Below are 72,089 nucleotides of genomic sequence, written 5' to 3'. Positions count from 1 at the left end.
GACCCAGCAATACAACTACTAGGTCTGTACCCCAAAGAGATCAAAGAAAAAATGAAAAGTACCTATGTGTACAAGAACATTTATAACAATTCTTTTTGTGATGGCAAAGAGTTAGAAATTGAAGGGATGCTCATCAATTTGGGATTGGTTGAAGAAGTTGTGGATGATGGAATACTGTTGTGATATAAGAATTAATGAAAGGGAGAGTTTCAGAAAAACATGGCAAGATCTATATGAACTGATACAAAGTAAAGCGAGAAGAATAAGATCATTGTTCATAGTAACAGCAACGTTGTAATGAAGATCAACTGTAAAAAACTTGACTGCTCTCTGATCAATACAATGATTCAAGACAATTCCAAAAGACTCATGACGAAAAAATGCCATCCACCTCCATAGAGAGAACTGGTGAACTCTGAGTATAAAATGAAGTATCATTTTCTCACTTATTTTTTTATTTGCTTTTTTCAATATGTATAATATAAAAATGTTTATGTGATTTCACACGTATAATTTATATATTGTTGGCCTTCTTAGTAGTTGCGGGAAGGAGGGAAAGAATTTGGAACACAAAATTTTAAAAAAATATATATTAAAAATAAAAAACAGCTCAAGAAGACAATCACAAAGAACATTATAAGCATGATGTAATTATATTCTAATGCAGCAATGCATAATAAAAAGGTTCAGGATCTCAATATCATAAAGGTTCAGAAAAGTAGTCAACTGAGACAGAATATCTATAGTTTTGCTGTAATTTGAGAAAATAAAATGAAAATCATTTTGGCAGCTGAGGAGAGGATAGATTGGAGTAGAGAGAGAATCAAGGATCTCAGTTCCTTCAGCAATTTTGAATATAATAAAGTATTTAGCTCTCTCACCATCTTAGTCACTGCTCTAGATTGCTTTCTTGAAACACAGCATCTAGTAATCAGCACAATGTTTCACATATTGTCTGACTAACAAAAGTGTAATGAAACTATTATTTCCCTTTATCTGGATATTATATACCACATTATTAATTTGGAGCTGTAATTTCAACTAAAAACTTTTGATTTTTTTCTCATATAAATTACTGTTAAGTAACCTCTTCCTTAACATGTAGAATATGTGTGTGTGTGTGTCTGTGTGTGTAATAGACCTGTGATTTCAACGATGTAGTGAATTCTGAGGAACCTTGTCTACCAGTGTGACTCAGCTCCGTCACTGCAGTTTCTAGTCTTATTTGTCACTGAGGAATTATGGGCACTGAGAAATTATGTGTCTTATCTATGGCCATAGAGCTGGTACGTGAGGGAGGTGGGACTTGAACATGTCTTCTTGACTCTATGGTTCTTTGTCCACTACTCCATCCTGACTCTTTCAGGCAAGATGAATTATTTTAAAATAAATACCTTAAAAATGCCATATTTTTTTAATTCCTGAAGAACTGAAATTGAAAATCACTCAGAAGACATGGTGTGCAAGGAATAAACATGGAAATACAAAATGAATATATATGGAATACTGTGAATAAGCGAGAAATTACAAAAAGGAAGCAGTGTAAAGAATGTCATTAAAAATGCATGCAAATGCTCCTATTGTGTTAAAAGAGAATGGGATAGTTGAATGATATCCTGCATGTTCTATTGACAGCCTCTCAATGTCAGAATGATTCAAGGAAGTCCCCCAGCGTGTTGAATAAGCCATTTCCTGTGGTGAGACCATCATGGGAAGACATGGGCAAGCGTCTCACATGATGGGTAGTAACTGGATGGATTTCATGCCTGATGCTTAGCATAGAGCATAGAAAGGTTGATTGCACTTCAATACATTAATGAAAGACATGCCTACCTTGTTGTTGTCGTTTAGTCATTTCAGTCACGACTGACTCTTTGTGACTCCATTTTGGGGTTTTCTTGGCAAAGATACTGGAATGGTTGGTCATTTCCTTCTCCAGCTCATTTAACAGATGAGGAAACTGAGGCAAACAAGGCTAAGTGACTTGCCCAGGGTAACACAGCTAGTAAGTGTCTGAGGCCAGATTTTAACTCAGGTCTTCCTGACTTGAGGCCTACTACTCTATCCACTGTGCCACCAAGCTGCTCCAAACTGCAACTCTTTCTAACTGGTATCCTTAATGTCGGTCCTCCCCTACCTCAGTCCATTCTACAAACCTTCCAGAATAAAATTCCAAGAATGATCAATAGCTTTTCCCTTTTTCTATCATATGTTTCTAGAACTTTCATGAGGCTTCAGATTAATTCACATCACCTAGGAAGTTCATATAGACCTGCTTAGAAATGAAGGGATTTATGCAACCCCAAAAGGCTCATCATTAGGAGTTCTAAACCATGTGGCAGGGCACAATGCCTGAACTCTTAGACAGCAAATGGGACAATGGACTTTAATTTCCTTAACTTGGCCAGGAGCAAGAACTAAAAAGTCAGTTTGAGATGATCGTCTCAGGGGCTCTTTCATGTGCTGGCTAGACAAGGCTGTTGGTCCTGACTAACAAAAAAGCATAAAATATGTTAACTGGTCCAGAGACATGTTGGCATGCTGTTGATCTCATCCTAAAACAGCCTAGGGAATGGGAGGTGGTAATAACAGCATCAGAGATGGAGGCGGAAGTCACAGAACAGCTCAGTGAGCTCCTAAGAATGCCTGATTTCAAGCCAGGAACTGAGAGAACTGGGACAACCACAGGTTTAAAAAGAAAGATTGGTGTTGTAGGGAACTCTGGACCTAAGTATGAGAGGAGGGGACCGGACCAAGTACCAAAAAAGCATAGAAACACAATGTAGAGGAACAACCCCAAACCATGCCTTTCACTCATAACATGAGTCATATAGAATTCAGCGTTTCTTAAAGTGTGGGTCACAAAAAAATTGGCAACCGTAAACGGTTTCTGAACGTGCAACAACTAAAAAATAATTAAAAATAAAATGCATAATGAATCTGAGGTGTTTCTGGCAGCACTTGACCATGTTGCATCACATAACTTCACTGCAGCCTTGGTTTTGAACACACAGCATGCGCATTTTGCACTCTTCATGTCCTCAGGCCACTAGACACCTCAGGCAGGAACACTGCCGAAAGCAAAAAGGGGTCAAGAGTGGAAAAAGTTTAAGAAGCTCTGATCATTAATGGAAATGGGGTTTGCCTTCTAGAGACTGTGAGTTCTCTTTCTCCTTGGGGTAGCTAGCCTCAGCTCTAAAGTGGCACTATCTGATTCTGTAAGTGTCTGGGGAAGATAAAGCTCACCAGAGGGAGCAGTTGCTTGACTCCTAAGGAAATTTGACTTTTTAAAAACTAATTTTCATTGATTTTTCCTGTATTGCAGAAAACCAAGAATGGCAACCATAAGTCAGAATGCTTGTCTTCAGACTAGGTGGGGATTCACAGAAGGCAAAGTTCTCTTGTCTATTTGTAGCCTCAGAGAGCATCCAGGTTCAGATCTTTGCTCTCCTATTAATTACTACCTCTGGAACTTAGGCAAAGGTAAAATCACTTCACTTCCTGGGCTTGTTTCTTCACCTATAAAATAAAGATATTAGACCAGATGATCCAAAAGGTAACTTACATTTCTAGGTCTATGATGCTGCAGCATAAGTGTTTTCTGCATTATTTGCTGTGTGTAATAAACTTGTTCTACAAACCATCTATAATCAGCTTGATGCTTCTAAGAGTACTGAAGACTTGCAGAGTAAAACAAAAAAATAAGCCATATTCACATGGTATTAGGGGCTGAGCCCTGAGTCGGGCCAAATATGATCCTTTTAGATGGCAAGTTATTGAGAAACTTACACGGTTGAACCCAGTCCATGTGAACTCAAAGCTCTTATTGACAAGACACAAGTTATATTTCTAACACAAAATTTTAATCTTGCTATTTTCCCCCTCAGAAATTTCCACTGATTCTTCTTTACTGTCTTCTGAATAAAGTCCAAGCTAGCATAAATAAATAAATAAATAAAGTCTAGCATTTGGAACATTGCATAATTGGGTTCCCAACCTACCTTGAAGTATTTTCTCACATTATTTTCCCTCATCTACTTCATCTTCCCACAAAACTGATCCACCTACCAATAGCCTTCAAAAAAAAATCCCACCCGTTTTCTTCAACACTCTATTCAAATTTTACCCTTTATGAAAACTTTCCTAATATTCCAGGCCAAATGATCCTTCCTTCCTTTTAACTGCCTTCATTCTTTGATTGCAAGACTCTTGGTTACTTATATTCTATTAAATAGTTGTATATTTTATTAATTTTTACAACCACTATCTCCCCAGATATATTGTGATCTCTTTAAGAAAACTATGTCTTGTTTACTTCTGTATTTTCCCTAGCATCTTGCATGGCATTTTCATACAGTAAGCACTAAAATAAATTTATTGAATGAATATTAATGTTAAATTTCACCTTCTTGGTTTTGAATGAATGAATGCATGAAAGCATTTATTAAATACTTTCTATGTGCAGAATACTGTGCTAAGTATCAGGGATACAAATAGAAAAGCAAACACTGTCCCTATCCTCAAGGAATTATTTACTAATGGGCCACTTTGATCCAGAAAGTTTCAACAATAGTGATTGGAGTCATCAGGAAGTAGATCAATACACTCCAGTCAGGAACAATAACAGAGTTGATCTCATAATAGTTCATGGTTCCAGGACTGGAGTTGAATGGTTAGGAATGATACCCACACTACATCAAAATGAAGAGGTTATGGATGAAGTGAACAGAGAGCAAGAAGTGAAGCAAAGCATGACCAGGGCTAAAATCGTGTCCAGAAGCAATCAGCAATCAGGAAAGCCCCAAAGCAGAAGTTCCTCTAAGACATGGTCTCTGGTGTGAACTTTAACCTAGTGTTTCAGCCTTCCATAATCTTTTTAATCTTAATTCTGTCATTTAACTCACATTTGTGCCATCCACAATTTTGATTAGCTTCCCTTCATCTAAGATTAAGTCACTTTTCTAAGTCTTCAGTGATCTAAGTAATTGATAAAAATATTTAATAGGCCATGAATAAGGCCAGTTTTTTTTGTTGTTTGTTTGTTTTGTTTTTAGGCAATTAGGTTTCATGACTTGCCCAGGGTCACACAGCTAATAAGTGTCAAGTGTTTGGTTTAAGGCCGGATTTGAACTCAGGTCCTCCTAACTTCTGGGCTTTATCCACTGCACCACCTAGCTGCCCCCAGGACAGTTTTATACACTGCCATTAAAGACCTCCTTCCAAGTTAAGTACCAAAGGGAGCTAAGTATTGTAGTTGATAGAGTGCTGAACTTGAAGTCAGTAAGATCTGAATTTAAATCTTCCCTGAGACATTTTTTAGCTATCTGACCCTGGCCAAGTCATTTAACCCTAGCCTCAGTTTCCTTATCTGTACAATAGAGATACTAATAACACCTACCTCACAGGCTGATGTAAGGATCAACAGAGATAACACAGGCAAAGTATTTTGCAAATATTAAAGGACCATACAAATGTTCACTATTATTGCTAACTTTGACCCATTAATCGTTACGATTGGTGTATGGTTCTTCAACTGACATTTAATACATCTAAATATATTATCATTCAGTCCAATTTATTTTTCCATGTCATCTGTAAAGATATTTTGAGAATGTTGTCAAAAGTTTAGCTAAAATCAAAATACATTATATTTATAGCATGCCTATGATCTATTAATCTATTGACACTGCCAAGAAAGGAAACTATATTAGTTTGGCATGTTTCATTCATGTTTCATAATTTGTTCTATTGTTTTTCCATAGTTCAGAATTCTCTAATTTATAAAATGCATCCATCTTTTTTTTAGAAACTGGAACATTTGTTTAATTCCAGTTTTCTAACCACACTATGTGATTTCTCAAAAATTCTGACACTGGTTTTATAATTATATCTGTGAGTTCTTTGAGTATCCTGGATGCTCAAACTAAGCCCAAAAACTTGGAATCTTTTATAGCACAAAGTGGTCTTTTACTATTTTCTCATCTATCTTGGGTTTCAATTTAATCTTAACAATTTTTCATTCTCTGTGTCACAGACTAAGAATTATTATCTTTAATAGAGGAAAAAGAAGCAAAGTAAGAATTGAATAGTTTCTTCTATAATCTTTTTCTTCCTCTCTGTCATCTTTTAACATCATACTATCTGCCCCTCAAGAGTGGTTTTATTCATTTTTCACTCTTAACCTCCTTCCAAAAATAACTAAACAAGTTTTGGATTGGTGTGATGGATTTACTTTTTTTTTTAACTCTAGGATCAAAGAGCAGATTTTGCAGAAAGGTACATTTAAGCCCAATGTGAAGGGGGAAATATATATATATATACATATATACACACACATATATATACACACATACATACACACATACACACACATATATATGTGTGTATGTGTATATATATATGTGTGTATATATATATATATATATATATATATATATATATATATAAACACAAAGATGTCCAAAGGTAGAATGAACTGTGTCAGAAGGTGTTACATTCTCTGTTGCATGACCAAGCATCCATTGAATACGTCATCTTTGATGGATTGTATTCTGGTATCGTTACTATTTTTCTCTGTTACCTGATGGTGGTCTTCTCTTCAAATTCATCTGCCGCTAGGATAGAAAGTCATCTCTAATAAGAGCAGACTGACAGTTCTTCTAGTGTAGTCACTGGGGCTATGAGTCACCATACCTAGTTAAGGTCAGTCAGAAAAAAAAAAAAAAACCAGGTAGAGTACACACTGAGTCAGTCTATTCTTTTGACTGTCTGTGCATATTCACATTATCTTAACCAACTATCTGGTTAGAGTTAGAAAAGTTCTTTTTAACTTTTAATGGAATATTGTCCCCTCCAAGCTAATTTAGGGGCTCTGTCTATACTCCTAAATGCCATAGGACTTCAGAAGGACAAATGTCCAAATTTTCAAAAGAGACTGTGAGCTTGATGTCTATTTCTGGTAAAATCTAGAATGGACATTTTAGAAGCATTTGGAAAGGTAAATGTCAAATGTGTTAAGTTAGCATGGGTCTATTGATATCAAACAGGAGAACAACAGTTTTTAGAAGGGGCAAACTGAGAGAATTCATCTTTAGTAGAATATTCCATTAAACATGGAAGTAGACCTATTTTATTCTTTTTTTTTTTCAATGAACCCATTAGATGAAGGTGTAGGTGACAGGAGTATATGACATTTGCTAGTGACAAGGAATAGACAGTGGTGTCTAATACATTGGATAACAGAGTAAAAAACAAAAAAATCTTGATAGTCTGGAATGATGTGCTAAAGCATTAAAAAAAAGGTAGTTTAATAAGGATAAATTTAAAATCGTGTACATGGCTTCAAAAAATCAATTGCCCACATATAGGATGTCTAAGAAGCAATTAATTCCTAGCTTCCTACATAGGGATTCTAGTAGACTGCAAGCTCAATATTGACTAGCTGTATGATGTGGTAACCAAAAGACTTTGATATTGGACTACATTAATATAAAGATACTGGATCCAGAACAAAAGAGGAGCAGTCTTGATGTACTCTCTGTTCACATTAGATGGTGTTTGAAATAATGTGTCCATTTTAGAAACTGCCACATTTCAGAGATAGGTGAACAAGCTAGCTTGGAGAAGAAAAAACTTAGGGAGGTAAATTTCACAAAGTTTTACATAGCTAAAGGATTGTCTTGTGGAAGAAGATTTTGATCTACTCTGATTGGGATCAAAGGAAAAAGCAATATCAGTATATGTAAATTGCTAAAAGGCAGTTTTTGACTCCATAAAGGGGAGAGCTCCCTAAAAATTAGAGCTATTCAAAAGATAAATGGGTTATTTTGGGAGGTAGTAAGGAAGAACCTCACTAGTGATTTTCAAACAAAAAGCTAGGTGACTATTTATAGGGGAGGTTGTAGACATAGTTTTAGAAAGGATTGGACAAGAAGAACTTTGAAGTGCCACCAACTCTAAAATTCAGTGAGAACTCATTTTTTCTTAAATATTTATCCATCAAATTATAACCATGTCTGAACAAAAAGACAAAGATAGATATAACATACCTTGAGGAGACTGCAAGCTGAACAATGTCAGGTTTAAGATTCCTACTCTATGGCATTTTACGTTCTAGAGCTTACATCATGACTGTGGGTTTCCCCCAAAAGGGTAGAATTCAATATGCACACAGTTAATCAGGCAAAAGCAATACAAAGAGCCAAATATAATTATACCTAAGAATTATATTTGCATGTCTCTCTATTTGTAGTGGCAACTTGAAATGTCACTGTAAAGAGACAGGAACTGATTAACAGTACTGCAACACAGATGTCCTCATTTCGCCTTTTCAAAAAGCTGTTTTCTTCGTTTTCGAAAATAGTATGCTAATTTAAAGTGGCAACATAAATCAAGCACATACAACATTGTGAATAGAAAAATTAAAGATCCCCAGGCCATTCTCATCTTAAGTGGTCCCACGGGAGTGATGAGAAACTGGTGCTTAGCCCGTCAAACAGGAACCAATGTGCTGCTTTACATATTGTATTACTTAAAACCACCAGAGAAAATCAAGAAGAATGAAAAAAATACAGATCACGTTCCTGCCCAATTCTAATATCTATATTGCTTAGCATGAATCATAAATGTGATACAGCACCTTTAAGTTCATTACCAGAAGCAATGATCCCTACTCTTAAGAGTGGCTATCAGAGAGCCAGCTATAGTGCAATACCGAGAAAGAGCCACATGTAATATGTGTGTCCTCAAATAGCAGCATTTCTTACTTTAATTGCCCAAGCCTCCTTCAGTCCTCGTTGAGTGGAAAATAGGAAAATTAATATTAATTAAGAGGAAATTAGTATTAAGGTTCTTACCACTAGGGGGCTCACATGTTTAACAGCCGCTTAACCACTCTTTTCATTGAGACTTGCTTTACTGGGCTTATGCATCCTGGCCAGAGACAGATTGGTTTCCTAAGGCCACAGATTTAGATTTGAAAGGGACTTCAGAAACCACCTAGTCTAAATCCCTAATTTTACAGCTAAGAAAAATGAGATACAGAGAAGTTAAATTACTTGCCCAAGGTCACACAAGTAATTAGAGGCAGAGCTAGGATTTTTGTCCAGGTTTTCTGACTCTAAATCCTGCCCTCAACCGTGTTGTTTGGGAGGAAGGGGGAGGCTCTAAATTGCCAAGAATATCAGGTCTTCCTTCTCATAATTTGTAACATTTTTGTTTTTTATAAACTATAGCATCATATTGAAAAGTATGCTTAAGTGTCACATTTAAAAATAGAAGACAGTTATGGTTCTATTATTACATTTGTAAATTTTAAACCTTTAAATTTAAATTCTGGTGGAAATTCTAAAATAAACCATTTATATTACTCTATTTTTTAGAACCTAAAAAACATGAAGACTATAAAAGAAGAACTGGATACAAGGAATAAAATTATATCAATTATACTACAAATATAATAATATATGATTACATATCTTTATTAATATAATAGATGGATTAATATAATTAACAAACCCAGTCATTAATAAATTAATTAATACAATAATGTAGTACATATAATATTATATCAAAGCAAGGAAAATAATTTTGAGAAATGCAAGCAATTCTTGAACAAAACAGTAAAACTACTTTCCCCCAAACTGTGACTAACAGTGTCACATTCTAATTCTGGCTAGTCTGTTGGAGGGTACAACTTAAAGGAAAGGGGCAAATAAAGTAGTGTGAGCTACCCAAAAAACTGATGTCCAATATGAGCTCAGGAGTCATGGAAGCTGATATGAAGTTCAGATGTGAGAGTCCCCAGGGGGGATCACTGAAGCCATGGTAATAGTGTACTTCCTCAAGGATATCCTACACCCACAGGTGTCACATGATATCAGGAGCCACAAGTCAAGACCCTAAGACTGTAGTGGAATGACGGTGTTTGAAGAGGGCAAGATCTAATCTAACACATAAGCAAGGAGTTCAAAAACTTTTCCAACTATCAAAATGAAAACAACATGAAAAGGCAACAGAACTCAAATTAATTGAGATGAATTATCTTGTTTCTTGTTGTTGTTGTTCATCCTTTGTTCTGGAAGAGGACCAGTGACATCAGGAGGATGATGTCTTGATTTACAAGTGAATTAGATTTAGGTGAGGCAGAGCTGTGCAGTCATCAGCCTCACTCTCTCCTCCAAAGTCATTAGAGTACAGTGACAAGACATAAGTCAGGATGACTGGCAACAGCCCAGATGCAGTAAGAGACCTTGGCCTTTTTAAGCTAAGGGCTTTCCTAGGTCTCAGTTTGTCTGAGTCAATGTCCATTCAGAATTAAAGGTTAGGTTAGAACTGAGACAAGAGATGGCCTCGTTTGCCTTCCCAAAAGAATCCTCTTGTTTGTTAAGAGAAGGCAAAATATATTCTCTTATTAGGGATATGGGTGACTACATGTGTGGAATGGATGCATACTGTCAAATCTGATTGCTTTGCCACTCAGTTTGGCTTACTGGGTCTTCCTGGTTAAAATAGGGTGTGCAGGGGAAGGGGAGGTATGAATATCAGGCAATGACCATGATATATCCTTTTAAAGCACCAATTCTTTTTAAACTTCCATTTAGTAGAAAAAAGACAAATAGAAGTCAATTTAGTTTATGTTTACTAAGCAATATACTTCCACTAACCTTGAGGGGCCTAAAGCTATGGGCCTAGTACATCTATAGAAACATTTGGTAGAAAACTGGAGTTTCTATTTCCAGTAACCCTTCCTTAAAGTTGAATTCAAAACACTAAACATTCCCTCATCATCAAAAATATTCATAAATTCACTAAGGTTTGTGCTGTTCAGATTGATGATTTACACATTCATTTTACCATTTTCCTATATAATCTGTCAGTCAGCAAGCATGATTTTATGGTAAGAATAAATTACTCTATCCATCTTCCACATAGATACCAAAATGATAGTCCTAAAACACAGAACTGACATGCCTTGTTTAGAATTTCACATTTTATCCTAGAGTCTGTAAAGAGTTTATGAAGATTTTTGATTTGCAGCAGGGGAGGGTATGATGTGGTCAGATCTGGGTTTCCGGACTCTGAATTTACTATCTGTGTGGAAGATGGAAGCATTAACTTATTGCCATAGATTCGTGCTATAGATTAAAGAAAGGAGAGAAAGTGAAAATTATCAGTATGTACCTCTGAAATCTAGTTCCCAATTATCATCCTAATCTAATTTCATAATATTTTCCTCTTTGTAGTTTCCAAGTTGATAAAAATTATCCTGCTACTGTTTTCTAGACATGATAGTTCCTCTCTTGCCTCCATGCTTCAGCACAGATAAATTTGTGTTTGGTATGCATTTCTTCCTCTTTTGGTCTTTTTGTTCATTTTTTTTTTTCATTCTAAGTGCAGTCCCTAATCTGGACCCACAGCACAGTACAAGGCACGGGAATATAGTAGCCCAGGAAACTAGGTCTTGTGTTGCAGTCCGCCCAGCATTGAATCCTCAAGGAGCATGAAACAATCATTTGTACTGGCCTTTGGGACTGCAGCTCAGCAGAAACCACTCTCTCAGGGTCAGGCCTGTTACATCACATCCCCCACACCAGGGTTTTTAGGCACTGAGAGATTTGAGGTTGGCATTGTCTCTTTTCTCATAAGCACTGGTCATTTTCCCCTGGGTCTCTTTAGGAACCCAGCGATTAGCACACTCAGTCCCATTTAATCACTTAATGTCAGATTAGCTGTTACAAAGGCTTATTTGCTTCAAAAATATAGCAATAAAAAACATGAAAATATCTTCTATGATGTTTCCCACAATGCCTCAGGGACATAATCCGTCCCTTACCCCCATACCACCTTGGTCCATTAAAAAAAAAATAGTCCCCTGCATTCACCGATCTAGGTCATATTTTTAACCTCACAGTAAGCAGCAGATACTATCTCATTAATGTGTCATTGAGAGTTAGATGACAGGGGGTACACAGGAACTCATCCTTTATCTATAGATAAGGAAGTTGAGACACTGAAAGGTCAGGTGATTTCCTCATGGAAATCCAGTAAGTCATCAGAGAGACCCAAACTCAGTTACTTTTCATAGATCAGGCCTCACAGACAGATCAAATGTTTACTGACCAGGAGATCCTAACAGCTCACGTGATTTATCTTCCATTTTACTGGCACTAAGAGACCCTCTCTTCAGTTTCGATGGCATGGTTAACAGTCACATCCCTTCTACATCTCCACTAAGTGATTCCTGCATTGCTACTCCTTAACCTGCTCAGCCCAGTGACTCCCTGGTTCCTTGTAATCAACAGATTTCTCCACCATCATCACCCCACCCCTACACACACACACACACACACACACAAACACAAACACCCCACAATCGTAAAGCTCAGAAGAAATCAAAATCAGCTCCTCGGAAAAGGGTAGGAGATGCTCGTTAGCAAGAATAACACATGTGACAGAAATACAATGGTGTTATCTTCAGGGGAAGTATTCCCAGTTCTCTGGATGACAGCTCTCAGAAATCCAGATATATATTTAGCACTGAGAGCCCACAAACTATTTATGCCCCCAGAAGTTGGAATCTATTACTGCCCTACTGGTCTAACCCATCTTTTGGTCCTGCTCAAAGTAGGAGAAAAGTAAATAGGCAAATTCTAACCATTTATAAATACACAAATATGTCTACTTCCTATACCCAGGCTGTTATATTCATGGAAAATTAGAGCAGGAAGTGGGCCTTAGAGATGATCAAGTCCTGCTCAATAAATACCAGTTGTTTCCTATTACCTTGAGAGTTAAACACAAATGCATTTGTTTAGAATATAAGGGCCTTCACAACCCGACTCCAATCCACCTTTCCAGCCTTATTACTCCTTTTCACTCATTCTACGCTTCAGTCAAACTGGCCTTCTCGCAGTAGCTCACAAAACACTTCTTGTTGTTCAGTAATGTCTGACACTTCGTGACCCCATTTGGGGTTTTCTTGGCAAAGATACTGGAGTGGTTTGCCATTTCCTTCTCCAGCTTATGTTACAGATGAGGAAATTGAGGTCCACTAAGGTAAAGTGACTTTCCTAATGTTACACAGTTAGTTGGTGACTGAGTGAGGTGTAGAATCAGGTCCCCTTCGTGTACAATGTTTTGTTTCTTTCACTACCGCTGACTTCAGGACTTCTCTTTCTTCTAGATGGTTGTAGGATCATAGATTTAGAGTTGGAAGGGATTTTAGATGTCCTCTAGGTCCAACATCCTTGTTTTATAGAAGTGGAAACTAAGGCTTGCTTATGTGAGGTCACTTCCTGAAAGTCAGACGGCTAATAAGCGGCACAGTCTGGATTTGAACCTGGGTCCTCTAATTCCAAGGCTTGTGTTATTTCTACTATATCATCCAACTTTCCGTATTCTCACAGAGACTTCTCAGGAGATGTGTCCAGAGCACCATGAAAACTATTCCATTATCTGGGTGTGCACCATCTATCACTTCCCAAACATATTCGATGACATTCCTAGCTCATGGACTGCCTACCTCCTACCACTACCTCTATTTCCAGGGATGATTATGATAATTCACATGCATATTTCATTACATAGAGCTTTATCCTTGTGATACTCCTTGTTTCTGCTATTTCCTGGATCCTCCATGCTCTTCCCCCCCAACCCTGCATTATCAATTTCTTTGACCTCTTGTGCAAAAGAGTATCCTAATAATTAATCATAATTAATTGTGCTGGGGACAGGCAATGTATCCCAACTCATTCATGTGAATATTCATTTAATAAGAAAACTGGGTTTCCTTTCAGCTGATCTCTCCATCAAGTCCTCTTATTTAAAGTATAGCTAAAAAACACTAACTAGATTCTTATGATCAAAATAACCTTTCCTGGACAAAGTTTGTCTTATGGCATCTCCACCCTATTCTTTTAGTTGCTCTCTCTTCCTTTCCTTAAGGTGATTACTTATTCCACTCAGCTCTCCAAACCAGAGATATCCCCCCCATATTTATTCTTGTAGATTCAAAGAACATTAGAAATGGAAGGGGGCCCTGTACAAACTCTAGACTATTTGCTCTCCCTAACCTTGTTACCCTTGTACTATTCTTGCTCTGCTTTTGTCTCAAAGATATACTGCCATGCTGTATGCTGCAGGTATATAATGCAAAATGCACTGGAATTAGAGTTCAAAAGTCAAAGCAGCTCCAACTATTACTATGTGACTATGTTACTAAATTCTCTGAGCCTCAGGAGTGTTGTGAGGAAAGTATGATATATATATATATATATATATATATATACAGAGAGAGAGAGAGAGAGAGAGAGAGAGAGGGAGAGAGAGAAAGGGAGAGAGAGAGAGAGAGAGAGAGAGAGGGAGAGAGAGAAAGGGAAAGAGAGAGAGAGAGAGAGAGATGATAAATACATAGGGTGATAAATATGTGTGATAGCTAAAACAGGCAGTGAGTGCTTATTACTTGATAGTCACTGTGCTAAATGTTGAGGCTACAAAGACAAATAAGCAAGACAGCCCCAGCCCTCAAAGAACTTACATTATGTAGACGCAAATTAATGACCTCATTTTTCATTTCTCTAGAAATAAGTATAACTTAAATTGGATGCATGCTCAAACTACCCAAAATGGCATCACCCACATGGGAGATCCCATGGACCTGCTTCCAGGGAGCAAGACTATTACAAGCATGGACATTATGTTTTGGCCTATTATGTGGTTGGAAGCAGCCTTTTTCCATCATCTGCATAACTGGAACTGGCTGCATATTTAAAATTACCTGACTGGGAGAATCTCTCTGTCTTTCTAGAAGCATCTAGGGTTAAAGACTCACAACAAAAGATGAGATGCAATGAGGGGAAAGGGCCTGAGACCACCTCCACTTCTTCCAAGGCCATGTAACCCCAAGAAATAGCCTAGAGTACTTGATCAGCATCAGGAGACACAGGTTCTAGTCCCTATCCTGGCTTTACCTTTCCATGTGACCTTGAGCAAGTCACAATACATCCTTAGGTCTGAGTTTCCTTATGAATGAAAAGAAAAAAAAAATGAATGAAACCACATTTACTAAGTACATGCTAGGTGCCAGGCATTATGCTAAGACCTGGGGATATAAAGGTAAAAGACTGGTTCCTGCCCTTAAGAAGGTTATATTTTATTGGGGCAGACAATACATATAGGGGAGTGGTGTCTAGGGAGGAGTATTTTGGTTTGTAAAATAACATGAACTATAAGTAGAGCCATTGGTGTGCAAGTTTCTGATTAAATTCCTAATTAAGACCTTCAGAGCAAGAAAGACACATCTATACAATGAAGAGATTGAACTAAATGATCTGTAAAAAATCTCTTTCTAACTATGAAACTAGTTGGCTCACCTTTTTCCCATTGAGCCTCAGTTGCTTCATCTCTAAAGTGGAGATAATATTCTACCTACCTCACAGGATTGATAGGAGAAAAATACTTTGTGATCTTAAAAGGAAATATAAATGTGAGCTGGTATTATAATTTCAATCACACTAACCATTATAATTTTCATCACTAAGCCCTCTTCCAACTCTGAATAGTTCATGTCTGGAAATGAATTGTGCTAACGGGTGAGCACCAGAAGGGGATCCTAAGAAAGTTCCATGTGTATATTTTAAATATAGGACTGTGAAAATAATAACTTTGCCTTTGTTGTAAAAGTCATGAGCACTTCTCATGATGCTTATTTTAGGTCCCTGGAAATGTTTTTTTGGGGTGAGACCATTGTTTCAGCATCCATCAAATAACACTGAGTGCCATCCATGTATGAGTAGGGCCTGCCATTATTAAAAAAAAAATCAAAAAGACTGCTGTTGGTATAATGATTTGGAAACCCTCTTCTCTTTTCCAGGAAAATGGTCATTTAATGTCTCATCATCCTGCACTATCAGACCATCTGTAAGCTTAAAGCAGGATTGCTGTATAGCAGATGTGCTAGCCTGTATCAATAAATGGCAAGCTGGAAATAGATTCTCTTGGTCCCTGGAGAGTATAACTCTAGTAGCTATAGAGAAGAATGGAATATTCCTTACTTTTCAGTTGTTTCATAAGGCTCTTTTTTTAGCCTCCTTTTTTAGGAACGTTTGTCTTTGAATAGTATTTCTAGGCACTGTGTAACAACACTTTATATCAGTTTCTAAACAGCAGATGTTATCACCCTATCAGTCACTCACGTGGTTGAGGCTTGCAAAAGAAATTGTATTATCAGATCTATAAATATCTAAAGCTGATGCACCCATTTAGACATTTTTGAATGTCTACATTCATTTTTTTTTTAAATACAAATGTACCTTGCTTTATGTAACAGCTATGTTTGTAATGAGAGAGAGCTTAGCAAAATGGATAGAGGGTGGGTTTTGGAGATAGGAAGCCCAAAGTAGCAATGTGACTTAGGGCAATTTTCTAAACTTCTCAATGCTCTAGGAAAGTCTCTAAGCTACTGATACATTGTCAAACTGCATTGTTGGAGGGAGGATTTACTGTTGGAGGGAGGATTTACGTTTGGAGTTCTCACCTCCCCCAAAAAAATGATTATGGAAAAGAAAGATGTACATAAATTCAATTTTGTCAATTAAATCATATTTTAAATTCATCAAGGGAGTTCATTATTTTACAGTAAGCCTACAGTGATTCTTTTTGTAAATCAGATCCTTTTGTAAAGTGAAGAATCATCCCCTACTTGATTATTTCATAAAACAAGATTTTATAAAATTAGTGAGCTTTCCTAAAGTAGTTTTTAGTACCCAGAAAGGTTTCTTTAGATACATAAAATTCTATTTGTGAAATGAATCATTGTCCCATTCATAATTCTTGTTTTGCTAGTGTTCTTCCAGTTGGTAGACTGAACTTTCAGTGCTCTTGTTTTTGAAAAGTGAATAAGTCTCAATTTTGGATATTGTCATGTTTTCACCATTTCATTTTATTTTTTGTTGGTTTTTTTTTGTCTTGTTTAGTTTTGTTTTTAAAAATAAAGCTATATAAAGCTTGTGAATTAAACAGAATAAATTTCTAAATTTAAAAATACATAAATAATACCCAGATAGTTTCCATTTTGTTCAGGAATTCACTTAAGAAGTTTAGAATGTATATTCATTCATTTTAGTTCACTTGATTCTACAGAAATCATTTCAGTGACAAATAATGGAGGAACCAATTTAATATAAATGAACCATAACAAACTTGGCAGTCCAAATATTAGGCAGCATTCACATAGACACAGCCTCATTGTTACTTGCCTCTCCCCACCCCACCAAGAAATTCTATATTGACACGTGTGGTTTTTTACTCTAACCTGAACATTTCACAAAGTGAAATGAGCACACACAAGTTATACAATACTTCCTGTTTTGAACCAGCAGGAAATAAAAGGGATGTTTTCATCTGCCCATGCCACAGAATGTATCTCTGATGCAGCCATATCTCCAAAGTGCAGAGAACTATAAACATTTACGTTAACTCCATCAGTGTAAAAAGACAAAAAATGTTAATGTGTGAAGAAAATTACTATGTCCCAGAAATCCTTACTCTTAACAGCTGAACTTAAAGAGGCTAGGCACTTCTCCAAGGTTATAAATCTCTAAAAAGCAACATTTTTATAAAATGCATAGAATGGGAATTATTTAAAAAAAAGGATTTTATGTTCAATTTGGGTTAGGTTGTGGGGGAAAGTTGGTATTTTTATTTTATTAACATCTATTTAGTATTCCATTCTAAAACCACATAGAATGATTAAATATCTAAATATAGATAGATAGATAGATAGATAGATAGATAGATAGATAGATAGATAGCTGATAGATACAAAGTTTAGCTATTTATATTTTTTTTTTGCAATAACCATCTGGAAGAGAGTCTTTATACCACAACCCCTTCTGGACATCTCAGATGCAATATGGCCAAAACTGAACTTATTATTTTTCCCTACAACTTACTCCTGATTTTGACTTCACTATCAGGGGCACTGTCATTCACCCAGTCTTCTCAGTTTCAAAAATCTTTTTGACGCTTCCCTATCCCTTACCTACCATCAAAATCAGCTACTCCATCTTATTCATTCTGCCTCAACCATCTCTCTCAAATCCAGACACTCCTATTAATTCCAGATGCATATAGTCAACCACAGGTTCTCATAATTACATGTCTGGATAAAATGAGACATTTATAAAACACCTGGGCCATAGTTGGAGATCAGTTTAAAATTATGTCCAAAGGGCTATAAAACTGTGTATACCCTTTGATCCAGCAATGCCATTAGTAGGTCTGTATCTGAAAGAGGTCAAAGGAAAAGGAAAAGGACCAATTTGTATAACAATATTTATAGCAGCTCTTTTTGTGGTGATGAAGAATTGGAAATTGAGGGTATGCCTATCAATTAGAGAATGACTGAACAGTTATAGTATATAATTGCATTGGAATACTATTGTGCTATAAGAAATGATGAGTAAGATGGTTTCAGAAAAACCTGGAAAGATATATGAACTGATTCAAAGGGAAGTGAGCAGAACCAGAACACTGTACACGGTAACAGCAATATTGTAAAGATGATCAACTGTGAAACACTTAGCTACTCTCATCAAGGCAATGAACCAAGATAATTTCAAAGAACCCATGAGGGAAAAGGCTATCCACCCCCAAAGAGAGAAATGATGATCTCTCAGTGCAGACTGAAGAATACATTTTTTACTTTCTTGTATTTGGCTTATGTGTGTGTGTATTTTCTTTTGCCACATACCTAATATGGACAAATGTTTTACATGATTTCACATGTATAATCAATATTACCTTGCTTGCCTTCTCAAGGTGTAGGGGAAAGGCAAAAGGGAGGGAGAAAACTTGAAATTCAACATTTAAAAAAAAATGTTAAAAATATTTACATGTGATTGGGAAATATTTAAAGAAATACATAAAAGATGAAAATTTTAAAAAGTAAAGAAAGTTGCCAGCACAGAGTCCTGGGATATATGCAACACAAGAGTGTATGTAATGATGTATATATGTAATGCTGATTCAGTAAAGGAGACAGAAGAAAAGGCTTCACCAAAATAAAGAGAACCACAGGAAAACAATGTTACAAAAAACCCAAGGAGAAAAGAATATCCAGGAGTAAGAAATGGACAATAATGTCAAATGCTGAATGGAAGTCAAGAAGGTAAAGACTGAGAAAATCCATTGGATTTATCAGTTAAGAAATCACTGGTAATCTTGGTGAAAGAAGTTTCTGGTGAGTGACAAAGTCGGAAGACAGAGTAGAAGGTGTTATAGAATGAATAGGTGTGCGATATACAAGAACTAAAATAATCAGTCTAGACAACTTTTTTCCTAAGAGTTTGATGATGATAGGAAAGGAGGCTAGATATAGAATAATAGCTTGAGAAGATTGACGGGTTCAATTGAAAAAAAAATTAAGGATGTGGCAGATCTGAGCATGTTTGTAGACAGGAGAAAAAAAGCCAATCTCTTTATTAAGAGATATTGAAAAATAGAATTGCTGATGGAAGAGGCAAACTACTCCACTCCATATTTGTCTCAGGAAAAATGTACACCTTGGTATACATGCCCCCAAATCCCTTCCTCTGTTTTTAATTGTGCTATTTTTATACTTAGAATTCCCTCCATTCCTCTCCAGCACACCATTACACTTGTTGAATTCCTAGTCATCCTTAAAAAAAATAAAATAAAATACTAACACTTCCAGGAAGCCTAAACTTACCTTACATACTTCTCTCCAGCTGGCCTGTATCCCTGGATTGCACTCGTTCTCACCTCATAGATCTAAAACCATCTAGTTCAATTCTCATTTTACAAATGAAGAAACTAAAACCCAGGGAATTTAAGTAATTTGCCCAAGGTCACATGGGTAGTAGGTGTCATAATCATGATTTGAACTCAGATATTGATGAATACACAAATAACTAGAATATGGTCCTATAACCCATATCCTTCTCCTAGATTATAAACTCCATGAGTCAAGCAAGCAACAGGGATTTATCAAGTACCTACATTGTCTCAGGTATTTTGCTAATCACTAGGGATACAAGTACCAAGATCCTTATCCTAGAGGAGCTTACATTCTAGTCAAAGGAGACAGAATGTACATATTATAGGTACACAGAAAATAGAGCCAAGGTTATTTGAGGAGCAAGGTACTAGCAACCGAGGGATCAAGAGAAGTATCAGGTCATATCTGAGCTGAGCCTTGAAGGAAAATAGGTGAGAAAAGGGTAGAATCCAGGGATGCAAGACAGCTGGTACAGAGGCATAAATTTGGAGGGCCATTTATGAAAAACAATAAAATGAGAAAATCAGTAATATAGATGTAATAAAGTTCTAAATATAAATTGGAAACAATGTACAAAAGGCTCTAAATGCCAAACAATAAAGTTTATATCTGATCCTAAAGATTGAGTCATTGGAGTTTATTAAGTAGGAGAATTGCATGGTCAGACTGAGCTTTAAGAAAACCACTTTAGTACCTGAGTGGAGGGCGGACTGGAGTGAAGAGAGACTTGAGGAGGGAAGACTGATCAGGAAGTTACTGTGATAGTCCAAGAAAAAGGTGATAAAGACTAGGATGCTGACTACGAGTGTAAAGACATTGACAGACACAAGGGATAATACGTCAGAAGAAACAGCAAAATTTAACAAACGACTGGAATGGGGTGGGGATGAAGGAGTCAATAATGACACTGAGGTTGTACACCTATGTGACAGGAAGGATAGACATGTCATTGAAATAAATAGGGAAGTTCAGAACAGGGGTTGGTTTGGGGACAAACATATTGAATTCTGTTTTGGACACTTTGAGATGCCTACATCAAATTTGAAGTGCCAAGGAGGCAGTTAGAGATGCAGTATTGGATCTCAGAAGAGAAACTAGAGCTGGATAAATAGATCTGAGAGCCGTCAGCATAGAGATGATAATTAAACCCATGAGCTTGAGATCACTAACAGGGAGTAAAGAGAGAGGAGAAAAAAGGTGCTAGTTCTGGCCTTAAGAGTACTATGAGGTGTCTACTGGAACCAGCTCCAAGGGCTTGGGAGAGCTGACTTAAATTTTCAAGCTAAGTTGCTAATCATTTACCAAGACATTCCTATATTGTTCTATAAATATTGGTTAAGCTTAACAGGAGTACAGTAGAAGACTCAGGGAATGAAGTCATCACCAGACTGGAAGCCTGGTGGCTGTAGTATAATAGTTAATAATTAATAATAAGAAGAATTTATATAGCGTTTTAAGTTTTTCAGAGTACTTTACATCCATTATCTCATTTAAGCTTTACAATACTCCTGGGTATACCCACAGTTAGGTAACATTGAGGATAATGATTGTAGTCAGAGCAATATCTGTTGCGGTCTGAGAGGTTGAGACCCCTCAAGGACTGAAGTACAGGATGGGGTCATCTGTAACGAATTCACAGACTCAAACATTCTTTAAGTCAAGGTGGCAAAGATTTATTGTTACGCTTTTCAGCGGGCAAGGATTCTTAAGGAACCTGCAAGAGACTGAGGATAGAGCTAGGGTTTACATGGAAAAGGGCATGAGAAAGGAATGCCAAGGACACTGATGAGGTAATCCAAAGGTGCAGGTGTCTTTGGGAGCTATGGATGAGAAAGTATAGGGAGTATACCAGACAGGGAGGGAGATGACAGAGGTATGGATCTTGGGAGTCTGGCAGGAAGAAGAGTCCTTGGGCCAGCCAAGGACAAAACTCCTTGGGCTGGGCAAGGCACCCCTCTCCCTCTGTCTTGATGAGAGAATACGCTGCAACAAGGGAAAGCTTTCTCACAAGACAGGAACTAAGGAATTGGGAGGCTTCCAGAGACATGATCTGAGGGCTGGGGCCTGAGCAGCCTAGCACTCTCCCACCCAGCTTTGTGTAGCTGCACCAAGAAGAGAGATAAGGGTCATTCTGGGGCCCATGAATGAATAACTGCTAGGTGTAGTATCCTTGGGCTGGGGAGTGGTTGTCAGAGACAGTGTTTCTGAGACTAGGGAGGAATTGGGGTCCAAGTACAAGCACAAGCACCCAACCACCCCATCATATCCAAATCCCTCTTTCCGTGATGGTTAGGATAGGTTTGTTTTTTTTTTTTTCCTTAAAAGGTACTGAGACATTCCTTGAGACTTGATTAGCTTAAGTGACTAGGAGCTCAGGATATTAATGTCATTTCCTCATCTCTTGGGCACTAAGCAGGGGCTCTCAAATGATTAATGGGTAGATTACCACAGGAACTTCACTCAGCTGAATATATTCAAGATACTTAATGCCTATCCTTGTTCAATATATTTCTGCTTCTATAGCTAAGGAAATCTCCTTTTATTAACTGTTGAATAAGCTACAAATATCTCATTTTATTCCAATATTGAGCCTAAACTACCAGAGAACTGGCCTAAATTGGGCCCAGCCCATAATAATGACAGGATGGCACCATGAAGAAACTGGAAGAGGAGGTAAATGAGAGTTTATCTATAAAAATCACATGTCCTAGCTAGCAGTATTTAGGAACTTTTGGATAAATGATTTTCTTTTTTGTAAATCTCACTTTAGTAATCTTCAAACAGTAACTGAAAATGTGCTTAGAGAGCCATGTATTTGTTCTTTGATTTATTCCAACTTATTCTCAGATCTGCAATTCAATTCAACAAATATTAATTAAGTAAGGCACTCCCCAAAGTAAAAATGTAGGAATGTAGCATAAATACAGCTAAGCATGAAATCCTTTAGAGTAGGGGTGGGGAACCTGTAGCCTCACGTGGCCTTCTAGATCCTTGGGTGTGGCCTTTTGATTGAGTCCACATTTTACAGAACAAATTCTTTTATTGAGGGGACTTGTTCAGTGAAGTTTGATTCAGTCAAAGGGCTTCACTTGAGGACCTAGAAGGCCAGATGTGGCCTCAAGGCCACAAGTTCCCCACCTCTGCTTTAGAGTATTCCAAGGTCTAAGAAAAGTTTTGTTTTTTTTTTTTAATTTATAAGAAAACTTGAAAAAAATGGAGACCGTGAAGTCCACAGGTTCCCTATTACCCTTTCCCATTGTCTCCAATTCCATACACCACTCCATTTGAAAATGAATTTTGCTTCAGAAAATGAAGACTATGAGGAATTCAGAGGAACATGGGAAGACTTGCATGAAGTGATGCTGAGGAAAGAAAGCAGAACCAAAAGCATTATACACAATGACTACAATAATGCAAATTAAAAGTGGGCTAAAATGAAGATGAACCTTTTCTAATTGTAGTGATCTAACCTCTTTCCATTTGTTTTAGAGTTGGGGAACAAGAAGTGTCTAACATTGCAAATGGAAATGAAGACAGTCCCTGTGTTTGATAGGCTTTGCTTAACTCTTTTTCATTGTTTTAAGGAAAGACACACTGAATGAGTGGGGTGGGGGGGAAGGAGTGAAGTGATTAGCATTTAAGTAGGCACTTAAATATTTTTTGACTGACTGGAGGAGTAACTCTAGGTGGTATGAAAGCAAAAAGAAACAATAGAACTTTTTAAAACATTTTAAGTTTTTTTTTAATAGGATACTCTTCTGTTTGATGCCACAGATTTAAAAAACGAAAACCTTTACACAGTGTGTGGCCTTCAAACACTTTATCGTTAGGGGCAGCTAGGTGGTGCAGTGGATAGAGCTCTGGCCTCAGACACATAACTCTCACTAGCTGTGTGACCTGGACAAGTCACTTAACACTGATTGCCTCACCAAAAAATAAAAATAAACAAATGCTATATCTTTTATAATCACAGTTACTATTATTTTTTTTTTTTTTGGCTAGGCAATGGGGTTAAGTGACTTGCCCAGGGTCACACAGATATTAGATGTTATGTGTCTGAGGCAGGATTTGAACTCAGGTCCTCCTGACTCCAGGGCCCATGCTCACTACACCACCTGGTTGCCCCAGTTTCTTTTTGACTCCCAGTAGAAGAGATTTTTCTTTGTTCTATTTTGATCTTGTCCAATGTAAATTGTTTCCAGTGACATAAGCAATTTTTCATTATAGGCAGAATGAAATACTGAACTGATAAGCTAGTTTTGGAGAAGGCATAGGAACTCCTCATGTATCCATGTTTGGTTCCTAAATGTGTTGATTTATGTGTTTGCTTTTTTATTTTTTTGAAGATTTCAGCACACTAAGTGCTTAATAATACTTGTCGAAATGAGTTGAACTGAGTGTGCCGAACAGCTTTCTGAAGCTTTCAATATTCAACTGCATATCCTATTAGAACATAATAACCTTGTTCAATTCCCAGGTCACTTTAAGTCTTCCTATAAGTTTTAGAACCATCTCATTTTGTTACTTTCAGATCATAACTAAAAACAAACATTTGTTTTGTACAATGCCAAGTTTCTTATTTTACAGCTTTCACAGAGATGCCTTTGTTCAACTTTGTTTGCATACTGCAGTAAAAGAAAGGCCTATTTGAATAAATTACCTAGGCAAATCCTACAGTTATGAAACAAGAGTGAGCTTGCTAATTAATTCCAGTTCTAAAGGCCAAAATGTTATAGGCAAATGAGAGATAGTACCATTGATGGGGTCAGTGACAGACCCAATTATATTGGAACTCCATTCTCCCCTTCTCTTAAACTCTCTTCATCCCCCAAACCCTTTGGTGGAGGTGAATTCAGGTTAAATGGAATGCCTAGGATAGCATTGAATGGAGAAAATAAGTCATAAAATTGCAGAAATATAGTCTTAAGAATATAGGTGAAAAGGACAAAAGATCGTCCCACCCCCTACACCTTCATGACAGGGAATTTTCTGACTTCTTATACTTATATGAGTCTTGAGACTTTTTTTAGCCCCAGGTGCCAAACAGTAGAGCTACCCACTTTACGCTGTTTTCTAGAGGCATAATATCAAAGGATCTAGAATTGGAAGAAACCTTGAAAATCATAATTTCATAAATTTAGAACTAGAATGGTCATCTAATACAGAGGAGTCAGATGCAGGGTCTACAGGCCACATAGGGCCCATTACACTCCCCATACTGGCCTGAACCAGATTAAAATGTAATTGGGAAATATTTAACAAAATAAATGGAAATATAATAAAACAAAGATAATGTTAATATGTGGTTTTCTAAGTAAATATGTGGCCCATAGGGATCCTTATATGCAATTTATTGCTTTGACACCACTGTTCTACATAACCTTTTTATTTTACAAATGAAGAACCCGAGGCCCACCCAGCCTAAGGTCACTCAGTAGGAGCTAGCAGAGGCAGGATTCATCTACATCTTCTCACTCCAAATTCAATGTTCTTTATTCTGTGTTCTTTTAATTGCACCTCTCCTTCATCCTTGGGCAAAGAGGAAACCCTCAAGGGGTGATTTGCAATCAATCACCCTGATTCACATACCCTAGGGAATATACTGGCTAGACATTGTAAACATATTTTAAAATAGTAATATACAGCATAGTCATTTTAAATCTCTGAAACAGAGAAAAAAACAGGAACTACAGAGAGCAGGTGCTCATTCTCTCTTGTTGACCAGAAAATTTGTAGAGCTGAAACAGTCAGGAGCTTCTGGTGAAGAAAGAGAACACTGGAGTGGTGAGGTAATTGGAGTCAAGTGTCACTTATGCCAAGATTACCATGGGAGCTGGAGACAACCTTTAAATGTATCTCATTTAAAGGAGAAAGTGACAATGCTATCTGCCACCTGCCTCATGTTAGGGTGAGTGTCATAAAACCAAGTGTTTTGATGTTAAAAAATCATTACTTTTGCTTATATTCTAGTAAGTTTATGATATTTATTATTTTGTGCTGTTAAATGTGTAAAAAATATAGCTATCTGTGGTATTGCAAAGGTTTTGTTAGTTTAGAATGTACTTCCCTCATATTCTGTATAGGGGAAAATCTAATGTCCTTCATTCCTCAAGAGTCAGAATGGTTTGGTGGATGAAGTTTTGGATGTGAAATCAGATTACATTAGTATAAATCCTGAGTCTGGGTCAGGATTTGACTCCTGGATTGATTGAAGGAATTAAGAATGGGAAGCCTAGGGAAGAAATGACTTAGGGATGACGTGATAGCTGTCTTCAGGTAATTGAAGGAAAGGGGGATTGTATTTGTTCTGTGGGACCTCAAAGAAGAAAACTAGGAGCAATAGATAGGAAGTTTCAAAGGCAAATTTAGGCTTCGTGAAGCCACGAAGGTAAACATTCCCTAACAGTTAGAGCTAAGCAGAAGTGAAATGGGCTGCCTCTGGATAGAGAAGGTTCTCCCTCACTGAAGGTCTTCCAGGTCAGATGACCAGTTTTGTAGTCTATTGTGGAGGGAACTATTTCACGTATGAGTTGGACTACAGTCTATGAGGTCCTATCTCTAAAATTCTGTTATTCTGTAACTTACAAAATGTGTCACAATCCTAAATGTATATTGAATAATTGTACCTTTCAGATTTATGGTAAAAAGATTTCCTAACCCAAGGAAGCAACTTCTCAGTGCTCCAAGCAACTTTGCTAAGATTATAAATCGCAGAGTAGGTGCTGATCTGAATGGTAGAAAGATTTTCCTCATAGGAAGGCCCTTATGCTACTGGAATCACAGGTACCAATTAGTCAATAGACATTTATTATGCACCTACTATGTGCCAGGCACTGTGCTAAGTACTGGGGATAAAAAGAAAAGCAAAAGACAGTCCCTGCCCTCAAGGAGTTCACAGTGTAATGGAGGAAGACAACAAATAAAAAAAGAAGCTGAAAGTCAGAGAGGGGATGGAGGAGAGAAAGTGTACCTGTTGCAGGAGAATGAAAAAGTCCAAGCAGTACAGCCAAGGAGGAAATAATGAGTTTAATGCCCTGGGCCCCTTCCTTAAATGGAGGATCTGGGAGGAGCTTTCCACAGAGACCTCTCCTTAAGCCTCTGCTCTATACATTGGCAATTTCCCGTATTCCAAGTTACCAGCCCTGATGAGGATAGGATCTGAACCTCTAAAAAGAAAAGACTATGTCCTTGGGATCTAGACCCTAAAAAGGAAAAGCCCTGGACTTTCCCATATGGCCAAATCTCCTAGAATCTCCATGCTTATGACATAAACAATAGAAAAACTAATCTCAAAGTTCTCAGTCAGAACTGCATCCCCCATTCTAGCCTCCATCAAACCTATGACCTTCTACAATTTCTTCAGGAAGTTGTTTTGGTGTGAAAGAGCAATAGGACTTTTGATGCCATTTCCTCCATTTCTGAAAGAAATTTGAAGACCCAATGCAACCAGTGTCCACTATCCTGGATGCATCCTTTTCTTGGTGTCTCCCATTTCTCTTCCTTCTACCCCTCTCTTTGACATTATTAGTACTTTTTGAACTATAAGAAATTATAAATAAAGGGAATTCAGAGAAACTTGAGAAGACGTGGGAATGGTAGAGAGGAAAGAAAGTGGAACAAAGAGATCATACAGAACTATGAGAATAATAACCACAGTACTACAAGAAAAAATAATAATTAAAGAAATCAGAATTCAAATTAATTAAATGATCAATACTAATCCAAAGGATTGATGATAAAACATAGGATCATAGCATCATAAATTTTGAGCTAAAAGGAACTAATATTTAAGTCCCTACTTTTTTTTACTGATTTCAATACTTTCATTCTCAGATAATCCTCCCCATAGCAATACTACTATTGTTTCTCTGTCACCCAACATGAACTTGAGGGAACTCTATCCCGCTCCTATACAAAGATCACTCTTTACCTGGAAGAAATAATTTTCCTGACTTATGTTTGTGACCAATAATTTCCTTTAGATTTTTTAAAATTCTATTTCAAGAAACATTAGTTTCAATTTAGTTTATTTCAGGGCATTTAAAAACAGAGTTGTTCCAAAATTAGCTAATTGATTAATCAGAAGGTATTTGTTGAGATTCTGTCTTCAAGTCCTGAATGACATGGTAGATCCTTTGCAGAGTCTAGAAAAATATGACATAATCTCTACACATAAAAGCTGAGAATTTAAATGAAGAAAAAATGTATAGACATATAAAACAAAGAACAAGATCATATATTGATAAAGGACTATTATTGACATCAGCCCTTCTGGACATTATTCTTTATTAGATTCAACTTCATTATCATCTACATTCTTGGAATTTGCAATCAGTGGACAGATGCAACATCCTAAAAATCCAAATATATGACCCTCCCCCAATGTATGAATCACTAAGGGAAAAAAAAACCATCTTTATAGCCTCTAAATGCCAACAGATGCTTATACTTAAGATAAGTATCCAGCATCAGGCCCAGGATATCTATAGTTGTTGTTTCAGTCACATCCAACTTTATGACCCCATTTGGAGTTTTCTTGGCAAAGATACTGGAGTGGCTTGCCATTTCCTTCTCCAGCTCATTTTACAGATGAGTAACTGAGGCAAATAAGGTTAAGTGACTTGCCCAGGGTCACACAGCTAGTAATTGTCTGAGGCCAGATTTGAACTAAGGAAGAAGAGGCTTCCTGACTATAGGCCCAGGGCACCACCCAGATATCTATAGTACTTGAATCTAATTGCCTGACCTCCAAGTGGAGACGACAATTATACACAAAATTGGGATGGACTCAGGCTTTCACACCTCTGCTCATATCTATGATATCCCTCTTGGTGAATATAAATGGATGATGTTGTATCTGATTGTAAGCTCTTTGAGGGCAAGGATTGTCTTTTGCCTTTTTGTATACCCAGCATTTAGCACAGTTCCTGGCACATAGGAGGTACTTACTAAATGTTTATCAAATTAAAGTAAATTGACTGTTCAATGACAGCATGACAGTGGGCCATAGAGGGCTACTCAAGATATTATATATGGTCACCTAAACTTCTTCTGATGGTGTCTATCCTTCTGTCTCCATATTCACCCCTTATTCTTTGTCTTTTCTATGTATGTCTCACCTTGACACCAAACTACATTTTCTTAAGTCCTCTCTCACTCCACTAAGGGTGGATGGACAGGAAGAATATATTACACACAGTCTTTTCTACTAATAGAGGCAATGAGGCTTGTCCCGTCCTGCGGGACATCAACGGAGGTAAGGACCTGTAAAAGAAGGAAGGGAGCAGGGGACACAGGAAATGGAGACAAGACAGGCTTTCTGATCAAGTCTCGTTTATTGAAGGCAAGCTCAGGGTAGTTATACACACAGTAAGAGGGAGTGGGGGAGTTCCACCAATGGTATAGGGGCGGGGTATTCCAGGAAGAGTTACAGCTTTGACCGTAATCTGTTCTTATCACAAGGACCACCAAGGTATAGGAGCGGGGTATTCCAGGAAGAGATACAGCTTTGTCCGTAATTTGTTCTTATCACAAGGACTGCTGCAACGCTAGTAATTTTCCAGAGGTCATACTGGGCCTGTGGTCCCTTACAGAGGCTGTCTCAAGGAATGAGGGATTTGGCTGGGGTACAGGCCTAAGGAAATGAAATAGGTATCAGTTCACAGTATATTTGTCACAATACTGCTTTAGGACATTACATTGAAGGAGGACATTGTCACAGAGCACTGAGAGCTTAAATGACTCCCTGATATAACTGAGATGGACCTTGAACCCAGGTCTTCCTCGCTTTAAGAACAACTCTAATCCATTGCACCTCTACATATCTCATTATTAATTAGATTTATTAACCCTATTATCAATTATGTTTATATTGTTCAGTTATTCTTCCTTATCCCCCTAAGCTTTGAAGAGCTTTCATTACTAATAATGATAAACTTGCTTCTGCCTTGCTTTCCCACTAGAGGGGTATTGAGGTACTTGTTGCTGGATTCAAACCATTGTTGCCTTCACATTCACATATGGTGGTTCCAAAGGAGTAAGATTTAACTATACCAACACTCCTGCCAATCTGATGCTTTCTTCTAAATCTTACTTTCTACCCCTTAACACTTCATTATAATCCTTGCCATTGTTTTTTGCTAACTCTATATAATTCCTCAGAATTTCATGCAACAAGTTAGGGTTTACACACACACACACACACACTTTGTTACAGTATGGATAATTTATTTGGATAGTAAAGCTTAGATGAAACAAAATTTCCCTTAATTCTCCGTATCACATTCTAGTTTTTCAAACGTTTTCATATTGGATAAATAATTTTGTGTGTTTGAATTGTTATTCCTTAATTAGTAATAGTTTTCTTATTAGCTGTTTATAAGATCATTTCTCTGTCACTGTTACTCTAGATTTTGACAACCATGTGTCTGGATGAAGTGAATCTAACATTAACACCTAATAATGATACTCAATCAATTCTGCTAATTATTAGCTTGTCTTGATCCCAATAACTCTGGGAAATTTTGCTGTAGAATTTCCTATAATATTGTAGTCTGAAAGTTTTTTTTCAGGCAATCTGATGGCTCTTAAATTATCTCTTCCATTTTTTGCCCTCCATACTTTTGTCATCTTTGCTCATAAAGGGCAAACTTTTTTCTGGGTGACTTATCCTTTCATCCTTTTTACTGATCGCTTATTCTGCTTTTGCTTTTGTCTCTGACATAGTTGCACTTCTGACATGAGTAGCTCCCTCATGAATTTGTAATGAGTATGAATATTCTAAGAACATGAATATGTAAATAACTGGAAAGTGTAAGTCTGACAACCTAATACTTGTGATGAGCCTGCATGGTTGCCTTGACCAAATGACATTTTTGTACTGGTCAGGATGGCAAGATCCGTTTATCATGAGTTACTCTGATGTGTGACATCAATATATTCATATATTTTTACAAACAACCTTGACCACCTATTACATCAGGAAAGAAGCTGATTGGTCAAGTTCCTCTTAAAAGTGGGCCATGCTGAGCCCACTTTGCCATTTGATCATGAAAGAATGATTCATTGCTGCTGTGGAAACTTAGTCTCAGTCCAGACAAAACAGAACCAGAAAAGTCCACACTGATAATGATCTGAAATTTGAGTGAAACTACACTATGAGCCTCCAGCTTCCTGGAGTCCAGAGGAAATCAACCACAACTTCTCCAGAAGGTAGCCTCTTGTCCCAGCCATCATTGCCCATAACTGTGTGGCCTTTTTGCCCATATTCAACTCCTTGCACCCCTATCCCTCAGACCTCTGATCCGTAATCAATGTTCCTGCCATCTTGATATGGTAAGATTATTTTGGGTAGTTTGAATGTAACTTTGAGTGGGACATTCTTTATTGCATCTCTCAGAGAATTTAGGTGATTTCCATTGTGTTTTGTGAGAATCAAAGTAGGGACTTTTCCCATGTCTATTAAGTAATAAGGTGAAGTAAATTGAACAGAGTAATGGAGAGCATACCTAATGACTGAAGTAAATAAAAGCAATTTGACCAAGTCATCGATTGTCTTGCCTTTCTTTGGATTATACATTTTTAATTTTGGCTGCTCTTTCACAGCCAACACAACAATATAACACAGCAGAATAATTAAATTTCTCATTAATTCGATGTTTTTTTTAATTTAAATTTTCTTCAGATCACTACACACTTTTAAGTTTCAATATCATTTTATCTTGTTCTTTTTTTTAACTGAGGACAGGACTCTCTCTCTCTCTCTCTCTCTCTCTCTCTCTCTCTCTCTCTCTCTCCTAGTGTCAAATCCATTTTTTACCAACCTCAGTTCCTCTTATATTCCCCTACATTGGTTATTACCCAATTTGATGGATCTTGTAAAAATTCCAACTTTGTTTCTGTGGTCATTTTTCCCCTCATGGTATCTATTCTTTTTCTTTTAACTCATAATATTAATTCACTGTATTAGAATTTTTTCATTAATTATTTGTTTTTATTGTCTCTTTCCAATTTCTGAGAGGCTATTCTTTTTGGTTACCCTATCTTTTCCCTGATAGCCCTTTTAAAAACATTGGAAGTTCTGCTTCTATTCTCGTGGTAAATATTGGGGATCTGAGATTTCTTCTGCTCTCTCACTTCCATCTAACCAAAAGTCTAGGAATACTATTTTAGCAGCTGTGTTAGGGCAAGAAGCACGGGGATCAGTAGAAAGCTTTTGTAATAGTCCACATGAGAGATTATAAGTGCCTGTGTGAGTGGTAAGAAGTGATTTGAATAAGGAGAGTATCTGTGTGAGAAGCCAGAAACGTTATAGAAATAGAATGGCCAGGATTTGGCAATTGATTGGAGTATAAGAAAGAGGAAAGTTTCAATATTTACTGAGCTGGGAGAATGGTGGTGCTATCAAAAATAGGGAAATTGACAAGAGGAATACATTTAGTGGAGTAGACAATAATTTTAACAGCCAAGATGAAGTCAAGACTAAGATTTAAATTATCTGCCTCAAATCAAATCTGCTGTTCTTCCCGTTATACCACGTAGTTTTTTAGAAATAGAGCATCCAGATCGAGGGCAGCATTAATCATATTGTACTGAGAGACTCCTCCAGGAATACTTTCTTCATTTCTGGGCATCACATTTTAAGACATTACCCAAACAGAGAGCATACAGAAGAAGGCAAGAAAATTGTTGAAATGTTTAGAAAATAAGAAACATGAGGAACAATTGAAAGAAATGGTAAAAATTAAGCTGAAGGAGAGAGGACTGAAAGGAAATTCTTCAAATATTGAACAGTTTGTATATGGAAGAAAGTATAAACAACCTATTTTAGCTAGACAAGGCAGAACTAGAACTAATGGAATAATATTTCAGCGGGCAGACTTTATCCCAGAATAAGGAAGAACTCTAACCATAGGAAATATAAAAAATATGGAATGGCTGCCTTCTGAGTTAATGACCATTCTGTCACTGAAAGTATTTGTGAAAAGGTTGGATTGACTTCTAGCAAGCCTATCAATTTATATGTTACAGTGGAATGGCCACCAGACTGAGAACCAAGAGATTTGGGGTACGGTACAATCTATACCATTCATCAGCCACATGACCTTAGACACATTTACTTCCTCTCTCCATATTTATTTTCTTATCTTAAAATTGAGAAGATTAGACTATATTATCCCTAAGGTTTCTTCTAAATGGTAAATATACTAGTGAAAAGTGCTAATATTCTATGATTCAAGGATTCCTTCTTTGAGGAGGAGATTAGACTGCATAACTCTTAAGTTCCTTTATAAAACTAAGGTAGGACGTATAAATTTGTTGAAGTTTCAATGACTGACACATATTATGATTATATGCATTCTAAGGAGCCTGAGATAACCCTAAGTTTAAAGCCTACAGTTTAAATAATTGACTAGCTAATTTTACAAGGTCCCCTAGTATTGTGTGATGTGTACTCGTTTTACAGGAAATGAGGTACAGCAGTAGGCACCTCATGAACTGTGCTTCATTATCTTTTCAAAAAAAGGTCTTAACTTTTAGATACACAATTTATATAACTAGAAGATACAAAATATTACTCATAAAATATCTGATTTAAAAAATATGCGTTGCTTCTGTTAATCTGACCATTTCAGTTGGTCTGATCATGTTAGATCAAAGTCCTTTTATCAGTGATGTATCAGAGTCCTTCAGAACTACTTTTCATATTCAATAGAGCCTCATTTTGCATAGATACAGAAGAATACAGGCTTGTGTGTTGTGTGTGGGTAAAACAGAGGATTCATGCAGTAGCTTAGTATACCGAAAAGGTACTCAGAGAGAAAGGAAAGTATTCTTAAGAGAAAAACAAAAGAGAAGTCTGCATGTCTTGTGGAATTTCAAAACCTGACACTGTGAATATTCCTGGAAGCAGAAGCAATTAAATAACATGTTCTGCACAGCAAGACATATTTGTAAGTATCAGACTGCACAATGATTGTTAAATGCCTTGTAGCTGAATGTTTACTTCATATAAACAAGTACTAGTAGTTGTTGATTTCCAGTCTTTCACATTAAGACACAGAAACTTTTACTGTAAGGGTAGACAGGTTTCTTCTAAGGAAGAAAAAAAAAAAGGTAGAAGACATTCATCTTTGCCTGGTCTAGGCTGAACTTGCTGAAAATGAAATTCACATCACCAATAGCAAGATCTGTTTTTTTTGGCCAAGTACCAACAATAAATGAAGGTTCTTCATTGGGCAAAGAGAAATACTGCAGTTTCAGGGTATAGTATGTTCTTTCTTTTTTATGTGTTCTGAGTGAGAAAGAGTATGTGTGTGCGCGCGTGTGTTCAGATAAAGAGACATTTTCAGTAAATTAGCCATTCCAAAACTGTTTTGAAAAATCAGCCATTTCCAGACTGTTTCAAGGTTTTAAAAGTCACATTGATTCCAGTTGTGGATAATTTTGAGGGTTCCTTTTTATCTGTTGAGCTTGATTACATGGAATGCCTTCATTCCTTCACATTCTGTGCAAGCTCAACTATATACCACTACAGTTTAAAATAACAAAAATGCTATATATTACAGCAAATAAAATGTCATTTGCTTCAGAATTTTTCTTCTAATTTGGGATTAGAATTGGTAAATGTAAGAATTAAAAATGTATCTCTTACATCTAGAATAAAAGGTTAATTACATAGAATCACACAGAATCATAGAATATTAGCTATCGGCACCCATCTAATTTAACCCACAGTCGAGAAGAAACCCCAGATAACAAATCCACTAAGTTGTTATCCAGCCTCTGCTTGAAGGTATTCCTGGAGGAGAACCCAGCATCTCCCAAGGCATTATTTTACACTTTGGTATAACTCAAATTGCTAAGAAGTTTTTTGTTTGTTTGTTTGTTTTTCCTGACATCAAAACTAAATTTTCACCTTTGCAGTTTCTACCCATTGTTCCTGGTTCTCCCCTGTCTGATGAAATAGAATAAATCCAACTCCTTTGCACAATACATCATAGGAAGACTTTCTAGATTCCCTATCCTGCAACTAAAAAGACCTGAATATGGGAGATTTATTTAGGGTTTATATAAATATAACTTTTCAAAGTAAACTCAAATAAATATAAAAGATCAAAGGAACATTTCTGATATTACATGCATCCAAATCTATCCTCATTTGACATCTTCACAGCAAGATTTAGACTTACTAGATACTTTTTAAAATCTTTCAAGTGAGTAACAAGAATATATGTTATAGTCAAGAATTGTTATGTGAGCAGAAAGAGGTTTTAAATATTTTCTACTTGGGTTTTCAAATTTATACATGAAGTTCATTTAAGAAGAAGGAAGAGGAAGAAGGAAAAATTAAAAGTCAGAGTAATATAGGCATGCTTTGTCAAATATAATTACAAAACTCATAAAACCATGAAGCAGAAATTTTGGAAAATTGATATATAAAATTATTAAAATGCTAACTAAGGAGTTAATGAACCTTAAATAAAGCTAACCATAATCCAGCATTTATGAAGTGGAAAAATCATTTCCTTAAACCCTTGGTCAGGGTATTTATAGAAATCACTGCCAAATATGTGTTGTCCAGGAAGCACACGATGACCTATTTTATTAGTATTATTTTTATTTTTTTTTTATTTTTAGGTCAATGGAACGTTTCCACATATCATATAAGCCAATATGAAGGGAAAATATAGTGTTGATTTGAGGTTTGGTGAGTATATTCACAAGTTAAGGTAGCTATTATACATTTTATTATCTTGAATAGTATGTTTGAACTTTTATTTTTTTCAATCTGAGCTTTATAAAGAGTTTGGATAAATTTTTAGTTTTTGTTTAAACAGTTTTTAGCAATTACTTATTTGACTATAATTTTGGGGATACGATTAAGCTGCATAAAAAATTTATGAAGATACATAATTTAAGTCATTAATAGGAAAACTGAATCCCAGAAAACTATCAAAAGATCTCAAGAGTTTACAAAACCACAATGTGTAACTTCAGTTATAGAATAGTAATGTTGGAAGAAATTTTGTCAGTTAATAAAATGCCCACTGTTAGATTTCTTTAGAATTGCTTAAAGGAAAAATAGAATCTATTTCAGTATCTTTATTTTATAATAAATTTCTTAAAAGATTTGAATGTGAATGTTGAAAATTTCATTCTTTCTCTTGTTATTACTTTAGTATCGACAGCCAGTATTGCAAATTTCTAACCACTTTTGCTTATAAGTGTCATTATTTTAATTTCTATTGTTTTCCCTCAACTTTCCTATTAAAAAATCTTTTTTCCTCAGCTTAAGAATTGACTTCTTCATCTTGTCATATAAAATTCCAAAGATTATCCTAGACCTCCTTTCATTGTGAAGCAATGGATAAATCAATTTCTCACTGTGTGTGTACATTTGACCACGACTTTCAGAGATTTCATAAGATACCGTATTCTCACTTCAAGGTTACAGAGCAAAATCCGGGAAAGAGCAAAGATATGGTTTCAGATTAATCAACATTTTCTGAGCTAATGATCTCAAATAATTTTGTTGTGTGGATATTGAAAAAGACTTTTCGGTTCACTGAATTTTAAAATAGTACCTTTGCACAGGTATCCCCATTTGCCTATTTGAAAGAAAGTATGAATTTAAAATTCTTATATGTTACCCAATTCCTATTTACCATAATATTTCATTTCATTATTAAATCATCCGAGAGTTAGAGTTAGCAAAGTCTAGTCTTGGAGTCAGGGATTCAAATCCTCCCTCTAAAACTTCCTATCCATGCAACCAGGGACATATTACTTAAGTGAGTGCCTTGGACAACTATTTAAGTCTCTAGCTTACAAATGACTTGCTGATCTGATTCAACAGGGGGAGCTTCCATCACTGGAAACTTACACTGAAGTTCTTTACAGTGAAAAAATCACATATTTTGACTAAAGAAATAAATGAAAAAATTCATCTATAAAACTTATGTAAGACCTCTGACCTCTTGACTTACTCCATCATTAAAAAAAAATCAAAAAGAATAAGATGCAAGATTAGTATTGGGCTGTTACTTTGATTAGAAGATCTTATGAATTTTTCATGACAACTCTGTTTTTTACAGTTAGAATCACATACCCTTATCACAGTACTAAGCACAAATAAATACTTACTGAATTGAAATGACCATAATAAGATCTCACATATTTAGTGTAAAAAATCAAGAGATATAAATAATTTGATCTTGATTTCAATTAAAACTTTAACAAAAATTTCAATTATACTTAAAGAAAAAGCAGACAAGTGAAAAATCTAGGTTTTTTTTTCAGGATTTCTTTAAAAAGGTAACTTTTATAGGGCAATGCAATGACAGTGTAATTTCCTATAATTTCTACAGTGACTATGTGATACAATGATAACTGATACACATAAGGATGATTTCAGGACATCGCAAGATCTAGAAGTGTTTCCCAAATCTTTTTTTAATGTCACTATAATTTTAGTGCCTCCATTTGAAAACCTTCAGGTTACAGAACTCATTACCTCTCTAAAGTAGTCAGTTCTACTTTTCAAAAGCTCTAAATATCAGTAAGGCTGTCCGTATATTGAGAATAAATGTGCCTCTGTAGCCTCCATATGTTGTTGTAGTGGATAGAGTACTGGATTGGGAGTCAGAAGGCTGCAAACAAAAGTAAAAATCAGCTTGTGGAGGATTTTAAATGCTATGCTGAAGAGTTTGAATTTTATCCTAGATTTTATAATAGGGAGACAATGAATATTTTTGAGTACAGGAGGATAACATGGTCATAACTATGTTTTAGGAATACAGATTGTCAATTGAGAAAGACTGGAGGCAAGAAAACCAATTAGGAGACTTTTGCAATAGTCCAGGTAAGAGGTGATGAAGACAGAAGTCAGATGGAGAGAAGAGGATAGATTTGAGAGATGGTGTGGAGGTAGGAGCAATGAGATTTTGCAACTGATGGTATATGAGGGTTGAGGGAGATGGAAGAATCAATAGTAACTCCAAGATTGAAAAGTTGAGTAATTAGAAGAATTACAGAGTCTTTTAAAATAATAATAAATGGGAAGTTTGAAATAAGGAGACATCAAATTACTTGTGATTCAAAAATACATCTGTAATTGATCTACCAGTCTAACAACTCTGTCAGAAAAGGAAATGAGAGTAGTCTGGTGTGGCCTTTTCTCAGTGAACTCATGGTGGCTCCTACTGGTCATCAATTACCTTTCAAAATGTTCACCAATTATCCTTTTAATTATGTTTCCCAAAATGTTGACAAGAATCAAAATCTAAGCTCACTGGCTGATTCTATACAAACTTAAAGTCCCTTTCTGAAAAATGGAAAAGTATTTACCCAACTCTAGTACTACATTCCCTAAACTATTCTTCATGAATGTTCAAAGATTATTATTATTTGGGGGGGGGCCGAAGCAATGGGGTAAAGTGACTTGCCCAGGGTCACACAGTTAGTAAGTGTCAAGTGTCTGAGGCCAGATTTGAACACAAGTCTTCCTGAATCCAGGGCAAAAGCTCTATCTACTGCGCCATCTAGCTGCCCCCATGTTGAAAGATTATTGACAGTGGATCTGCACTAGTCCAATCATGAAATGTAGTTTGTCTAATTCTGTTGACATGAATCCATTGAATGTATATGTATGTATATATATATATATATATATATTCTTACTATCTGATTTATGCTTTTTCAATTCTTTGTAGTCAAATTTTATTCTATCTTTCCAATTCTAAAGATCATTTTTATTGGTAGTGTAAACAAAACCAGAATTCAGTAATTCTCTCTTCTTTCTACCATCTATTGTCATTAGCTGCAGAAGTATCCCTGCTTTCATCTTCTTTTCTTTATTATAACTTAATCACAGCATCTTTTCTGGGTTCACTCTCCCAATTTGCACTGATTTATCAGGTTATGTCCACAGAAGGAGGCTGACTAGTTCTTCCCTCAGAGTCCTATTATCTAGTAATACTGAGGGATTACTGCACTTTGTAACACTATCATCTACAACCTTCCATCTGGTGTGATCCTTACAATATGGATTAACCAATTGATGCTAATTAGCTTCTATAAAAGAGTACTTACTGAAAAGGTATAGCAAGAACAAAAGTGACAAAAATATCCCTCAAACTGGGGGTACACTTTCCCTTTTATATACAGTCATCTGCTGGGGGAAATGGGCTCAGCCTTGAAACTTAAATGTACATATAGAGAATGTGTTGCTGAAGGACACGTTCTGAACCCTGGCTTTCAGAGTTTTTTCTCCCTTAAAGGAGTTCACACTAAGTTTGTTTCAAAGTGAGGCATTCTCTTGCTCATCTGTGCTAGCTCCCTAGAACAGCCTACTACTGACCACTCTTAATTCTAGTGTCTTCCCTTTACTAATTATTTTATATTTATCCTGCAAATAACTTGAGGTATATATATATATATATATGCACACACACACACACACACACACAGACACACATACACATTTCTTTGCGTGTTATCTCCCCCGTTAGATTTTAAGCTCCTTGTGGGCATGAAATGTCTTTTGCCTCTTTTTGTATCCCCAGTGCTTAGTACAATATGTGGCACATAGTAGGCAATTAATAAATGTTTATTGATGGATTGATTGATTAGGCCAATCAAGTCACTCCTCAGGGCTGATTCTTTAGTAGACTTAGCTACTGTTGCTTGCTGCCAATTCCAGTGATCTATGTTACTGATTCCACTGAGGGTCTCTCTGATGGCACTTCCTTTCAAAGCTCACAAGGTCATAACCTATTCCATCCAGTCTCCAGACACGTATTCACCCTAAGATCAAGAAAAAATAAACATTAAAGAAACATCATATGTTCAAGGCACATGATGGGGAAACAGCTCCTCCACCAGGCATCTTATGGCAAGTAGTTCTCGTCACTCAAAAGCACCCAGAGAAGAGAAGACAGCCTGTTGCATGCACATTTAGTTCCAACTAAGCGTCTCTTGAGTGATTAATACTTCTTGCTCCTCAGCTAACCAGATGACAATTCATCATGACATGCTCACTCATGACTCCTTGTTTACTCACAGCTAGAAACTGGCTGCACAAAGTTCCATGTGTTAGTTTGACAACAGGCAGAAAATATGCATACTCTATTATACATACTCCACTAGGAAGAGCATAGCTGGCCATTCTCTGAGGATTGGGTCCTCATTGGCCATTCCTCTATTACATTTAAAACAAAACAAAATACTTTTTTTTTGTTTGTTTTTAAGATTCACTCTTGAGCCAGCAACTTTTGAGCTATAACAATCCTGATAGTATTCTGACACTTTTGTAGTCATCCATAGTTATTTGTTTACAACTCTGCACATTTCTGGGGTTTTTTCCTTCCATACTGGTTGATTGAGGAGTTCTTTATGTGTTTATATTTGTCCCTATAAATGGCTACTCTTTCTTATTGTTCTTTGGAATAATTTATAGTCCTTTCATCAGAATTTCATTCTTGAGATCTCCCCACCCCTTTTAGGTCAACATCCCTTGAATGATTTTAGGCCATGGTATCATATCTATCCTTTCTCCAAACTGTTTTTAATCCAATATCCCCAAATCATAAGGGTGTATCAGACTATCACCTCCTTTCCCTCTTCTATATCATGAACATTGAAATAGAAGAGTCACTTCCCCTACAGTTACCATCATTTCTACTTCAGCAACCATTTTCTCTTTTTTTTATCTATTTAAATTCCAGAATATTTTCCACTGATTATTTTCTCTTCCTTTTGAATAATGCACTATATGTTCTCTATTCTACTGTGAATTCTTATATTAATGGTTCCTTGTGCAATAGAGGCCACTCTGTTCTCAAAAGCTATGCCAACCAATTTCAAACTCTTTTATTTTTAAATTTCTTTTTAAAATAAAATTATTTTTAACAGAAATCTAATTTCTTTCTTTGATATTATTTGTGAAAAAAGGAAAAAAACTTAATTCCTCATAACAAATATGGATAGTCAAGTAAAACAAATACTTACACTGGATATATATATATATATATATTATATACATACATATATGTATGTATGTATATATATCATTGTATACCCTGAATCCATCACTTCTCTGTCTGGATGTTGGTAGCAGGCTTCATCCTAAATCCTCTAGAATTATGGATGGTCATTGCATTGATCAGAGTTCTTACAGTTTCTAAAGTTGTTTATTTTTACAGTGTTGCCATTATTGTAGATATGGCTCTTCTGGTTTTGCTTATTTCATTCCTCCTCATTTTATGCAGATTTAAATAGATAGTTAAATAGCTTAATGTATAGACAGTTGACCTGGAGTCAAGAAGAATTGAATTCAAATCCAGCTTTAGATACTTACTAGTTATGTGACCCTAGACAAGTCACTTAACCATTGACTCAGTTTCAACCATAAAATGGAGACAATAATAGCACCTACCTCTCAGGGTTGTTGTGAGGATTATATGAGATAATATATGTAATATATGTCTTCCAAATTCTTTTTGTAATATTGATGTTATAGTATAAATTGTTCTGATTTTCTTATTTTGTTCTGCATCAGTTTGTACAAGTCTTTACATATGACTTTGAAAATTATTTCCTTATTTCCTCACAATAATATTCTATTATACCACAACTTATTTAGCCACTCTACAATTAATGAGCATCCCTTTCATTTCCATTTTTATCAATATGAGACCTTTATATTTTTGTCAATATAAGATCTTTTCCTCTCTAAAAAAGGTATAAAATCCAGTTATTGATTAAGTATTAGATTTAGGGTACTTTACTAAGAACCATCCTAATTTCAAAAAGGGTAATTTTCTTTAGTTGATGACTTTTCTTCACTCATAGATAGCAGCTCATGGAGACTATGAGGAACGGGGCTGTAGTGTGATACCAAAGTAGAGGACATACTCACACTAACAAAATCACAAATCTTTTGAAATATTAAAGAATTATAACGGGTAATGTCACATAAAGACAGTATAAATTATTTGAATGCAAAAAAAATTATGTGGACCTGTCTTATACTGAGAGTAAGGGGAAACAGATGGACAGTCCAAATACTGCACTGATAGCTATGAAATATTAAAAGGACCAGAGGAAGACTTCTAGTATGTCATGTAAAATCTTCTGATAGGTGATTCTTGGAAAGACATGGACAAGAATCACACATCTTGAGAAGTTATGGAAGGGTAATGATCTACACTGGGAGAGGGAATATCCAGATGAATGAGATCACTGATCCATTGAAATATTAATATATGTTAATTCTATTTACCAGAAAATTTGAGTAGGATTTTGCCCCTGCTTTAATGAGAGAATTGAGACTATCAGCCATGACTTCCCTCTTCTCTCCTATTGCATACCTCAAAATCTACTTTATGGTATCCTTCATTTTTTTTCCTTTCATTATAGTCTCTGATAAAGACATGATCCTGCTCCTTACCAAGTCCAACCACAACCACTCCTTGATTCCATGCTTTGCCATCCCTCCCAACTTCTTGCCCTTTCAATCATTCCTCCACTGTCTCCTATAAGCAAGTTTAGATTTTTTCCCATCCCTACAAATAATTTCATTTGGCCTTGCATTTCCTGTAAATTATTCATTTCTTCTTCTCCCTTTCATAGCTATACTCAGAAGTTGTTTCTATTTCTTTATCTGTTGTTCATGTCTCACACCTTTGAAATCAGGCTTCTAATCCCACCAGCATTTCCCAGTGAAGTTCCTCCTTCTCAAATGTCTCTAATCAGAAGTCAAGTGATCATTTGTTGGGTATCATTTAGTGGGGATTTCTTTTGTGTGTGAGTGGTACTACATAGCTGCTAAAATCTCTTTCAGTTCTCAGATTCTGTGATTCTGAAATTGTTCTTTCTAAGGTCACCAATGACATCTTAACTAAAAACTCCAGTGTCCTTTGCCCAGTCCTATCCTGCTAGACCATTCTCTAGCTCTTGAGACTGCCCTTTCTACTGCATATTATCTCCTTCTTGGTTTCCATTACACTGCTCTACAGTTTTTCAATCTATCTATTTGAACACTCTATCTGTCTCTGGTGTTATATCATTATCCATTTCCTGTCCAAAAAGTACAGATATTCTCAAAAGTTCTGCCCTGGCCCCTTCTCTTTAGTAAAAAACAGAATGGGGCAGTAAAAAAGAAAAAAAAATTATTGTTGTAATCAGGAGAAATATGGGTTCAAATACAGCTTTTAAAATGCATTATTTATTGGCCATGGCCTTTAGCTCCCCTCCCAACAATTGTTATAATCATCTCCTAGTTGGTCTCCCAGCTTCCAGTTTCTCCCTCTATATTCCACCCTCCAAGTATCCGTCAGATCAATATTCTGACCAAGACATTTCCCTCCTCATAATCTTCAATGCGTTTTGCTATTATATCCAGGATAAAACCCAAACCCCCTACACAGGCACTTAAAACTCTCCACAGTATGATTGCCACCCATTTTTGGAGATCTGTCACATATTATTCCTTTCTGCACACTCTGCCAGTAAATTTCATATACCACATCTCCATACCTCTGAACAATGTATCCTCCATACTCAGGGTACATTCTCTCCTCAAAACTGCCCTATGAAATGCCTAACTTCCCTCAAAGATGTAAATTCCCAGGCTAAGCCTTCTCTAAACTCTTTGAAGGCAGCAGCTATTTATTTTTTTATCCTTGTATTTCTATCCTCAGTGCCACACATAGCATTTTGCTTATACTTGGTGTTTAATAAATGTTGGACTCACTGAGTTAAAAAGCAAAATTATCTCTTTTCCCACTTACGAACTAGCAAGAGCTTATCACAATTGCCACAGACTACCTTTCTAGCTCTACCTATTATGAGAATAGCAGGAGAAAAGCTCAGCCAGACATTTGCAAGCATGTGCTAATTAGCGAAGATGAGAATCATTTTCACAACATAGGCTGGTTGTTTCCATACACAAAATAGGCCAGGCTACATCAAATTGTACTCTGCTGAGCCATAGCCACATCAGATAGAAAGGGTTTCCACCCATGCATGTCCTTTCTTCCTTTCTTCCACCTGTTAAATATATAGGATTAATCACCTTGGCTCTGAAACCCACAAAAGGACACTGTCTATGAAAGAATTTTTCTATATTAATGACACTGTCCCAATTTCCTGAGCTGTAATTCATATTTGTGGCATAATGCAATCACTTTGACTTCTCCAGAACAAGGTAGTACAGTCTAATGATCAAGAGTATAAGTCCTGGCTTTGACAAATAGCCTAAATAGCCTTGTTTCTAATTTATATTCAATGGAATTTAGGGATATGGCCAGCCAAGTATATCGGGGTCTGTGCTTTGCCACCCGCCTTAAAGCATCTCCACAGATACAGGGTATGCCAACCCATGTCTTGTATTTTAAGGGATGTTGTCCTTTCCCTTTGGGTTCATGAAGGAAAAAAAATTAACTATCACACATGTGCCAACTTCTCTTTGGCTCCAGAACTAGGAGCAAAAGTTAGAAATTGCAAAGGAGCTAATTCAGAATTGATGTCAGGAAAAATTTCTGAACAATTCAAGGTATCCACAGGAGGAATGGGCTGTCTTGGGAAGTACTGGGTTCTGACCCACTGAACGTCTTCAAGCAATAACTGGTTGCACACTTATTAAGTATGTTGTAGTAGAGATTCTTCTGGGAGTGTGGATTGGATTAAAAAGGCCCCATCAGACTCTAAAATTCTATGATTCTGTAGCTCATCTTCTTAGAGGTAAATTGTTGCTACATGTCTCCCTTATTGGAATGTACAGTCCTTGAGGGCAGGAACTGTTTTTGTCTGTTTGTTTTATGCCTTTCTTTGTATTCCCATTGATTAGTGTAGTGCCTGGCACAGAGTAAGCACCTAATGATTCTCATCTTACTGACTGACTGACTTAACTTCTACCCTATTCAGTGTTTCTGAGTTTCCTAGTTCCTTTCCCTTTTGCTGTTCCTGGATCATTGCCTTCCCTTTTGCCTGTCATTTCCCTTCACATCCTCCCATGTTGCTAAGCCTTCATATTAGGAATGGTTGCCCAAGACTGTTGTGTTCTTTGACCTCCTCTCAAATTCTAATAATAGTAAATCAAGATGGATTTGAGGGATCTCATGATAAATCTGAGAGAATAATCCATTTGATCAAGGATAGCTAATTGTGTCATTATTCTGATTTTTGGTTATGTGTGGATTCATGGACCTAAATTGTACCCAGCATCTGGTAGTATTAAATTCATTCTCAAATGTAAAGGAAGAGACATCTTTACCCACAGAAGTGGCTGTCATTGACTTCCCCCTACATTTGTAGACTACATCGCCATTCTCTCTGTCATTTACACTCAGCTTATCAATGATGACTGAATTGATGGGTTGGCTAACTCAAAATCCAGACTCTAGAGACCTCCAACGTCTAATAGCAAATAAAACAATTGGGTCTATGCCACATACTTTCTAAGGAAGACAAAGGTCACAGCAACTAAGTAAAGGGCTAGTGACCTCTCACTACAGCTAGGAATCGGGCCTATTCCAGTATGCCTATATGCTAATGCTTTCCCTTTCAGATGACCGTCATCTACTCTGTATATATATATCTTGTATGTAGCTAGTTCTTTTCATGTTTATCTCCCTGGTAGAATGTACATTCCTTGAGAGCAGGAACTGTGTTGTTTTGTTTTAGGGTTTTTGGTTTATTTCTTTAAATTTTGCTCTTCTCTTTATCCCCAGCTCTTAGCGTATGACCTGGCACAAAGTAAGCACTTAATGAGTTGAATGATCAACATTCACAGCATAAAAGAAAAGAGTGTGGGTTTCCTACAGTTTCAGAAGCCTTGACCCTGAGGAGTCAAACACTCTTTCGTAAAGTAGGATTTCTAAAGAGCCCTCAACCCAGGGAAGTAGATGGTCTGCAGGAGTGATAAAACCAGCAATGACCAAGAGCCCTCTACTGGCTTTTATATGCTTGCATAGTCTCGCAAGGTACTGCTGAGGGGTAAAGTCCTACAAGTGACTCTACCTCAAACTTATTCACTCTGACAGCTGTATTCTTAAGGTTGTTCATACTCCCAAGCAGCCAAGTAAATAGACATGTTGCAAATCTCCACCACAGCCTATTTATCAGATCACATAAGAAGCAAATCAGAGGATCAGAAATGATGCAAGCTCCCATTTGAGCCACAGCAGAGCTGCAGCATCAGCCAGCTTACCACCATCATACGCTTACTGCATGTGCGTATATAGTGAATTTTAACCCTTACTCTTGTGATGCTGTTTTACTTAATATTGTGTTTATGTGGAATTGGTGAACAATTCTAGATAGGGTAGGCTTGCAGGATGCATGTGTCTTTTTTTTAACTATGTATTATAATTATGTATTTAAATGCTTTATTTGCTTAACTACACTCTAAGTTCTAGAACATAAATTTTGTTTTATTAATATCCTAATACCACCTCAGTATCTAACACAGTAACTTAAACATACTTGAGAAATCAAAAATTGTTTGCAAATTTTTAAAATTTATTTACTTATTTTCAAAGAGATTCCTAATTTCTGACCAGTGATAAGCTTATGATTCTGAAATGGAATCTTTGAACCATTGATCCTGATATTGCCTATCTGATAGAATATGTAACATTCTGCACCTCTTGACCCCCATTTATCTTCTGAAGAGGGAGATATGTTTAATCATTTTGTTTTCCCTTTCAGGACCAAGATTAGTCAGTAAACTAGCCTACACCTGCACCATAGCTGCACATGACTTGCTGGCAGTTTCCTCTGAATGATGATATGTCAAACAAGCTCTCAACACAATCGCATGTTTATGAAAACTTGATCTTAATACATTTGGCAGTTGGCCCTTTTTCATCTTTCCGCATGAGTTATCTTCCCATTTCTTGCAGAGGACCATATGTCTTGTATTTTTGTATGAAAATAAATTCCCTTTAAAGAATCTTTTAATTTTTTTTCTCTCTTTGCAGGACTAGGAGTACTAGAAGTGCTTTGACATTTAACAGTCTCTAAAGGAAGGGCCTGAGTTACTGACTGGCCAAAGGTTAGTCAATGACTAGTCTCATCCATGAATCTGACTCCTGCAAAACATCCCTACCTACTATACAATTAGAAGAAATAACCAAGGTCTCACTTCTTCAAGTCTTCAGGGATCAATTGAGTTTATAGTGATCATTTAATCTCCATTTCTTTAGCACTTATCTATACCTTCCATTTAGCACTTACATGCTATTTTGCATTATTATCTATTTTACTACATAGCTTCCTCCTCCCCTAATAGCTCTTTGACAAACAGGACTCTATCTGATGCATCCATATCCCTAGCATTTCCTAGAATCTCAGAATTTGAGAGTTCGGAAGAATTTTTCTAGGTCAGATATAAAAGGATTCCCCACTACGACATAACCAACAAATGATGTTCTAACCTCTGCCTGAAGACCTTCAATCACCATTTTAGCAGCCCCTTCCACTTTGGGATAGCTCTAATTGTCAGGAAATCGTTTGTTTTTCTTTTCCTGAAATCAAGCCTGAATTTTGCAATTTCCTTTCCTCTTTGCAATTTCCACTCTGTGGTCTTCATTTGGTCCACTAGGAACAGAGAGAACAAGATTAATTCTTCCTTCGCGGCACCCCTTCAAAATGTCAGTTACAACTATCACTTCTTCTACTCTTCAAACTATATATGCTCAGTTCTTTCAATGTATTCTCATATGATTTGGACTCACCATCCTTATTTCCCTCCCCTGAACACTACAATTTATTAATGTCCTTAACATATAGCAGAAATGAACATGGTACTCCAGATTAGGTCACTTTCCTTTTTCTGGAAGCTATGCCTTCCTAAATGCAGCCCAAGTTGGCATTTGGTTGTTTGTTTTTTGCTGCAATATCACACTGGTAACTCATATTGAGCTTTCAACCTCCAGATCTTTTAAAGATGGATATCTATCCATGCCTCCATCATCTTATGTGAAGTTGAATTTTTGTACTCCAGCACAAGGTTTCACATTTATTCCTATTGAATTTCATCATATTCATCCCAGTGCTAGCCTGTCAAGATCCTTTTGCATCTCAATTGTCAACTACAGATAGCTAGCCTACTCAGGCTTACTTCATCTCCAAATTTGCCTTTATCTTTAGCCATTTATCAAAAAGGTTAAACTCTACAGTGTCAAACATAAATCCCTGGGGTATTCTACTGAAGACCCTTCTGCCACATTGACATTGAACCATTAACAACTACTCTTTGAATCCAGCCATCCAACTAATCATGAATCTCTATGATTATATTATCATCTCACCCGTATCTATTTTATATATAAGAATAGTATGCGATGCTTTATTAAAAAAAAAAAACGCTTTACTCAAATCCATGTAAACTGTATCCACAACATTCCTCTCATCTATTAGCTTAGTAATCCTGTAAAAAGAGAGAGAGAGAGAGAGAGAGAGAGAGAGAGAGAGAGAGAGAAACGAGGTTAGCCTGACATGACCTCTTCTTGATGAAGTGATGCTGGCTCTTTGTAACATGTGTGTCCTTTTCTTGGTTCAGATGGCTGGGTAAACATCTCTTTAATGATCCATTCTAGAATTTTCCCAGGAATCAAAATCAAGTTCAATGGCCTGTAGTTTAACTCTGTTCTCTTAACTTTTTTTGAAAATCTTTACAGTTGTGTTGCTCCATTCTTGTGGCACACGTCCTCTTTTCCGTAATCTTGTGGATATCACTAACAGTGCCTCAACAATTACATCTACCAGTTCTTTCACCGCCCAAAAATGCATTTCATTGGCTACTCTTAACATGCATGCATACACATGCACACACGTGCACACACACACGCACATATGTGTGTGTGTGTGTGTGTGTATATATATATATATATACACACACACAGGGTTAATGACAATATCACTGAGAATCCGATTAAAAACCAAATAAAAACCCTGAAAAAAAGACTAATCTGGAATTACAATTATTGAAGAATATGTTTCTGGGAATAAAATCATCTTTTTTTCCTATGTGAGCTAACTGACTTTCTAAATAGTTTTGAACTCCAGAAATATAGTTCAACCATAGGTATGCCCTCCTTATTAAAATTAATATTTTATTACAAATTCTCATTAAGATACTTTTTTGAGTTCCCTAAAAAAGAAATTTCCATTTTTTTGGATTCATCCTTAATATATTTTGTAGGTCAATATCTGTAAGAGTCCTACTTTATTTTGCACCACATTTGGACTTAATGTCAAGCCACATTTAAGACAAGTGAAGCTTGTCCAGAAGAGGATGACCAGCACAGGAAAGGGTCTGAAATCATGTCATAAGCAGAATGACTGAAGGAATTGGGGGTGCTTAGCCTAAAGAAGAGAATGAGTTACATGGTAATGATATTCAAATATCTGAAAGGCTATCTTATGATTGAAAGATATGATATTCTATGTAGATCCAGAGTTTAGATCTAGGATGTGTAGAAAGAGGTTAAAAGGAAGAAAGGAGGATTTTAATATAAAATATAATAAATGCAATATATTTAATTAAAATATATTGCATTTATATTTTATTTAATTATGTTACATATAGAATTTAGTTAAAATATAATGTAAATAGAATATTAATATAATGTAAATAAAATATAAAACTTAATACAAAAGTATAATATAAAACTAAAGGCTGTACAAAAACAGAATTGACTGCCTTATGAATTAGTGATCTCTTTGTCAATGGAAGCATTCAAAAAGGAGCCAAATGATGTTCCACTAACCTGTAAGTGATTTTGAAGCAGGTGATTCCTTCTTATGTGGCATATTAGAATCAATGTCCTCTATGATACAATTCAATTCCTAAATTCTATAGTTCTAGAAATATTTCTTCAAGGGATTCTTATAACTCCTTTTTTTTTTCTTTAATTGCTCCCCACTACTTCAAGAAATGATCTTTTTTAAAGTATTTGTAATTTCTGTATTTTCAAAAATAACTCAAAATATTTAATCATTCAAAAATTCCTAATTAAATTGTGATTTTATTTTATTTTATCTTATTTTAGAAAAATGAGCACAAGAGTTTGCTGGCTCTGTAAGAAAGGAAGAAAGAAATCCAATGGGATCTCTTCAAAGTAAGTGGAACAAATTCTATGATCATTATTAAAATAGATTTACAATGGTTGATATATATTTATTTATACAGCTATCATTTTAATTACGAACAGGCTGTTCAACCAAAAGAAGAAATAAAAAGAAATTAGTTACACGTTAAATTAAAAAACACACACACACACACTTTGGAAGATTCTGGTAACATGGTGTCTATCTGCTCAGATTCAGTTTTATCACACAATGTCCTCAACTGACAGGACAGTGTTTTCACCATTACTTATTTTTATTATTAAAAAAAAAAAAAGTTTTAGTGAGAGAGAAAGAAAAGAGTACTATAATAGCGTAAAATGTTCCTTAACATTCACAAAGTTTAATTTTTATTTTAATTTCGGTCAATAAGTGGTAGTCTTTAGTCTAAATTCTATAGTTGGTAAGCCTTATTTTCCTAAATTCTTCTATTCTAATTCTAATTGTAAGTTGGTCCTACGTACAGAGAGAGGAAAGTATCTGCTTTTTTTTTTCTTATTTTGTATTTAAGTTTATGTTTCTTGTCTTTTTTCTTATTGTGTACTTGTTTTAGCATTTAAGTTTAAAATAAAATAATAGTAATAAGGAAAAGAAAAGAAAAATACCTATCTACTTTCATGATTTGAGGGACATTGAAAGTCCCTAAATGTGCCCCCTTCAGAGCCAACCTATTGTTCCTTAAGATTTCTGTGAATCTCACTATTTGAGAGTCATTGTTTTGACTTAAGAGGTTGTGCCTCTAGGAGGCCTTGCCTGGAAAAGATAAGCTATTTTTAAGAAACTCTAAGCCATTGCTCAACCATTAACATAGATAGACATATTAGATTAGCTAGCCTTAAAGATCATCATCCATTTTTCAGACATTTTTTAGCAAAGGAAAAGAACTTAGGTAGAGGCTGCTGATATTCCCTGGGTCTGTGACCCAAGGGAATTCCTGAGGCCTTGTGGTCTAAAAGTATAATGGAAAGAGCACTGAACTCACAGTGCAGAGAGAGAAACCTGGGTTTGAATCCTACCAATTGATACTTGGCAGCTGCATGACCACAGATTAGTTATTTAAACTGTCAGCCTCAGTTTTCTCATCTGTGAAATGGGGACAATGCCCATCATATCTACCTCACGTAGCTGTTGTAAGGATCAAATAACACAATATAAACATAAAGCACTATGAAAATGCCAGTGATTATTGTTTCTAGGAAGGATCATGTCTAGAATCCAGAAACAACTTTCTATCCTTTGTGCTCCCCCATTCCTTTTGACAGCATAATTTCCCTATGAACATCCCTTCATCACTCAGGACTCATGCTTTCTCATAGTGACTGAGGGCACTAAATACCCTCACCTCAGTACATTTAATGACCTTTAATGGACACCCAAGCTAGATGACCAGAAGATAGTATAATTGGATTTGGAGTCAGGATGACCTGAATTCAAATCCTGCCTCCAACCCTTACTTACAAATGTGACCCTGGGCAAGTAATTTAACTCTCAGTCTCAATTTCTTCAACTATAAAATGGGGATAATAATAACACCTACCTGTTAGAGTTATTGTGAGAAAAAAATGACACAGTATTTTGCAAACTTTAAAGTGCTTAGAAAATACAAATTATTATTTTTATTAGTCATTGTTTGTGATGGCCTTTTGTGCAACCATAATGCTTCCTTCTTTTTTTTTTTCAGACAGGGTTAGTAAGCTAGTAAATCAAAGCAATGCTGTAGGGATATTTTAACCTAGATTTCAGAAAAAAAAACTTTTTTTCTTTAAAGTGTCTTGTTTCATGCATATGGTTAATATGGAGAGATTAGGAATAGATGATAGCACAATAAGGAGAATGTTGAACTGATAGAATGGAAAGGAAGGTAACAAGCATTTATTAAGTACCTACTGTGTCAGGCACTATGCTAAGCCCCTTACAAATATTATCTAGGAGATAGGTACTTTTATTATCCCTCTTTTACAATTTAGGAAACCAAGGCATCAATTAAGTAATTTGCCCAAAGTCACACAGCTACTAAATGTCTAAGGCCATATTTGAACTTGGGTCTTTCTGACTCCAAGACTAGCACTCTACTCACTACACCACTTAGCAGTCTCTAATAGAAAAAAAAAATGGTAATAATAATAGTGCTTAACTCCCAGGGTTTTTCTGAGGATCAAATGTGATAATACATGTAAAGTACTTTGCAAATCTTAAAATGCTATATAAATTAGATTGTAAGTTCCTTGAGGGCAGGGACTATCTTTTACCTTTTTTTTCTTTTTTTCTTTTTTTTTTTTTTGTATCTAGCCCTTAGCAGGGTGCCTCACATGTAGTAGGTTCTTAATAAATACTTATTGATTGATTGGTTAAAATGCTAACTGTTATTATTATAAGGTACATTTGCATTAGAGGATGTGGTCAGGGGGGCGTGCTGAAACCAAAGTACAGTTTTTGGAGTACTTCCTAGGAAAATCAGTTTAGGTAGGGCACTATGGGGACAGTTCAAGGGCCTTCACTGAGTAGCATAAAACTACAGAGCAACTGGTGGAAAACTCTGAATAAACTCTACCACTTTGATTAGGGTTAGTCCTGACTGATGAGTCAACACTGAAACATAGTCTTTCTCTGCAGAAGCTGACATATCTTGTAGGCACAAGAGCTTCTCTCATCAGAGTAGCCAAGGGGAATGACTTGACCTAAATTAACAGGACAAATTTAAATCTAGTCCAAATGATAGGTATGGATGGGACAGGTAAGTGTGAAATCCATAATGTCCTTGCAGTTTCCTGTCTCCAATAGCGGGGAGAGTTATTTTGGGTTTCTGTACTTCAGGTTCTAATAAGAGAAGAAGAATGAGTCAGACACCATTTCATGGAAATGTTTTTGAAACCAATCTAAACAGCAGTACTCTGTTAAGCCTCAGTAATGATGCAAACAGATAATCTGAACCTGGCAGTGTCTGTCTGAATTTTTAGAGACAGACATTTGACCTTTTCAGGACTCCAAATTTTTTTTTTTTATCTCCATATCATAACTTAATGTTTACCCTTTGACAAATTTTCCTCCTAGGTATCAAATATCAGCCATTTCTGGTGGCTGTTCCTGGTACTCTCTTACATACTAAATTAACTAAGATAGGGGTGACCCATTGGACACCCTGTTACTGTCTAGAAAGTTATTTTTCCCCATGTCTATGTCTGATTTCAAAAGCAAGGTTGCAGGCAACAGATTTGAAAATAGATCAATTGTCAATTACACAGCTATAACAACATACATGCATTACAAATGATATAACATATATATAAATAACATACAAATAATGAACTATATAGGTATATAATTATTATAAAAATTATTAGGTTCAAATCCTAATGGTTCAAGTCCTTCTAGGGTCTGTTTGACCCTAGGCAAGATACTCAAACTTCTCAATACCCCCCAGGCAACTCAAAAAGAGTTATGGATAGCTCTGCATGGGTATATGGGATTTTAGAACAAGAGGAGACCTTAAGAATCATCTGACCCAACTCCCTATGCATGCATACATGCATATATACCCTGGAGCACACATAAGAAACCTGCCAATTCCTCCAATGTATCCTGACCAAAGTCAATGGCTTCTTTGTTTGTTTATTTTTCTTGCTTGTCTAGTTGAGAATGCATTTCCTTCATGTTATGCAGTGGAAAGAAAATTGAAGGGAAAAATATTTGTGAGAATAAATTGTTTACACATTACTTTTTTTCATTTCAGAAACATTCACTTCCATAAATGGATATGCTAATAACATGTAATACTAATATATTTCATAATGCAAATTCCCTAAAGATTTTTCCTAGGTATTTATAAAGAATATAACTGCTAGCTATTATTATTATTATTATTATTATTATTAAACACTCTTTAATGATTTGCAATGAATAAAAGTATATTTCTTCATAAATATTTTAAGATTGCGTGTCCCTTTCTAAGATTACACGTCCTCAACCAATGTACTAGCAAAACTTCATGCAATGTAGAATTTCTCTAAGTAAACAGAGATTGTATTTTTCCTTTCTCAATTAAAATGATGCAGGCATGGGCATAACAAAAATTATAAAGAATTTGCCTTCAGTGCTCCTACTCTACACATTCTATAAGCTTTCCCCACTAGATGGCACTGCCCAAATCCCTTCAGATACCCAATGTTCTACTGCTTTGCCACAACCTCCACCCCCTCCCCCCAATCAAAATAGAAAGGATCTGATGGTGGTAATGTATACCTTGATTTCCTTTCAAACACACTCCAAATGATAACTTTGGTTCTAGGTATTTCTGATTTCCTTTATCTCGATTATAGAATTGTTGAATAAATGACTTTGTCTCCCATTTAATAACTCAATAATAATAATAATAATAGTTTGCAAATATCTTACAAATACCTCACTTAATCTTCACTCACAGCCCTAGGTGCTATTATCATCCCCATCTTACAGTTGAGAAAACTGAGGCAGACAGAGGTTAAGTGTTTTTCCCAGGGTCACAAAGCTAGTGTCTAAGGCAGGATTTGAACTCAAGTCTTCTTAACTCTAGATCCAATATGCTCTACACTGCACCACCTATCATCAAACAGGGAAGAGATATATTTGAGGAGGCAGGGAGGACTTCCTGTTAATCAAGCAACCTTATGAAATGTCAGAGCCAGGAATCTAGTGCAGCTCTCCTGACCCTGAGTTCTATGTTCTCTCCACTACACTACCTGACTCCTTTGAGGAAGAGTCAGACTAGATGACCTCCAATATCCCTTCCATCTCTAATGTTCATCAAGTCTATTGGCCATCCTGTAGGTGAACTTATTTAATGTTTACTAGAAGAAGTGAGAGGAAGGAGGAAGTAGTAGTAAATAATTTCCCAGCAATGGCTCTGCTTCCATTGAGAGAACAGGTAGTAACAAGTGGGATTTGGGCTTTGGTTGACTGAATGGACTAGATGATCTTGGAAGTCCCTTCCAATATGGAATGTGGTCATCTAATTGCAAAAAATAATTAGAGGGAACACTGATACTAACTCTGGTCGATTGTCTTATCAAAAAAATACTGTTGATAAAACAAATGGAAAAGTAACTCAGGGCATGTTCTATTGAAAATGAGGCTGTAAAGTTATCTTGGATAGAAAATCTTAGAAGGATGCATTATAATGAGAAACAGCTATGTGGTGCAGGTGAGAATATTGAATCTAAGACTTACTAACTGTGTGACCCTGGGCAAGTCACTTAGCTTCTCTCTTTCTCAGTTTTCTCATCTGGAAAATGGGGATGACAAAAGCACCTAACTCCCAGTATGGTTGTAAGGATAAAGTGAGACATTTGTAAAGCGCTTTGCAAACCTTAAAGTGCTATATAAATGTTAGCTATTATTGTTATTATTATGATGATAGAAAAAGGCTATCATTAATAATAATAGAAATAATGATAGTCTATTGTTACTATTGTCATGAGGTAAATTCATTTGTCATTTGAATGGGGATTGAAATTAATCTAAGATTACAAAGCAGTAGGAAGTCAGAAGATAGGGTTCTTTGTCACTTTCTAGTTCTAGGATATTGGGCAAATCACTCTTATTTCAACAACAATAAAAGAGGAATAGCAATACTTACACAATATATTTTACAGAGTTTGCCTGAGGAGCAAATGGAATAATGACAGAAAATTCTTTATAGTCTTAAAGCACTGTGTAAATGTGAATATTTATTATTATAACCAAGGCAGAGATGGTACAGTAGTGGATATAGCAAGGGGCGTGGAATAAGGAAAACCTGAGTTCTAATCTTACTTCTGATTCTTTGTAGCAGTCTAAACCTAAAAAAAAAAATCAGTGAACCTCTCACAGCCTTGATTTCCTTATCTGTAAAACTGGCATAATAATAGCAGCTAAGTGATGCTGTGGATACAACACTGGACCACACACACACACACACGCACACACACACACACACTACTTAGTAGCTGTGTGACCCTGAACAAGTCACTGAACCTCTGTTTGCCTCAGTTTTCCCAACTATAAAATGGGAATAATAACAGTACCTACTTTCCAGGTTTGTTGTGAGGATAAAATGGGATAATATTTGTAAATGTAAATGCTTAGCACAGTACCTGGACATAGTAGGCACTTTATAAATACTTATTCCCTTCCCATTCTTCCCTTCCTCATCCATCTTTCAGGGTTGTTTTGAGGACTATATGGGATAGCTTATATAAAAAAGCCTTGCAAACCTTAAAGGGCTATTTAAATTGTAGCTTGTTACATCAAAGTTACTATACATTTCATCATATTCTTATAGTACAATAGGATGTAGTGATTCAATTTACTTGGCCTTAGATTTTAGTAAACTATAAATTCATGATATACAGAACACCAAATTATCTAAGATGTAAAAGGAGTCATTGAAGAATGAGCTCCTGTCCAAAGGATAGTCATGATTCTATGTTGTTTCATTTAATACACATTTCCAAGGTTTAGTCATTTAGTTTTTATTCAGAAAGACTTACAAAATCAGCTAGGTCATTCAACTGTCTTGTTTCTTTCCAAAGCCTTTCTCTGGAAGAAGTGTTCCAGTGGGCTGAGTCTTTTGAAAAACTGATGACAACAAAATGTAAGTATTTTATAGCTATGCTATGATAGTTACCTATTATCTCCATCTTTTACAATAAGAATATATGTGTAAATATTATAGCATAATACATAATAAAATATAAATTAACCACCAACTTCCCTCTGTTAAAATATATGTATATTTTATACATGTTCATTCTACACATATATACATATATGTGTGTATATATACAGTTTTAATAGGGGAAGATTGGTGATTAATTTAGCTCTTTTTTCACATAGCCTTCCAGATGACAACTTGCAAGTGTTAAAAAAAAAAAAAACAGTTTGCCAAGTCAAGCACTACTATTTCCTCTGGTATTAATTATAACATTAGTCACCAAGAATATTTAGTATTCGCATGAGTATATGTGCACAATTCCCTGGAAGAGCATGCATAAATAGTACCACTTACTGCAAAGCATTATCATCCCTTTCTAAATTTAGAATGAGACACACCCAAAAAGGATTCTAGCAATTTACTATTGTCAAGTATCTAAGAAGAAAATGATCACTTATGTAATTTAGCCTTGGCTGTATGAAGAAACTCCCCACGCCAATCCTAAATATGTGTCTACTGGCTCCGATATCAATCTGATATCTTATAAATCTGGTCTTTGGACATGGTAGTGTTGAAAGAAGACAATAGTGAAAGAGCTAAAAACAAAATCAAAGCAGGAAATGAGAAACAAAGATGACATTTTGGCCACATATGTTCGTGGTCCCTAGGTCAGGAAAGAGGATGGAGAGTAAAGGAAGCTACTGAGACAAAACCAGGGATCAAAAGACAAGAAACCCTGATGGCTTGAATGAAGATGAAAGTTGTTATGGGTAGTAAGGAAAAAATACAAGTGTTGCAGAATCTGTTAGTTTATCAAAGACAAGGAGGCTACCTGCAAAAGTCTTGAAACCAAACCTTAAATGTAGAATGCTTCAGCCTTACTCCAATGACTTCTTGCCTTGAGGAGGCAATCTCTGCTTCACGGCCATAAGTTCTCAAAGAACAAGCCAGTGGAGCACAATTTCTGGTAGATTCTTCCATGCTACAAAGACCAGGAATTCGGTCTCAAAGCCACACTATATTCTAGCTTTCTGCTGCTCAGCCTAGAGAAGAAGACAGACTATCATCCCAAATAGCCTGGCCATTTGGTGTGATGGATTCTTTGACCATGAAAATAAAATTTAGTAATTGCTTCACTTACATGATTTCATTTTAACCTTACAATATCCCTGTGAGGTAGGCAAGGCAGACTAGAGTAGTGAATAGTACACTTAACCTGGAATGAGGAAGAAAAGAGAATGTTGATTAGCTGTGTGACCTGTGGAAGGTCACTTAACTTTTCTCAGTCCCAATTTTCCCATCTGTGAAATGGGGATAGTGATAGCATTACTTCACAGGATGATTGTAAAGATCAAATGAAACATCATATATAAAGCAGTTTGTGAACCTTAAAGCTCTGTTGTTGTTGTTCAGTCATTTTTCAGTCATGTCTGATTCTCCATGATTTCGTTTGCGATTTTCTTGGCAAAGATACTGGAGTGGTTAGTCATTTCCTTCTCTAGCTCATTTTACAGATAAGCAAACTGAGGCAAACAGAGTTAAGTGACAGGCCTAGGGTCACACAGCTAGTGTCTGAGACCAGATTTGAACTCAGCTTTCTGACTCTAGGCCTAGCACTCTATCCACTATGCTACGTAACTGCCCCTTACAGGTCTGTAGTATATAAATATGGGCTATGTCCATTTCACCAATGAGAAAAGCAAAATTCAGAGGGTTCAATGACATATGGAAAATCACACAGCTAAGAAACTGACCTCTTCTGACTCCAAGTTCAGAACTCTTTCTATTACATCATGACATCTTCTTTCAAAATAAGGATCAGTTCTAGTGGTTTGGTATTCCCAGAAAAGAGAATTCAAGGAATTTGCTGTGAGTGAGAAATGAAAGAATTATAAACATAAAGGACATCAGTGGCTGCCTATGATTCACTGTGGTCATCATTCAAGGGTAAAACCTAAAATGCTCAGAAAGTACCTTGCTTCCTCCGTAACCACAGAGAGCTGAGATTAAGAAGGTTCTGGCTTGGACTGGGAATAGAATATGCAAAGGGGGAACCAAATGATGCAAGAAAACACTAAAAGACTGAGAATTACATTAAGCAGAATTAAGCTACCCTCAACAAATAATCTGTGTATCTATAAATTCCTTTCCTGTATTATATGTGAGCAGCAACTTTGTTATTAACCAAAGGATTCCTAACCTTTTTTTGTGTCATGGACCCCTTTGGCAATCTGAATGCTCTGGAAACCGTTTCAGGAAAAAAAAATGCATAAAAATACATAGGATGACAAAGGAAATCAGTTTTAATGAAACACAATCACCAAAATATTTTTTAAAAAATATAGTAGAATCAGAATTTAAAAAAAAAACTGGTTCATGGACTCCATATAAAGAACCCCTAAAGATAGATAGTGGATGCTGGAGTCAAGAAGACCTAGGTTTAAGCCCCAGCTCTGGCTTTTACTGACTATGTAATACCTAACAAGGTACTTAACCTCTCAGTGTCCAAAGCTAATCTCCAAATTATGTCATAGAAAAGTTGCCACCCAAATTGGTAGAGGCAGTTTCTTCCACGCTCTCTCTCTCTCTCTCTACCAGTGGTGTCAAATTCAAATAGATATGGGCCACCTCTATTAATAAAAATACATATGCACATACACTTATTCATTTAGTGCTAACTATGTGCCAGGCGCTATGCTATGGTTCTGGGAGTGTAAAGAAAACAGTAAAATAATTACCATCCTCAGTTAACTTAATGTATACATCTGATGGTTTTTATTCATTTTCATAATCTAGTACTTTAAATAGCTAAGAAAATCTAGAATGATAACTCCTTGAAAACAACAATTTTGTTTTTGTTTTTATAAGCTCATTGAGGGCAGGGATTGATTTGTAATTGTATTTCAAGCTTGTAGGATAGTGCCTTGGGCATATAGTCACTGCTTAATAAAATTTTGTTGAATTGAATTAGAAAATGCATTTGTTTAAGGCATTGTCATCAATGAAAGTTTTTGTTACTGTTATTTCTGAACTAAGCTCTTCTGGCAAATTATAGGTTACTACCTGGCTCCCCCATGGAGGTAGCTCTCAGGGAATAGTCTCCATCTAGGCAGAGTAGACTAGAAGATGTTTTAAATGAATATACAGAAAGAAACTTGACTGTTTAGGTAGGTCTGGAGTATACTTGCCAAGGATGATTACAGAGCTCTAGGATGGAATGCCTTATGTGGAAAACACACCAAAGAGCAGTTTGGCTGGATCATATACAGGAGGGCAATGAGTAGTAAGTCTGGAAAAGTATAGTAGAATCAGAATTTAAAAAAGAAAAAAGCTGTAAATACCAAATGAAAGAGTTTGTATTTTAGTCTTGAAGCAAAAGAAAGCCACCTGACCTTTTTGATAGTCAGAACTCTATTTGGGGAATTAAAACAATTTAGGTTACCAAAATCCTCTGTTGTAATGTTGAGGTTTCTAAATAAAGGCCTACCTTGCCCAACATCATTAAAAACATTATGACCACATCCAATGCCATAACATCTTTAGACTCCTCCCCTAGTTTTGTCTCTTCCTTTACCCTCCCCACCCTGCCACCTCAGTCCTCCATCCTAGTGGCTCTGATTCCATTACTCAGCTTATAGCTTGATAACCACCTATAACATTGTGTTACACAACCAGGTTTTCATGGAACTAATTAATGACAACCTGCCTGTAGGATAAAGGGCAGGTTCCTAGAACTGGTAGTTCAAGAAACCACAGAGGATAAATAAACTCAATCCTGACTGGAAAAGAAACTGGCCTAGAAGGTGAGATGCCATAAGCCAGAACTATTACAACATGTTAAATTCAGTATCATAGAAGAAGATAGGTCAGTGAGGTGACACAGTGGATAGAGCACTGGGCCAAGAGACAAGAAGACCTGTGTTCAAATCCAGCCTCAAACACTCACTAGCTCAAACACTTACCCTGGGTAAACCATTTAATCCCATTTACTTCAGTTTCCTCATCTATAAAATGAGCTGGAGAAAAAAATGGCAAGCTACTCTAGTATCTTTGCCAAGAAAATCCCCAATGGAGTCACAAAGAGTTGGACACAACTGAAATGACTGAACAACAAAGGAGAGGGGAAACCAAAGAAATTTATCACACAGACAATTTTAGAAAGGGAAACCATGACAGAATGTAGGAATTAATTAGAGAAAAAAATGAGAGAATTTAAAATATCAGTAGCTCACAAGAAGCCTGGAAACTATTTTAAAATACTTTATTAAAAGCTCTGAGAAAAATAAAAAAGCATAACAAGAGTCAAAAGTACCAAGTACTTGAAAATCCCATCACATAAGTAACTGGCCAAGTCAAAGAGATCATTATAGAAAATAAAGGTTAGTTCAAGTAAAGAAAACTTGGAAGCCCATAAAGTACGGCAAGATTTGGTATCAGCCAGGAAAAAGGCAGGTTCAAAGTAATTTTAAGGAGCAAGATGCAAAGGACTCTAAAAATAAGTTCTTCAAATGTGACCAAAGGAGTAAACCCCCATGTGGTTACACAGGGCCCTCAATGACTGAAGAACAGAGCTTACCCTTAGAAATGAAGAGGGGACAGTTAACATGCTGAATAAATTCTTCACTTTGGTCTTTACCCAGAAGACTATTGGGGTGAGCCTCACTTTCAAATTTAGCCCAGAATTTATCAGATTGGTAATTGATCAGGTTGGTTCAGAGAACAATCAGTGATCTGAATGTTCTAAACCAAACTGGGTAATTAGTGTAGAATTGTAGCATCCCTGATTTCCTTTAAAGCATAGTCCAGATGCCATGTACTCTGGAAGGCCTTTTCTAAGCTCCTGGGTTCTTTGTGCTATTTCCCACAAAATTACTAGGCAGGTAGGTGGGACAATAGAATTGGAGTCAGGAAGACTTGTGTTCAAATCTTGCCTCAGACTCTTTGTAGCTGTGTGACTCTGGGCGAGGCACTTAACTTTTCCCATTCTCAATTTCCTTATGAGCAAAACTAGGTTAATAATAGCACTTACCTCACAGGGGGATCAAAGGTTTGTGGTACATAATTATCTGCATTTATGTTGTTTTCTCTATGAAAAGCTATGAAAGCTCCTTCAGGGCAAGAACTGAAGGAATGTTTCATTTTTCTGTTTTTTAATGGAGGTCTGGAGAATGCTGAGACCACTTAAGATCTCAGCTACCACAAGGAAGATGTTAGGGAGCTTTTTCCAGCAAAGTTGTGATGAGTGAGGAAAGAACCTTGGTGAGACAGACTGTGGAGCATCTGTAGACATTCCATAACTGGTTCTGGTCAACTCACCATGTGTTGAAAAGGAGACTCTTTGACTGTGGAAGCAATCAAAAAGGGTGTATCTCTTTACCTCATTCATACATGGGAGATGTCAGCGACTCCTTCACTCATAGCATCCAGTAAAGGAAATGAAGATTCCAACCTTAGGAGTTTTTAAAGTCAGGAAAGGGAGATACAAGAATCCAGAAGTAAGAGCCAGGCCTGTTACATTTTCCTTCAGGATTCTGGGGTACCCTGAAGGTTTTCTCTTTTCTACTGCCATAAGGTGAGCCCCTCAAGCTGCTTTTCCCTGACTCTCATTGTTAAGGAGCCAGTGACTCCATGTTCACTTATTTTTCCTCGTTCCAAAGATACTGATGTCTCCAAAGATACTGGGAAAGGTTAAGTGTCTCACCCAGTTTAGACCAAACTCAATCCCTGATCTATTAATTCAAGCCAGATTAACACCTGAAGCCTGACTTGTCATGTATGCTTGGGGTCCTCCTTAATTTATGTATTCCAGTTTATCTTGACACTTCAGACTCTAATCTATATTTCACATTATACCTTATTCAGTTCAATCCAATAGACAGTTATAAATGAACTGGACCAAAGGTGGATAACTTGCAGCCTCGAGGCCACATGTGGCCTTCTAGGTGCAGCCTTTTGACTGAGTCCAAGTTTTATTGAACAAATCCTTTTATTAAGGGGATTTTTTCTGTGAAGTTTGGATTCTGTCAAAGGGCCCCACTTGAGGACTTAGAGGGCCACATGTGGCCTGAGGGAGGAGGGGAGAAGGTAGGGAGGGCTGCAAACAAGGAAGGAGAAAAGGAAAGTGATTATCTGAATATTCATTGCTTCACCAAGCTGTCCTACCCTGGCTCCTGCTGCTACTACTGACTCCCCACAGGTTTGGCTTAACCTAAGACCTAAAGCTTGTTCACAAGGCATGTAAAATGTATTTGGGGTGCCTCAGATGAAAGGCCCTATATGAATAATAGCAAAACTAACTTATATTTCAAAACTATAAATCTGTAATTATTCTTGAGTTTTAGAACTTTGATTCAGATTTTTAATGCAATCTTTATTCAATATTTTTCAATTGTGTTTCTTAATGTATGCCCACAAAAAAAATTATCAATTACTTTTAGATGGTCCAGTAATCTACACAGCATATTTAAAAATGGAGCACAGTGATGAGAATATGAAATTCTGGATGGCATGTGAGACATACAAAAAAACTGCGTCACGATTTAGCAGAATCTCTAAGGCCAAGAAGCTTTACAAGACTTACATTAAACCTCAGTCCCCTAGAGAGGTAATATCTTACTTAGTAATAATAACTATTATGATTGCAAGAATATATATTTCCATCTCTAAAAAGGAAAGATGGTGGGTATGAAAAGAGAGACTCTTCTCAAGTGATTGATTATTTTCTGACATTTTAAGAAAACGAGATAAACCTGTACATACTGCAAGAATGAACTTAATCCATGACAAATAATAGGTTATTTGATCACTTTTATTCCTTAAGATACCATTTGGATACAGTATAGCAAGGAAAGCACCTGAAAATCAAGAGACCTGGATCCTGATTCTGACATTAATTAGCTATATGAATTTAATTTAAGGAGGAAAAAAAAAAGAAAAAAACTTCCTGACAATTAGAACTATCCTGAAATTGGAAATGGACTACCTAGGGAAATAATAGGCTGTCTTTTGGAGATATTCAAAAGCTAGATATGTTGTAGAGAGGATTCTTTTTCAGATAAGACTTGATTTATAGAGGGCCACTAAGGTCTCTTTCAATTCTGAAGTTCCCTATTTCTGTGACATCAGGTCTCTAAGTCTGCTTCACCATCTGCAGAATGAAAAGATAAATAACATTCCATAACTCATTGATGGAGTTTCTGTGAGACTGAAATGAGGATGTGGATGTAGAAATACTTCTGAAAAGTATGTAGTTCTACATATGCAGATGTCAAATAGCATTGTATCATTCTAACACTGAAATTCCTCAGAATGATTACATCAACTGTAATTAGTGTAATGACTTTACTGTGAAGTATAAGGCTATTTAAGCTGATATTGCATTATATTTCAAATTATACTAAAAAACACTTATTAATTACATACTATATTCAGAGCTCTCTGCTAGGTGTAGTTAATGAAACAAAATGTAAATAAGATATAGGCATAGCCTTATAGAACATATAATTTAGTGGATGGATGTGATATCCACAAAAATATTCATAAAGGAAAATAATATGTGATAAGTGTGTTAGAGAGATGTGAGCAAATTGATAACATAGCGTAGCTTTGTGAAGATGTGGGATGTGATTAGATCTATGCGTAAGGAATATGCATAACTTGGCAGAAGTATTGAAAAATGGATTGAATAGGGAGTAAGTAGACTCATGAAGTCCTTTTAATAGACTGTTACAATAGTCCAAGTAGGTGGCAGTGAAGACCTGCATAAAGATGGCAGCAGTGGCTATAGAGTAAGAGAATAATTCATAAGATGTTGAAGACAGATTTTACAGGACTTAAAAATAATTGAAAATGAGAGATATGGGTCAGAAGTGAGTTAGTAGCAATATCAAGATTTTGAACATAGGTAACAACGTGAATGTTAGTGTCACAGACTAAAAAGTAAAGTCATGATGATGAACAGATTTTAGGGAAAAGGTTATAAACAATTTTTGAAATGTTGCATTTAGGTGTGGGGGCAGGGATGGTGTGTTAATACAGGTAGTGGCATGGCATGAAGATGTCTAGAGAGCAGCATGATAGGCCTTATGCAAGCTATATGATGAATTCTCAGCAGGCAGAAGCCCAGGGTCCCCAGAGCAGAAGCTGAAGTGCTGGTCAGTGTCAGGGCAGCAGCAAAGAGTAGAGTGATCATAGAAAATGGCTTAAGGATAAGAGACTAAAGATGGAATTCCAGGTGTGAGAAACAGAGGGTGGTTTTGGCTAGACCGTAGAGTGTAGGTAGGCGAATAAAGCATAATGAAGCTGGAAATTGAGGAGTTTACATTTTATTCTAGAGACAATGGGTAGTCACTGAAGTTTATTAAGTAAAGGAGTAACATGGTCAGATCTGTGATTAAGAAAAATCACTTTGGCCACTATATGGAAAATGGATCAGAGTGTAGAAACAACTGAGGCAGGGAGACCAATTAGAAAACTACTGCAATAGACCAAGCAAGAGGTAATAAGAGTAGATACTAAAGTGGTACCTATATAAGTAGAAAAAAGGGGTCAGATGAGAAATGGATTGTGTAGGTAGAGAAAGAAAGAACTGGCAGTTGATCAGATATGAATGGGAGGAAAAGTGGGAAGAAAAACAAAACATTAATGTTATAAACTCAAGAGAGTAGAAGAGTTATGGTACCTTGGACAGGAATAAGAAAGTTCAGTAGAGGGGTGGACATTTGGGGAAATATAATGTATTCTATTTTGGACAAGATTAGTTTAAATAATCTTTAAATTTCCAGTTTGAAATGTGCAACAATCAGTTGTTGATGTCCAAGAGATAGGGACTGGGGTATATAGATTTGTGAGTCATCTGCTTAGAGAAGCTAATTAAACCCATGGGTGTTCAAGTCATCATGAGAGAAGAGAGAGAGAGAGAGAGAGAGAGAGAGAGAGAGAGAGAGAGAGAGAGTTTAAGAAAAGAAAAGAGGGCTCAGGACAGAGCCTTGTATTATCCCAACAATTATGGGCTGTGATATGGATGATCCAGCAAAAGACACTGAGAAAGAATGGTCAGACCAGTAGGACGAGAACCAGAAGGCAGTAGTGTCATTACAACCCAGAGAGAAGTATCCAGAAAGAGAGGGTAGTCAAGAGTGTTAAATAGAGCGTAGAGGTCAAATTGGCTGAGAAAAGAGTATCAGATTTGGCAAAGAGAGTAATGAAGAAGCAATTAGATTAGAAGCAAACCAACTGACTGTGTTATCTCTAAATCCAAGAAAGGAAAAAGTTTCCATTTGGAAGGGGGAGTCAAGGGTGTCAAATGCTGCAAGGTTTCAAGGTAAATGAAGACAGCAATTCATTGGATTAGAATTATTATCAATTATATATTATCAATTAGAATATTATTGGTGACTATGGAGAGAGCCATTTCAGTAGATTAGTTGGGATGTGAACCAAATTATAAGAGGTTGAAGATAATTAATGTTGATAAAGTAAACTGAGTCATTAGTATAGGCAATTTTTACAGAAGTTTGGCAGAGAAGGGAAGGAAGAATGACAGAATAGTGGGAGATGAGATCAGACCTAAAGATACAGATTTGGGAATTACCTAAATAGATGTGATCATTAAAGCCTTGAAAGTGAGTGAGAGATTGCCAAGGTAGAAAGCGTAGAGGGAACAGACCCGAAGGTAGAACATTTGAACTGTTTAATTCAATTGTCCAGAATTTTAATAACCTACTTTAACTGGGGGCTAGATTTTATAGATGGGAAAACTAAGGCTTTAAGAGAAGGGAAATGATCACACAGATGAGGTATGGGAACCCAGGTCCTCTGACTCTTAGTCCAGGGCTCTTTAAAAAGTCTCATGCTACCTCACTTACTGCACAATGGTGAAGACCCAAAGTGGGAATGGATTGAACTATCTAAATTGATAGATGTGGTAGAAAAAAAAGGTGAATGTTGACTTGAGGTCCTTGTCTGGGATCCAACTTTGGTACCTGGCCTTGGAAAGACCACTTCTGGGTCTTAGTTTTCTCATTTGTAAAAATGAAAGGATCAGACCAGATGATCTCCAATGTATATTCAAACTATAAAATCATATGATCCTGTGGCTTTGCTAGTTACCACACTTAAACTTACTGCCTACCTAAAGTTAAAATTAACAAGTCATGAGGAAATTTCTAAAGCCACTACTCTCCATCCACATCTACTCTAGAAGAAATGACGGCGGGGCTTGGGGCAGGTAGGCAAATGTGAAGGGATTCACAGGAGTCCCAGATGATGAAGAGAGGATGTGGTACAAAAGTTCCTATTGATGGTGGGCTAGGGGTTGAGAATAGAATATGGAAATTGTACCTTCCACAGAACCCAACTTTGTTAACTAATACCCCAAAACCCTCATCTGGAAAACGCATGGTTCACTAAAGCCACTTCCTTCGTCCTTCCCCCCCCCCCACTTCTCTTCATTCTCTTCTTAATTTGGGACATATTCCATGTGATGTGGATGTTTGCCAGTATTCAGAAAAAGAGCCTATTAGAATCATTTTTATAAGATCATTAATTTCCCCTTTCCTTCAAAGGATCCTTCATCTCATCGCTTCCCTATTTTTCACACCAAAGTTAACAAACCACTTCTTTTTTATTTTTGCTCTAGTATTATTTTTTTCCAGCGTGGGTATGGGTATATACCAAAAATGGAAACTAAAAATTGTCTCTTGTAATTTTTTCTCAGTGCCTAAAAAATGACACTAATAATAAGGACTCTGAGTGAAAAGACAGGAGAAACATACTGTAAAGGTTTAGAGGTTTAATTTACCAATGTTTGGGCATATTCCATGAACCTACATGTCATTTAATTTTTCAGATTAACATTGACAGCCCCACCAGAGAAGCCATCATTAAGAACATTCAAGAACCCACCCAGAATTGTTTTGATGAAGCTCAAAAAATTGTGTACATGCACATGGAGAGAGACTCCTATCCCAGATTCCTAAGGTCAGAATTATACCAGAACCTCATTGAAAGCCTGCAGATGGACAGCCAAACCTGAAAAGTACATTACCATTTCAGAAACTGAAGATGGTGTATAGAAAGCGCCTTCTTTGTTCTGTTAACACCCTTTATACAACAAAAAAAGGAAACAGAGGAAAGTGAACAATGAGTGGATTTATAGCTTCCAAACAGGCACTCTACAAACTTTAGAAATACAAGAAAAATCCAATGTAATTTGATTATCACACCAAATGAATTATAACACAGAGCGAATTATGTACCTATCTCCCAGGGATGTTGTGAGGATAAAATAAGATCTTTTGTAAAGCACTTTGCAAACCTTGAAGTGCTATATAAGTGATAGCTAGCTCAATTTAAGCCTGATATAGCAGTTTATATATAAGGCAGATGTTAAGATTATCTCCACAATACCAACATTAAAGAGATTCCTCTCAAGTGACCAAATCAAAGCTTTTCAAATTCATCCATTGATCATGCTCCTGGATCACACACACACCTCAGGACCTCAAAAGTTGTACTTAAATGACAACTAGCTCTAGGGTACATTATATGCTGTAAAGAAAATGTTCTTGCTTAATAAATTTGCTTAACTGTATTGAATTATCAAGAATGTAATGAAGATACTTCACAGTAGAAACCAATCACAAATTGAAGCCTTAGTAATAATAACAAAGTTGTGGTCTTAGACACTATGTTACTTACATAGTATTTCATGTATGTGCTATTTTACATGCATACTTTTTCATTTCTTTATAGCTTATTAAATTTCAACCATTGGCATATTGCCTATATTTTAAAGCAATTATTGCATGTACAAAGCTTACTGTTTCCTGGTTGCATAACAAATTGATGGATTTTTTTTCCATTTATACTTGAATATACTTTTAAAATGAAAAAGAACACTGTCTTATTTCTGGGATTTTTTTACCCGTGATATGAATGTATCAGGCCATACTCTGATACATAAGTGGTTCTCTGACCTAGTTGATATGAATAGTGCCTCTCCCACTTCCTCCCACCCCTAGACAGATAGTAGTTACTCCATCCCAAGGCTCACCCCATGCAATTATTACCCTATCTTTCTGAAAAATAGAGATAGGAAACTTATTCAATATGTTGATCGACTTTCCATGGTTCTTTTAGTTTTCTGTGCATCACATTAGCCATTAAATAGATATGTGGACCTACAGAGGCTATGAATTCACATTGTTCTTCTCTGTTTATATGAAAGAAGCAAGAAAAGATTTGGTCCAAATGACTGGTACAGATTAAGTCTTACATATTACACCAGCCAGAACATACATCACTCTTCCTCTAGTGCCAATCACATTGGAAGATGTGAGAAATATAGCGCATCTATGTGAGATTACTTCCATGGAACATTCACAAATACTAAAAAAAAAAAAACCACTTTGTCCAGCACTGTCTTTTTCCAAAGTTCAATTTAAAACAAAAATTTATAAAGCATCTGTGATGTACAAGACACTAGGCTAGGTACAGGGCATAAAAAGATAAAGATTAGCCCCTTCCCTCCAGGAACTTCCATTCTACCAGTAGGCAGGCGGCAGTGATATTTTTCAGTACAATCATGGTAACCAGCTGGTAGAGACCATTTTGAGGAGATGACTTGTGACTTTTCTCAAATCAAACCAGTAGGTGACCATTTATTACACATAGTAAACATTTAATAAATGTATCTTGAATTGAAATTAATTCATAGTTAAGCTCATTAAATCCACTAATAATTGCTGACATTTATTGAGAAATTCTGTGAAATAGGTGCTATAGGTATTATCATTCCCAGTTTAGAGATGAGTAACCTGAGACTCAGGGAAGTGGTGATTGGCCTTTAGTCACACAGTTGATATGTGGTGGAGCCAGAATTTTGAACCCAGATTTTCTTGATTCCAGGTTCAGAAGGCTGTTTACTACATCATGCTGCCTTTCCATACTCCTAAGGATTTAATACTCTGAAGGACAATATAAATATATATTATTTCTTTTCCATCCTGGGATCATTTTTAAACATTCCTATTTCAATTTGTTTGGTAAAATTCCCAATGGCCTTGATGCTACTAATAAAAAGTGAATCCTTCTCTCACTTCATGGGGGCACATTAACTCTTTTAGGTCACCAGGCCACATGTCACTGACTGGTCCCTTCCTTGAAGATAGTGAAAAAAATGATTACCTGGAAAGGTTAATCTATTTTCAGACAGAAGTGAACAACTTACTACTTTTACATTATCAGGATCAGATCCAGCATTTCTAATACGGATATTAAGGTTCATATTGCCCAATGTTTTGAATGAGTAACATTTTTACCTGCTTAAAAATAAATAATAACAAGCTACATTCATAATAGAAATCATAACCCCTGATTTGCTAATCAGAACATACCCTACCTCTACTCCTGAGACCAGGAGCACCCAATACAAAATACAAAGTGAAATTGCTCATTTAATGGGACATATATGTTACATTAAAAAGTTTTGAAATGTTTAGTCATGTGGAAATTCAGAACTGGAAAAGACCTTTCCTTAGGAGAGCATAAGTCCAACCCTTCATTTTAAAGATGGAGAATCTGAGGCACAGAGAAGTTAAGTGACTTGCCTAGGGTCACACAACTAGTAAATTTCTGAGGCAAGATTTGAACTCAAGTCACCCTAACTTCAAGTCCAGCACTGTTACCTAGCTGCCGGTTAAGCCTACCAACTACTAGAAGTCAGTGTTCTATAAAGGTGTATTGGAAAGATAGGGTAGTACCTATTATATTTGGCATCCGAGGACCAAGGTGTAGATTCTGGCTCTGTTTCCTACTAGCTGTATGATTTTAAATGAGTCACTTTTATCTCTCTGGGAATCAGTTTCTTTATCTACTAATGGGTCTAATAATCCTTACACCAAAAGGTGGCAGACCATAGATCTTGTCCTCAACTTTGTTGCATAGATCTGACTCACAGTTTTGCAAGTCTGGTAACTCAGTTTTGGTTTTTTGGGGATTTTTTTAGCTTTTTGTTTTCCAGTTCTCTCAGGGGTGATGTAGAGGACAGAGTCATACTAACCAAACTAACAATATATTAACTCACAAGGGATTAACCAGAATGACAATTTATCCCCTTATGATAAGAAACGATACTAAGAGCTAGCATTTAATAGTGTTTTCAGGGTTGCGAAGCTCTTTATAAATAACACCTCATTTTATCCTCAGAACAACCCAAGGTGCTATTACTATTCTCATTTTACAGATAAGGAAACCAAGGCATACAAAGGTTTAAGTAACTTGACCAGGATCATACAGCTAGTATCTGAGGAGGGATTTGAATTCTGGTCTTTCTGACTCTAGGGCGCTATCTACTGTACCACCCTGGACACTACTTCCAAAGGTGTTTGATGATGGAGAATGTCCAGAATTAAGTTGAAATATAAGACAGATTTCCTACAGATAATGACCTTTGTTGATGACATAGTATTTATTGAACCAAGCCTCAAAATACGGAAGAGTCTCCTGAAGGAGCCTGGCAGCTATTCAAAATAGTTTGACTTCAATAGCCCTACAGGTTTGTGTGAACCCAGAGAGACTTCAGGAGAGAGAACGGACCTAGGCTACAGGTTACAAAGTTTCATTCATTTTACCAGTTGGAGATAAAGAGGTTTTGGTGATGTTATTTGAAATACATTTGCTCAGTTTTCCTCTGCCATTGCCAGAGAGTTTCAGTGTGTGTGTGTGTGTGTGTGTGTGTGTGTGTGTGTGTGTGTGTGTGTTTCACTTAGAGGAATGTCATCCAGCCCTTTATTTAACACTAAATCTTTTCTCAGTATTTTCTATAAACTGAGATTTCACATTTAGCTCTGAAAAATTCTGTCAGATTTAGAAAACTTTTTATGTAGCATCCCACTCATGCCTTCTAACATTTGCCAAAGAGCTGAATTTTAAAGTTGCCAGAATGACAGTTGCTGGAGGGAAGAGAATTTTGCCTGTTTAATTGCTTTTGTTCAGCACTTCTCAGGGAACCATATTCAAATAGATGGAAAGGTAATCAATTCTTTGGCTGCTGACTACATGGAAATAACAATGCTTAGAAGATGGAAATTTTTAAAATAAATATTCTCTTTGAAGCAGCACAAAATATAAAAATAGTGTGCCAGTGTTTTACTCTAATGATTATCAAAACTATTACTTAACTCTAAAGAGGGATGGAAACATTTCTACTAAATTCAAAATCTCCATGAACCTTTGCTGTCAACCATCAAAAACAACAGTTTAAAAATATAATCTTTTCACTCGAGAATTTAAAAGAATATTATAAGATAGAAAAATATATTTCTAGTATACTTCTGAGTTATACACCAAGACTTTATAAGACAGTAGAATTTGTAAAGGTCTCCCAATACGTTTAGTGGATATCTCTTATGAGAAGACATGGATGAAAATCACAGAAGATGAATAGGCATAGAGGAGTAGTGATCTGCATTTTTGGAAGAAATATCC

The 72,089-nt window shown here is 36.3% G+C and overlaps 1 protein-coding gene across 5 annotated transcripts; it reads left to right on the top strand.

The window, feature by feature from the left end:
* The first annotated feature begins 25,491 nt into the window (after nucleotides 1-25,491).
* On the top strand, nucleotides 25,492-68,398 carry RGS13 (regulator of G protein signaling 13). Of its 5 annotated transcripts, XM_027843372.1 has the most exons (8): nucleotides 25,492-25,706; nucleotides 35,438-35,507; nucleotides 37,592-37,661; nucleotides 46,783-46,856; nucleotides 49,858-49,926; nucleotides 56,479-56,540; nucleotides 63,038-63,204; nucleotides 67,450-68,396. In XM_027843372.1, the coding sequence occupies exons 5-8, from the start codon at nucleotides 49,862-49,864 to the stop codon at nucleotides 67,633-67,635; spliced, it is 480 nt and encodes a 159-aa protein (XP_027699173.1). In that variant the 5' UTR covers nucleotides 25,492-25,706; nucleotides 35,438-35,507; nucleotides 37,592-37,661; nucleotides 46,783-46,856; nucleotides 49,858-49,861; the 3' UTR covers nucleotides 67,636-68,396. The 5 variants fall into 5 exon arrangements, with proteins under 5 accessions (XP_027699173.1, XP_027699171.1, XP_027699172.1 ...); XM_027843370.1 differs by lacking the exon at nucleotides 37,592-37,661; XM_027843371.1 differs by lacking the exons at nucleotides 37,592-37,661; nucleotides 46,783-46,856.
* The last annotated feature ends 3,691 nt before the right edge of the window (nucleotides 68,399-72,089 follow it).

This window comes from Vombatus ursinus, unplaced genomic scaffold (assembly GCF_900497805.2).
Source record: "Vombatus ursinus unplaced genomic scaffold, bare-nosed wombat genome assembly UNPS02014909.1, whole genome shotgun sequence".
NCBI lineage: Eukaryota > Metazoa > Chordata > Mammalia > Diprotodontia > Vombatidae > Vombatus > Vombatus ursinus.
This window is presented reverse-complemented; position numbering and strand designations above follow the sequence as displayed.

Coding starts and splice junctions, on each gene's coding strand:
- RGS13 (XM_027843369.1), top strand. Junction 49,927..56,478: donor TCCAATGGGATCTCTTCAAA/GTAAGTGGAACA, acceptor TTCTTTCCAAAG/CCTTTCTCTGGAAGAAGTGT. Junction 63,205..67,449: donor AACCTCAGTCCCCTAGAGAG/GTAATATCTTAC, acceptor TTAATTTTTCAG/ATTAACATTGACAGCCCCAC.